Source organism: Astatotilapia calliptera, chromosome 10 (assembly GCF_964374335.1).
Source record: "Astatotilapia calliptera chromosome 10, fAstCal68.1, whole genome shotgun sequence".
Taxonomy (NCBI): Eukaryota; Metazoa; Chordata; class Actinopteri; order Cichliformes; family Cichlidae; genus Astatotilapia; species Astatotilapia calliptera.
Window position 1 is genome coordinate 27,283,926 of NC_137431.1, and position 72,089 is coordinate 27,356,014.

The following is a 72,089-nucleotide window of genomic DNA, read 5'->3' on the forward strand; positions in this document are numbered from 1 at the left end:
CCTGTTTGGAACTTTAATTTCTTTTCACATATTCATTTGGACTCACTTTTCATTGAAAAGATGGGTGATTAGGGAAGAATATGCCCGTACATACCATTAAGCCTATGTGTAGAAAGGATAATTATTAACCAAGTATGTTTAAATGTGAAGCCGAGGGATTCTTTACAAGTGTCTGTATGTGACGACCTTGTGCGTATCTCTGAAATTCCAATGGCTTTGACAAAAAAGCAGTTTTTGACCCTGTGGGAATGAATATGGGCCAGAATAAATAGATACCATGCGCTTTCTGCAGTGCCACCCTTAGGTAACGATGTCAGCTCTGCACACAAATATTAAGCCATTGTTAAAATTTAGTCAGTTCAGGCGTACTGTGATACATCCCCAATGACCCAATTTCCTTTGCTTTAACTTAGAACAAAGACATTCTGCTGTTTTGTTGTTCAGTCTCCATCCTTCTTAACAATGAAACTACTCTGCAGATTCTTTTCCTCCTATCAAAACTAGACTCACTTTGTATATGGGTTGAGGAGAGTACAAAAGTGCATGAACATTGTCTTCTTAGGCTGGAAAAGGTTATGCATTGTACAAAGCCCACTGGTGGATTTTAAAACGCTTCTGTCTGCGGGTGTTTTTTCTCTTCCACCCCCCCTTCTTCAGTATTTCAAGAGAAGGAGGGCAGTTTTATTTTATGAAACAGTTCACAGCGAAAAGGAAGACAACATTGGAAACAGGGGGTGTAACAAGCATCAAATGTTCCAGGCACATGACCTATGACCTATTCCAATCCTGCAAATAAAAAATGATTCTTTTGATGTGTGGATTGCTTGAGATGACCTTTAAACAGATGTCTCATACACTCTAAAAGACTGTACTGACCTAAGGAGAAGAGAAAAAGTTCTGCAACTGATCTGGCAAGAAAATGTATTACCCCTGAGTCATATAAGGTATAAGGTCAAGTGATATATATATATATATATATATATATATATATATATATATGTTTATTTACTGTTACTTCCCTGACTGCAGTACATGTAGAGTATAATGAAATCAAAAACTACTCTGGTGTTAGAACCATAACACTAACAGCTAGAGACAAGTGTATCACTGAGTGACACAGGGAAAAGAGGCTAATCCACAGGAGGTGAGAGGAAAGCTTTTCTTCCAGCGACTGGATTCTGTTTGAGGTGATTAATACATGCGTAAAATAAGATGGATTAAGAGACCTGTCAAGAAAAGTAACAGGCAAGCCGGGGAGAGAGACAGGAACAAATCAAAATGCGACACGCAAGAACTGCTTCATTGCAGTGGGGCGAAAGGGCATAATTTAGATAGTATATTAATTGACACTTTCCTGCAAACTTTCATGATTCAAGTAAAGCGGAAAATACAGTGAGCTCACTGTGAGAAACATTTGAAAGATTCCTGGCATATTCTTTTACTGAAGTTGGAGAAATGGTTTTATTTACTATAGAAAGTTGTGGCTCACTAATCCCTTTTGATCGATGTTGGTGTTATCTTTTTAACATATGGCTTTTGCTGTACTTGCCTTTATTGTTTTTAATAGATTTAATAGATTTAGGTTGATATGTTTTTATAGTAAAGTTTTTATGTAAGGGCTTCAATTATGTTATTTATTTTTGTAGTCCTGACGACATCCTGTTAATTATATTACTAATAATACTATTACTGCTAAATATCTATGTTTCAAGGCAGGTGACAATCAGTTGAGTTCGTTTTCACCTGTGTCTTAAAAAAAGGTTGAGCACTGAGACTTTTTGCTTTTTGCACCTGGAACATTACGACACCCGGATGACTTTCACCGAGTTGTGAAGTTTCACTTGAATGCAAAATACAAAGCACCAGCTCTTCCTGCTGTCAAGATGTCATCATTGTTATTCCTAGTGCAGATGTAAGAAGCTCATCCATATATACAAACACTCACTGTAGCATGTACAGAACTGCATATGCTTCTGCTGTGTGCACAGTGCTGTCCATGCCTATTATTATACAGTACACCCAGGTTCTGTCTTTGCAGTTCCACTCCTGAGTGTGTTTGTGTTTCTGACCTTCCATGCTTAACCTGTCCACTGGTTACACTAAGTGTGTTTCCCTGATCTGTACACCTGCCAAGGCTGTTTTCCTGGTCGGCTCTTATTATCTAATTAGTGTTATGCACATTATATTAAAAAGAAGGTTATGCTGAGTGATTATTATGTGGTCTCGTTTTTTTCTCTTTCTTTTTTTATATGCTTGTTTTTCTCCTGTTTTCCCAAGTGGTTTCTGGTTCTGTAGTATAAAAGCAGTGAAGCCTTTAGCATGTCAAAAACATGCTGAAGGTACGTGCTGTTCAGAGCTCTGTAAGTGACAAGTAAAATGTAACTCCAGATCACTGCCTGAATGAATGATGGATGTATTGTCAACAAAGAATGGTTTTCAAACCCTTTTTATTTTTGCATCAATCTTAATCCTGTTAAAGTTTTACAAATATAAAATTGATTTGGAGAAAAAAGCAAATTTTAATAGGGTTCACTGACAGTTATTCCCACATATTCTCAATTAATGTTAGGTCCCCTTTTTTCTTTATATTTTATATTTTCAGGAATGCAAACTTACCACTGCCTTTGAACATGGCACTACAATTTCACCTCTATAGCATTTGAAGACTTCATCGAATTCATCAAATATCAAACTTCAAACATCCTTTTGAATGAATTATTTAATTTATTTACAGGGAGTGCAGAATTATTAGGCAAGTTGTATTTTTGAGGAATAATGTTATTATTGAACAACAACCATGTTCTCAATGAACCCAAAAAACTCATTAATATCAAAGCTGAATGTTTTTGGAAGTAGTTTTTAGTTTTAGCTATTTTAGGGGGATATCTGTGTGTGCAGGTGACTATTACTGTGCATAATTATTAGGCAACTTAACAAAAAACAAATATATACCCATTTCAATTATTTATTTTTACCAGTGAAAACAATATAACATCTCCACATTCACAAATATACATTTCTGACATTCAAAAACAAAACAAAAACAAATCAGCGACCAATGTAGCCACCTTTCTTTGCAAGGACACTCAAAAGCCTGCCATCCATGGATCCTGTCAGTGTTTTGATCTGTTCACCATCAACATTGCGTGCAGCAGCAACCACAGCCTCCCAGACACTGTTCAGAGAGGTGTACTGTTTTCCCTCCTTGTAAATCTCACATTTGATGATGGACCACAGGTTCTCAATGGGGTTCAGATCAGGTGAACAAGGTGGCCATGTCATTAGTTTTTCTTCTTTTATACCCTTTCTTGCCACCCACGCTGTGGAGTACTTGGATGCGTGTGATGGAGCATTGTCCTGCATGAAAATCATGTTTTTCTTGAAGGATGCAGACTTCTTCCTGTACCACTGCTTGAAGAAGGTGTCTTCCAGAAACTGGCAGTAGGACTGGGAGTTGAGCTTGACTCCATCCTCAACCCGAAAAGGCCCCACAAGCTCATCTTTGATGATACCAGCCCAAACCAGTACTCCACCTCCACCTTGCTGGCGTCTGAGTCGGACTGGAGCTCTCTGCCCTTTACCAATCCAGCCACAGGCCCATCCATCTGGCCCATCAAGACTCACTCTCATTTCATCAGTCCATAAAACCTTAGAAAAACCAGTCTTGAGATATTTCTTGGCCCAGTCTTGACGTTTCAGCTTGTGTGTCTTGTTCAGTGGTGGTCGTCTTTCAGCCTTTCTTACCTTGGCCATGTCTCTGAGTATTGCACACCTTGTGCTTTTGGGCACTCCAGTGATGTTGCAGCTCTGAAATATGGCCAAACTGGTGGCAAGTGGCATCTTGGCAGCTGCACGCTTGACTTTTCTCAGTTCATGGGCAGTTATTTTGTGCCTTGGTTTTTCCACACGCTTCTTGCGACCCTGTTGACTATTTTAAATGAAACGCTTGATTGTTCGATGATCACGCTTCAGAAGCTTTGCAATTTTGAGACTGCTGCATCCCTCTGCAAGATATCTCACTATTTTTGACTTTTCTGAGCCTGTCAAGTCCTTCTTTTGACCCATTTTGCCAAAGGAAAGGACGTTGCCTAATAATTATGCACACCTGATATAGGGTGTTGATGTCATTAGACCACACCCCTTCTCATTACAGAGATGCACATCACCTAATATGCTTAATTGGTAGTAGGCTTTCGAGCCTATACAGCTTGGAGTAAGACAACATGCATGAAGAGGATGATGTGGACAAAATACTCATTTGCCTAATAATTCTGCACTCCCTGTATGCATTTTTGTCTGTTTCTTTTTCTGGAAATGTAATCATGACCTGCTTGATGACTCTGTGGTTTATACAATGAGTAGAGTACTCTGAGAATACACATGAATCAATATTATGTTACACACAAAGGAGTGGCATTGGGAGATTTTCACAGAGAGGCAAGCAGAGACATTAGAAGTATTTCAGTTTGAGCTTGTTTTTAATATGTTATTTTCTGTTTAATCTCCATCTAATGCATCATATCCTATAAAACGTACCGTGGCTGTCCCATGAGTACCACATCTTGTATGCATTTAACTAGAAAAAGCCAAGTTATTTCAAAAAACAGTTCAATCGGCGCCTTCCTGGAATGATGCTACAATTGTCGTAATCCATAAAGAGGGCAAGGACCCCACAAATTGTCAATCATACAGGCCAATCTCATTACTTAATACTGATTTGCGCATTCTCACCACGATTTTAGCCAAAAGAGTTAGTAAAATTATTACACAGGTTATAAATCCAGATCAAACGGGGTTCATTGCAGGAAGGCACTATGGGGACAATGTTCGTAGATTGTTGAACTTAATGTCCTTGTACAAGACCAAACAAGAAGAAACAATGATTCTGTCTCTTGATGCGCAAAAAGCATTCGACAGGGTTTCCTGGCAGTACTTGGGCCATACACTTGAAAGATTCAAATTTGGGTCAAACTTAATTAAGTGGATACAGATTCTTTATTCCAACCCAATGGCAGCTGTACGGGTAAATGGAACAATATCAGCCAGATTTCCACTGGAACGTGGGTGTAGACAAGGATGCCCACTGTCGCCCCTGCTGTTCGTTCGATATAAGTATTGAGCCTCTGGCGCAGTTGATTAGAGATGAACATGAAATTCAGGGCCTTTCAATTAATGGAGAACAGCATAAATTGTCCATCTATGCAGATGATGTACTTTTATACATTTCAAATCCTGCAGTCAGTGTACCTCATTTAAAAGAAATTATTAGTACATACGGTCACCTCTCTGGTTACAAAGTTAATATTGACAAAACATTGGCAATGGATATAGGAGGAAACATTTCACAAACATTTAAGGAGCGATGTGGCTTTAAATGGCCAAACGAAGGTATCAAGTATTTAGGAATTCAGATTCCTCACTCATTATCAGACTTGTTTAAAGTAAATTATGAAGTTATAGTTGCAAAAATAAAAAAAGATATGAAGAGATGGACCGTGCTGCCTCTGTCTGTCTTAGGTCGGATCGAGAGTATACGTATGAATGTATTGCCAAGACTTCTATACCTTTTCCAAATGCTGCCTATTAACATTCCCAACTATACATTTGATAATTTAGATAAACTTTTTTCCAAATTTATATGGCAAGGCAAACGCCCAAGGATCAAGTTCCAAACATTAAAACTGTCAAAACTGCAGGGGGGATTGGCTGTTCCAAATCTGAAATATTATTTCTGGGCAGCTCAGATGAGACCCCTGACTGTATGGGTGCGGGATTTATCTGAAACTCAGTGGCTGAACATCGAGAAGACAATGTGCGAAAGATCATTGGAATTCCTGCTTTTTTCTAACATTTCAATTAAAAATTTGCATATGGGGGAATGGACGAGGGTCACACTAAAGATTTGGCGTAGAATCAAACAATCATTTGGTCTTCCAAAAGAAATTTCAATTTTATCAAGCCTCTCCTCCCTGCAGGGTTTTTCTCCTATTGTGGAAGACCCTGGCTTCAGAGCATGGTCAAATAGCGGGCTTTATAAACTATGTCATGTTGTGAAGAATGGGCACCTGAGCTCATTTGAACAGTTGAGAGGTCAGTTTCGGCTTCCTTCTTCTGACTTTTTTAGGTTTCTGCAGCTAAGAAGCTTTTTGACAAAACATAAAGAATGGAGGCAAGTTTTGGAGCCCTCACCCAATGAGGAAATATTTCTAAAAATATTTCAAAGTAATTCCTCCCCAAAATTAATCAGTAATTTTTATAACACATTTATGAGTTTCAATACAAATGCAACTTTGGATATTAAGGCAAGGTGGGAAGCTGAGACTGGCACTCAAATTTCAGAGGACACCTGGGAAGAGGTGTTCGGCGAAGCCCATCTTGTGACTAATTCTGGGCTGTGAAGAGAATTTAAATAGAAGGTGGTCATGAGATATTTTAGAACCCCAGAGATAATTGCCAAAATGAAGCCTACAAATCCTGACACCTGTTGGCGAAATTGTGGTACTTATTTAGGAACCCACTCACATATATTCTGGTCATGCCCAAAACTCTGCTCATTTTGGAATGACATATTTAAAGTTCTCAACACAGTTTTCCAACAACCATTAACAAAAGACCAACAGCTAGCCATTTTAGGAGTATTACCAAATGGTTTTGCGGGAAACAATAAAAAGTATCTCTTAAGAATCTTGCTTACAGCAGCACTAAAGTGTATTACTATTAAATGGCTGAATCTTGACCCACCTTCATATAATATGTGGCTTGATAAAGTGAGAGAAATTTACCAGATGGAGGAAATAACATACGCTCTGCGGATTCAGAGAGAGTTGTTTACTGAGCGTTGGCGACCCATACATGCTTTACTGTTTCAATAATTTAGCATAGGTCTGTTTCGTTTTGTTCATTTATGGCTAGATTCGTCACGTTATTTAATATTACATAAAGTTTTTGTTTTTGTTTTCTTTTTCTTTTTGTTGTTGTCTGTTTGTTTGCTTGCTTGGGTTTTGTTTTGCTTTCCAGTTTTGTTTTGTGCTTCCTAATTGTAGTTCTTATTTTGATCTACATTTCTGCATTGCGGTTTCTGTAACTGTCCTACTTGTGAACATTGACAAGTACAAGTTGCAATGTTGTAAATTATAATAAAAATTGAGTTAAAAAAAAACAAAACAGTTCAATCAAGCGATTTCTCAGATCCGGTGCAACCTGCACATGTTCAACCTGTTCAACTTTGTTAAACTCCACATTACAGGAGTTAATGTCCCCTCTCCGTTTTATAGGCTTATCCATGATGTAACCAGCAATCAAAAGAAGTTGTCTGTCAGCGTGAAAAGCTCAAGCACTAGTTAGTGGGACATGTACTCACAATTGAAAATGACTGGAACTAAAGATTCCAGTGGTTAAGAGTCAACAGTATATGGGACAGAATTTTGTTTGTGATATAAGGAGAGAGATTACTCTCACCTTGAATTAATTAGCATTTTAGGATTTAACAGGGCAAGCACTGCCTACCTTACTTGCCCTGACACTACTGACTCATGGTCTTATGGTAACACCAGAAAGTGTTACTGTAGCATATTATCAGCATAAAACAGATATATTTTTACATTATATAAAAAATGTCATAATGCCATATCATTGCTATACCAAGGTCATGCATTTAGATTCCCTAGAGCAGAAAACATCGAGAGAGGTCTGTCTCATTGTTTAAGTGCAAGAGCAGAGTGTCACTCACTGGATTTACAAAATCCAAAAAAAGCATAGTACTTTCCAAATTAGGCAAGAAAACTGCTAAAGGTGGAAAAATCATTCTTGCTTCCCCACTTGAGCAAAAACAAGCCAGATACAAAGGAGGAGATGCTATCAGTTGGTGATGTGTGACCCATATGTAAACAAATGACTCCACTGAGCATTGCTGCCGGAGCATGGCTGATGGTTGGAAATGACTGATGTGGTTACACAGTGGAAAAACAGACCCAAGATGCTCTCTACAGTCTGAATCTACCGAAACAAGGCACTAGCAGCAGCAACTACTTTCACTACTATTACTACTATTTAGGCTACTTTTGTGCTTGCATTTGATTTACTCTGTCACTGGATATTATGCTGTGTCATTGCTATTACACTATAATGCTGCTGCTGCTGGTACCCTGTTTCAATAGATTAAGACTTAAAATGAGGAAGAGTGTCATTAATGGCAGTAGCTCATTGTGGAAAAAAACCCTTCAGTTATAAATGCTGCTGGCTGCAAGCTCAAGTATCAACAGATGTGGTTCTCAGTTTTATTTCCTTTATCATCAGAAATGTTCTTATAACTTCAAAATGATATAACAATATATCGCCCTACTCTACCAGGAAGTATAGCAGTAAAATTTTAATTTCTGTCTTACTTTCCTAGACTAGACCTGATAAATACATCAGGGTATAGCAGTGACACTTGTTGTGAATTTTGTTGTCCATATGGACAATGGATTGCAATCCATTTAAAAAGGGAACTGGAAATTTTGTGACACACAGCTAACATGAGAGCTTCCTCATTTTCAGTGTTTGTCCTCCTGCTAAGATAAGACTTTGTGTTTACTTTGTGGTGGAAAAGTCGCTGAATTCTACTTTGTCTTTGTTTTTAAAAAAAATGCATGAAATACAGGGCTTTAAATACATCAGACATTACATCACTCGAAAAATTCAGGGTTTTGAAGACAGATCGTTATTTTGTTTAATTGTTTTTTCCTTTTCACTTAGCATTGTTATTAATGTGTGTAACTGTGCACACACAGTAATTTAAATAGGTTTAAAGGTTAAAAAAGTCATGAGACAAAGTCGTGTAAAAAAAAAAAAAACAGCTCAAAGACAAAGAAAGAAAATGACAACATTTGAAAGCCTGAGAAGCAGAACCTGAAGAAGCATCAAACAAGCTACGCATCAGGGAAGTCAAAGAAATTATTAATTTCAGAGTGCTGTTGATTCCAGCCATGCCCCTGTGCCTTCCTCAGGAACAACAGGGATATCTCGGTCTACAGCTGCAGGCTGTCAACAGGCTGTCATGGAGACTGAATGTCAGTCAGTAATTCAGTCGGCCCACACTTCAAAATAACCCCTCTCCTCCAGTCCATCTCTACCACCTCCTCTTTTAGTTCCACTTCACTGAATGTCTGGCATTTCTCTGGTCTGATGTGCCCTCTATTATGTAGTCACCGGGCCAAGATGTAGACACTATTGTGAGACGTCTCTCAAGATACTGATCTGAGTCAGGCTGACAAGGGCGTCCAGGTTATTTACAAGAAAAGATATTGCTATTCAGTTTCCTGGTGTCAGTCTCTATGGGATATTGATGGGTTTTCATGGCTGTGTTTACTTTCTAACCAGGAGTCAATGGCAACCCTTAGACAAGGTTAAAGTATTTGCTTCTGTCTGCATGTCACCATTTTTTAAGTGGCTAACTTGTCACCATACAGCCAGAAAGTCACAGATTTGATTCCCAAGTTTCTTGCTCTCTGACATCTTGAATTGTCACCTTTGGCTTCTTCCTCACAGCCAGACTTGACAGTTTGACTTGAGGCACTTACTTTGCAATACAGTAGGTAAAAATGACTGACATGGATTTACTGGACAGCTTCCCAGTTGGTCTTTGTGTCTTTAAATGCATTTCCTGGATTAGGTGGGTACTGGGTCATTATAATTTTAGGGAGATCTATTAGATTCCTTTCCAGCTCCATATTTATATCCCTGGGCTTCACTAAAGTAGCCATCCAGCCACTTTCCAACCACTCATCCAATTCAGGGTTGTGGGAGTGTGTAAGGTGGGAGGCAGGCCATCAGACTATCACTGAGGTAATACACATTCACACTTACAGCCAATCACTAATTATTTGCATGTCAGGAGTCTAGGCAGACGCAGTAGTAGAGAAAGAACCCTTGTAGGCACAGGGAGAGAATACAAACTCAGCTCACTGAGCCTTGAAGCAGCCCTGCGGTTCATCCAGTGCATGAAACAAGCCATTTTAGCTTCTTAGCCTTTACCACCTTTACTCTCGAACAGGGTGAGGGTGGGGCTGATGTGCTTTCAGCAAAGATACGCAGGTACTTCATTTATACCCTCTCTTTGACATTATGCACATCCAGCAGGATCAAACAGATTAGAGCTTTTGACATACACTGATCTCATTATTTAAAATTGTGAGTATTCACCATTGTACAGTATAGGTATGGCAGAAAATAGTTTTATCGTAATCTTATTTATGTTGATTTTTGCAGTTTGGTTTGTAGATTTCTGCAGCCCGTCAACACTCTGATTTTTGCATTACAGGACTTTGATGCTTCACTGTTTGTTACATAGAAAATATAAAGGATATTTCTCAAATCAGGTCTTAATGGCAGCATTCCGCCAGGGAGTTTTCTGTAGCGCCCTGTGGATGGAAGCGGTCAAAGTCATCATTAAAGCATTTAATGACAGTCCTCAGGAAGCCATTATCATTTGGTAAGTGATTCATTAAAACCTAATCTCTTCCTTCAGCCCCTTATTATCACGACTAAAGTTCATTATGTCATTGGGTAGCACTCTCCCAAACCTCAGCCCTTATTAAAAGAAAAGGGGCTGACCTGATGCCACATAAAATGAGCCTTAGATGCTTAAGAGAGGCTTGGATCAGGTGAAAGACAGTGTCCTTAATGCATTACCAGGAGAAAGCCTCATTTGGGTGCAGTAAGTCCAGTAACCACAGAACAACCTCTTGTCTCTTATCAGGAGGAACATGTTGATTTATTTGCTTTAAACAAAATGATTTGGTTCATGCTCTCTAACTGAGAATCACTAAAACTGGAAGAATGACAAAAATCTAAATTCCCAGTAAAAGAAAACTGAAGAATTCAGGCATGGGGCTGAATTACTGCAAGTTGGTCTATTACAGTCACAGGCTAGCATGAACTGATGAACCAAAACACAACCTCTTCAGGAACATGCATGAACGTAGAGCTTAGTTTAAAGGTTTTTAAAGAGTTAAACATCTTAAATAAAGGATTCTATTAAATTTCAATTCTATTAAAACAAAATACAGTTACCAGTTACCTGTAGATACATTTATATATTTTATTTCTGTATATAATGTGTGCATTATCTCTTAAACTTCTTTTAATCTTTATTTCTCTCATTCTCTCTCATTAAAAATCCACAGTATCATGCTGAATTTGAGAATAAATCAGGATTTGGAAAATACAAATTTCCTAAAACATTAATGTGCAAAAAATGAGCAAACCCCAAAACAAAACAAAACAACAAAAAAACAACAAAAAAACTAAACAAAATAAGCTCCACGTCACACGTGGTTCCTATATGTATTGTTTAAATAGTCTTCTTGTTTGATTTCATTGAGAGGGACAACTTGATTAATAAGTAAAATTAATTAAGTAAAATTGATATAAACCACTCCCATTCAAATGTGTATTTATTGTTGCTATTAATTTTACCATAACATTGCATCTAATTCTAAACTAGTGGCTGCTATTTTGGAAAAACTCCTCTAGGTGGTGCTGCAGGATAAGCTTCGGGCAGTCTGCCTCTGTGGATGGAGGGTACGTTTGATCAGATTGTAAGGCTGACCCTTTGGCGTGTGCATAGTAACACAATTTAAGAGGCGACCAGATCCTATTTAGAGAAGAAGAGATTTGTTCACACATATCCATGATAAGTGTGTAAAATTTGTCTGTTACAGCATAGCATAAGAACAGATAGAACTCCTATCCTGCTATTTAAGTTATTCCTGGTTTCCTTTATTGCTAAGTCATCACAAAAATGGGACTAGTTCTGATTAAATCTCCATCCAGCCATTTTCTTCTGGTTATCCAGTTAAATGTGTCATTTCAAAAGCATCCCGTATCACAGCAGAGACCTAGGCATAGAGCAATTCTTTTCAGTCACAAGATCATTTTTAAAAAATGCAGTTACTGCAATATAAAGCAATTGGATAGGGATGATGTCAGGTTTCTCTCCAGATCAGCAAAGGCCTTCCATTTCTTCTTCTTTCAGCTCTTCCCTTTGGGGGTCACAACAGCAGTTCACCTGTCTGATCCACTTATTTAATTTAGCAAAGGATTTTAATGCTGGGTACCATTCCTGATGCAACCTTCCCCATTTATCCATGCTTAGGACTGACACAAGAAGTATACTGACTTGTGACCCCCCCAGTGGCTGCATTAGTCCAGTTCTTCCATGGCAGACTTAATTTATTTAATACACCAAGCCATCCACCCTGTCAAATTCAGGCTTGCCAGGGTGAGCTGGAGCCTATCCCAGCTGTCATGGGGTGAGAGGCGGGGTACATTTATACCACTTCTTATTAGCCATTTTAACACATTGTTTGGATGCATTAACCCCCCCCCCCCACACACACACACACACGCACAAAAGTAAAGTCAAAAATGGAAGTGGATTATTGACACTATAAATTTGTAGAAACATAGAAAACTAGCTTTGTGTAAAATTTGCGCAGTTTTGACAGCCTCGTTTTCTACAGTAGTTATTCATTTTCCAATTAAACCTTAGCGTAAAGTCTTTTTTAATGCATTTGCATTGATGTCACACTAGGGGGGGCTAAAGTATAAGCTTTATCTTGTGCCTCTGTGCTTCTGTTTATTAAAAAAAAAGAAAAAAAGAAAAAGAAGTAATCTGTGTAAGACGTGGTCTTAAAACATAAAAATAATACACAAGTGTTATGTGTTCACAAACCAGAGGACCAATTGTCCATTTAATGAGCCTGTTATGTGTACAGTTAATAATAACTGTCGCAGACTTGCCTCAAACTACACAAGTGTCTGTATAATGATTATGCAGAATGTGAGGAGCAAAAAGTGATGGTTATATAAACTAAAAAGACCTAATAAATTTGTCTGAGTTCACACATTACACACTGCATACATCATAAGTGGAATACAAAAATATAGCCACTAATTAGAGAGTGCAATCACCCAAATGAGAGATCCAGAACTAGATGACAGGAACTTACTTCCTCAGGATATTGACTCACAGCGGTGCCATTCTACCTGGAGCAAAGATCACCCGTCTACAGAAGCAGACTGCAGTTTTTAGAGCCGCATGTCACACATGCTTTACATCAAGTGCACAAATTCAAGCAAGCAAAACATATTAATATATTGCTTTCAAAAAGAGGGTCACAAAAGTGCTTTGCAAGGCAATGCACAGCACCCAATAATGGAAGTAAAAGTGACAAGACAGAAAAGAAAGACAAGAAGGAGCCATTTACATGTCAAACAAACAACAGTGGAATTAAAAGGAATAAAAAATGAGAAAAGTTCTTTCTGGTTAATAAGTACAGTAATTCATGCAACTTTGTAAAACTTTTTTATTTACTTCTTTTAATAAACAGGATGTTTGGAGGCCTGGTATATGAATGTGTCTGTCTGGAAATCACTTTGGATTAACTCCTGTTGTTTCAAATGTGCTATGGAAATACAGTGGGGGAAATACTTATTTGATGCCCTGCTCCATTTGTCAATTAGTTCACTCACAAAGGAATGAACAGTGTCTATTTTTTTATAGTTGTTTTGGTTTTATATAACAGAATATGATCCTCAATTAAAACTTCATATTTGGTGGAGAAACCTTTGTTGGTAAGCAGAGCAGTAAGATGTTTCTTGTCGTTGGTCACCAGGTTTGCACACATCTCAGGGGGGATTTTGTACCCCTTTGTACAGAAGCGCTCTAAATCCTTTAGGTTTCTCGGTTGCAATTCAGAGGTTGCATGGAGCTCCAGACAGAGAGCGTCTGATGGTAATTTTATATTTCTTAAATTTCTGAATAATAATTTGCCACATGGGCACACAGCCGATCTTTGGGGAGCATGAATTCTGGTTATATTGTAGGCGATCAAATACTTATTCCACTTAATGGCATGCAAATCAATTTATAACTTATGTAATGTGTGTTTTTTTTTTCTATATTTTTGATATGATATTGATATTCTGTCTCTCTCTCCATTCAAATGAAACTTCCATAAAAATTAGAGACTGCTCATATCTTCATAAGTGAGCAAACTTCAAAATTCAGCAGGGGATGAAATAATTATTTTATTTCCCTCACTGTAAAACTGACTTGAATTAAAGTTTAGGCACGGACTTTTAGGTGTTCTTCTCCACTTTTACAGTTCCTCAGTATGGTTTGGTGTGCGGGGTTCTCGAAAATGGAGCAAAATATGGCGTGAAGACCCCCCAGTGATAGATTACCTCTGCAGTGTGGAACTGTGGAATTTCTTTCAGTAGGTGAGACACTTTTGAAACGCGCTACCAGGGTGGCCCACACAGATCTGGCAGAAGTACTCACTATAGTACATATCACACCATGTAAGTGTAACTGAACAGAAGTGCTCCTGTTTCACTTCATCCTATTCATGATTCTCAAAGTGTTTCTTCACTGATAGTGAAGAAAGGATAGAAAGTCCAGCTGTTTAAAATCCCAACAGAAATACACAAGACTTGCCTTCTGGGCAGGAACACGTGATGCGACTGATGGATGTTTGTATGAGAACAGAAACCATATAAATATGCTGGGAGTGAAAATTTAGCGATTTTCTTTCTACCACCTTCAGCTAGGCTGGGACACTGTTGTCCAGGGACAACATTTTTTAGGAATGCAGATGTGATGTGTGTAGATGTGCAATCCTGCTACAATATTTAGAAAGACTGCACAGCACACATGCTGATAAAATGCGTTCTTTTCAACTTTTGCATCATCGCAAGCTGAACGCGCTCCTGCAGAACAGAGAGATTGTTTTATGGAATAATTTGTAGAATGATTTTCAGATTTTCTTACTCATCATGTACAATGTTTTAGTAAAGCTGCAGCTTAGCCAAGACTTGACTCAAGTGCTCTGTATAAATGTGTAAACAAATGGTCCTTCATATTTGAAAGGTCATGCTCCTCCAGTTCTCCTGTGTGCCTCTGCTTTTCCTTCTTTCTCGCTCTATCAGTACGAGAGTGTGCTTGTTTGTGTGCTGTTAACCGTGCCTGATCCCTTTGGGTTTCCCCATCCTCCATTCCTGCACACCTCAAGCCATCAAGCTCATCCACTCGTCATTTGCAGATCAACCTGCCACTATTTATGCTTGGAGAGAGCTTTCAGTCTTGGTAAAGCGTTGAACTGTGTTAATGAGACCATCTCCAGTCTGCAAATCTTGTTCCCGTTCTCCTTACCAACAACTTACCTGTTCCTTTCTTCTGTGCAGAAGCCCCCGCATTTCCCTCGGTGACTGATATATGTGAGAGAGAGGGAGTCGTGGAGGAGATTGTTTCTGTTCCATGTGCATCACTGACAGACTGTCCCTGCCTCATGATTTTGTAAATAGTTTCCTTTCACATGTACTACAAATACGCACTTAATCTGTTTTCTCAATTCCCACACCGTAAGCCCCGCCTGCTCCACTGGTTATGGCATGAAAGGTCAAGTCTTGAAAAGGATCAACACGTTGTTTGTATCCTACCCTAACAGTTTTGGGTTTGTTTTTTGCATCAATTAAAACCATATAAAAAAGGTCCTTGTTGCACGTAAGCATTGAGTCAACATTGTTGACTAACAGTGTTGGTTTCCTGGACAGAAACCTGAAAAACAGACTTGATAGAAGAAAATGAAAAAACCAAAAGCATTAAATACCCCACTTTCAAAACACTGTTTGCATTGTAAAATACTGCTAACGACTAGAAGTATCAAATAAAAGCTGCAAAAATCATTTTAAAATCTAGTAGAAAAAAGATATTAAATTGAAAATCCAAAAGATTTCACACATTAGGAAACTGAATTCAAACACTTCACACAAGGCGCCATCTTCAGCCCATCCACTCTGAGCCCTCCTCACACCATTATCCTACAGTAACATGCCGATGTGCTGTGTTTCGACTTGGGATGCGAGATGCGAGAAAGAGACATAAGGAGCGATAGAGGCTTAGTTGTCAAATGACGAACCATTGCTTCCATATGATCAGCCTTAAGCGATATGAGTTACTTATGAAATCCTAGAGGAGCAGCGTTTTTGCATTACGCCACTCAATGAAAGCCTTCCACATGTGACGCAGCCGAGTTTCCTCACTCTGAGCTCTTCCAGAAGCCTCTTCTCTTCTCCTTGGCTTCCTGAGGGACTGTGAGTGGAACAGGTTGACTCATTTGGTATTTTTCTGTAACTTTTAAGATGTTTTTGTTCCCTTTAAGGTAATCTATTTTGTACAAAAAAAAAAAAAAAAACCCAGAAGTTTAGAGCATTTTTGTGGAAAAGAAAGGAGAAGGACTTTCTTTTTATTCTTTTGTAAATGTTGTTACATTTGGGTTATTTCATAGGTCAACAATGAAAAAAAAAAAACGTATTGTGTTTACAGTGTCTAACATACAGATTTTGAGGAAGCAAAGTTTCCTCAACTTGTAAAATGTAAAGAATTTTAGAAAGGAGAGAAGAGAGCAAGTATTTCAAAAGTGGATAAGTCAGGCTGACCGGTACCATTTATAGTTCCCCTCTATTTCAGCTGAACATCTTTTTCTTCACATGAACTTCATGTGACTGCACAGTTATTTATCTCAGTGCTTTACAAAGCATATTGTAGTTTTGCCTTTTATTCCTATGCATTTATGCTCATGAAACAGTGATTGCAGTTAGTTGTTATTCAAGATGCGGGCCTACCTTCAGGAGCAACTTGGGGTTCACCGTCTCGCTCAAGAACACACAGTGACAGACAGCTGGAAAATGTAATATTTTTCTACATGTGCGAAGAGGATTGTCCTTTCTTATTCCTGACAGTCAGCAAGACTTTGAAAATATTGTATTTCGACTGTAAGGATGTTTTGTGCCTGCCACATTTGTTTTTGAGGATCTTCCGAGGGGATGTGTCACCCAGGCAAACAAGAAAATTGAGGGGGAAAAAGACAACCCATATATGAAAACAAAAGTAATACCAGAGAAAATGAACTGACCACTCAGGGTGTTTAATGGTAAAATGGCCTTATTTGCCCATTTATTTGCAAGACACAGAATTTTGGGATTTTGTCACGGTACTGGTTTAGTTCATCTAGTTAATTTCTAGGTTGCGGTTTAGTCCTTTGTTTCTTGGTTCTTTTTGTCATCTCCCCCTGTACTAAGTCTCCCCGGTCCATGCGTGTTCATGTCCATGTTTCCTGTTTTATTTTGAAAGAGTCTGGTATTCTTTGTTCATTGTATTTAGTTTCACTTCCCCTGTCCTGTCATTAGGTTCATGTGTGTCAGCTGTTCTCCCTCATGTGTTTACACTTCCCCTGATAATCGCAGTTTAGCCACCGATCCAGCAAACAGTGGTATAGCAAAAACAAACCTAAACTGCTTAACTATTAAACTACACATATGGGTGATGTGACTTGACACTTCTGTGGGTGATCTACTAACAATGTACTAATTTATATGCAAAGAATAATGACCGACAGCAGTGAAAATTAGCAGTTTAAAAACAAACAGAACTGATGTAGGAGTGAGTGATCGCCTAAACTAAATAATACAGGATAGAAATTATTTTAATTTAATTAGTTTAAAACAGGGGCAGCACAGTGGTGTGGTGATTCTCATTTTTACCTCACAGCAAGAAGGTCCTGAGTTCAATTCCACCATCACGTCATGTTCTCTTATGTGGGTACTTTGGCTTCTGGCTTCCTCCTACAGTTTAAAAGACATGCAGTTACTGGGGTTGGGTTAACTGGTAATTCTAAGTTGCCATTTGGTTTGAATGTGAGTAAGAATGGTTGTCTGTCTCTAACACATAGAGACAGACAACCATGCGTTAGACTGGCGACCTGTCCAGGGTGTACCCTGTCTCTTGCCCTGTGGTAGCTGGGATGGGCTCCAGTCCCCCTGTGACCCTAACAAGGATTAGTGGAAAAGATTGGAGGGATGGAGACATGTCAGGTCTGTGTTAGACTGTGTAGGGTGTGCAGAAGAAACCAAAACCATGATGGTCTAATTTGAGAGACATTTCAGTTTGGTATGTAGCAGATCCGATCCTACAGAGAAGTTTAAAAAAAATTGCTCCGTGTATGCACTCTTGAGAAAAGACACAGGCACAGTCTCTATGTGGAAATCTGACTGAAACACTGGAAAACCCATTCCTTGCCCAATACAAGATGCATCCTGTTCTGTAATTCAGAGTTTCTCCTACTCTCTCACTCCCAGCTTCCATGTTAAGTTTAGCTCAGTTAAATTTGGCTCCCGTTACAAAACAGCCATATTATTCAGATTCAGAAATGTGTGGGGCTTGGCCCTAAGCGTGCAGTGTGAGGACTCACAAGAATTACATGACAGGACAAAAGCTTTGGTATGACACTCACACCTTTTAGCCATCCACCTTCTCCAAATAAAGGAACACTCCTAGGGGCAACTGTCACAACCACATCGAGCCTAAATAAGATATGCTTTTGTTCTGCGTTAAATTCAAAGCAATCGGCAGTAATATTGCATGAAGCAAACCTCAGTAAATCACATTTATATTTAAATATTCTCCTCCCCAGATTTCGTGCTTTCAAAGCGAAACTTGTACAAATACATATGCAATAATGTCAACTGCAAAAATGCCCTTTCAGTCACAAAAATGTGGGATACTGCACAGCTTCAGTAAATACCAACAGTAACTTTTTAATGGCAAAGTGGTTTTTGTATTGTTAGCAAATCTGGCTCAAATTAAAGTGTTGGGCCACCACATGCTGCCAGAAAAGCTCCAGTATGTCTTGGCATTTATTCTAGTAGGATGTTGAGCTGACAAAATCACCAAGATTAAATCCAGTTACTTTTGAATATAAAAGTTAATTTTAACCTTAATTATGCTCTATAGAACACATTACAGTGAGACTGACTCACTAGTTTGCACTAGCAAACTCTCACTAATATCAGCACAGTCATGTAAGGTGCTGCCTTCTATTCAGAGCAACTTGGGGTTTCGTGTCTGGGCCAGTGACACTTGGAACAGGGGTCATACCTCCAAGCCAGCAATTAGAGGACAACCTGAGCAATGGCTGAGCCCAAAGCTGAAGGTACTTTGTTTGTAAGGAATAAAAATCCCTCTTTAAATGTCCAGAGATTATTATTTTTCCCATAAAAATGTATTTTGTTCACCTGAATCCATACATTACCTTTCATTTATTGGCTTTAACTGTATTTGTGTTTTTCCTATCTTAACACAGACCAAACTAGAAGCTCTTTCAGGGTGTTTTATTTAGATGTGACCGCATATATACACTGTACATACACAAACAGAAAGTCTTTACTGATTCCTTCACCCTACAGGCTGCCTAGTCTGAGATCAGGGGCTGAGGCTATTGCCTCCCGTCCTGCTCCCTTGAGGTTAATTATGTTCACTTTACCAGCCGTGACTCACTTTCTATCTGCCTCAAAAGCTCACAGTCTACTACAAGCCCTGGCATGGCTGCTGTTATCACTAACAACTGGCTCTTCCAAGCAGACTCTGTTCACACATGATACATCGCTGCCATGTCAAGGATGACTAATTAAAATGACTGACTGCACAATCCTAGATGTGAAGCAGGTAGCCTAGTGGATGTTCTTTTGGTATCCAGTGAGTGTCTGAAAATGCCCACTTTCCACCAAGATCTATTCCCTAAGTTACTAAGTGAAGTTAAACTGTCTTTCAGTTTTCTTTCCATTATATACCTTATTCCTGTTAGTCTTCACTCACCATTAGAAGCATTACATGAGTATAAAATGTAGTTTAATGGGAGAAAAACAGAAAAAAATGTTTTTTCTACCTGAACATGCGTCACTGTTTTTAAAACTATCGATTGTGTTCAAAATGTCAACATGCCTTAATTGTAAGCCTACATGTAATGTCAGTTGCGTGAAGGCTTGTCTTCCAATGCAGTCATAAATCACTACACTGTGCAAACAATGGTCATGAAAACACGTCCTTACAGCACTTACAATGAAGCATGTCATGAATTCTAAATCACCTTTAAACCACATGAACCTGGTATTTGAGAGGACTCTCATTTACCCTGAGAGCTTAAGGCACTGCATCCAAAGAGAACCCAACACAGGCAGCCAAAAAACAGGATCACTGAACAACCAAGAAGGTTTAATTTATTAACAGCAAGTTCTGCTTATGCTGCTTTCAGTGAAATTGGACACAGTAATTGTCTGAATATCAGTTCCACTCTTGAGTGACTGATTAATGAGCATAACCATGAGATACACAGTTGAATTCTGAGAATGCTAGACCCTTGTTGTGTTCCATAGCCTTTGATTTATTACTGGAACTAAACACTTGTCTCAAACAGCATCCATTCACTTGAATAAAGATACTGGCCTAGTTCATGAGACCAATATATTCTCCAGTTTGACCACTGTATGCTTAGTTTTCCCAGGGAATGTTTAGTATTTACACCTGACAAGGGAACTGTCATAAACTGGCTGTGTGCAGGCAGGTGAGGACCCAAATCCAAAACTCACGGGAGCGGGACGTGAACTGAAAAAACAAACAAACAAGAAAAACAAAAAAACAAACCCACAGCTTTATTGCTGGGAAAAAAAGGCAAAAGGGCGGGCGTGATTGCGGATGCCATGCAGGTGCGTCCGCACGGCACCGCCAACCACGCCTAACCACAATAACGCTAGGTCAAAATGACAGGAACGGCAAAAGACTTGAACTAGGGGTGGGGGACTTTTAAGAGGTTATGTTGAAATTGCTGCTAACATCAGTAGGTGTTGGTACACTAGCTGGCTTTGTAATATACCAATCTTCACATCTCTTCACACACATTTCCTGTGTTTCATGATCAAAAAAACTCATTAATCTAACATGTCTCCTCTATCCAAAGCAGTTTTTACTTAACAGTGTTTGGTTTTGATTTCACTTTGGTCCATATCCTCTTACAGGTCTTCACCACTGCCCCCATGTAAGTCCCTTTTGTGACCACTTGCACTTACACATCTGTGCTCAACTATGGAAAAGAGAGCAGAAGAACAAAAGCAGCCTGTTCTGGTCAGCAGGATGTGTGGTGAGTTTGTGTTGGCTCGGCCAAGAGAAAACCGCCAGCATATGTTATGTGCCAGCACAAAATGAAGGCATGCACTACAGTGCAAGTCTTTTCCCTCAGACACCTTAGGATGTTGCAATAAAAGGTCAGATAAACAGTCTAACCCTAGGGGATAATCCCACGGTCCACAACACTGTGAATGTTGTAAAAATCAAAAGCATTTCTGTTTGCACTCTTGGCTTTAACGCTGTGAGCTCGTCCACAGCGTTAAAGCGTTAAAGTCAGAGACCCAGCCTTCACCAAACATGAGGCTCCACGAGATGCTCTCCCAAATTTACATCTGGGATGACTTGTGATTTTTAATGATTTTCAAACTTAAATGTAAAAAGTTATATATTCATCTTAAAGAATCTTTACATTTTACAACAGTATGATTTTAAGTGATTCTCTTTTTTTGATTTCATACATTCCCGAGTCTCAGTAAGTAAGAGAGTAAGTTTGAGAATTTTGTATTTGTTGAATTCTGTCCTTTTTTTTTTTTTTGTTTTGTTTTGCTTGTATTTATCAAACTTTTATTGAAGTATCCTCGTGGTTCAACCTCATATCTGATTTATTGCATCAGTGCAGCTCATAAAATTCACTGCATGTGAAACCCACACCACTATTTCTCATTTCACTCCACTGTGTATGAGCAGACATTCTGATTGATCTTCCTATTGGAGTAAACAAAAAGAAAACCAACAAACACAAGGGGGAAAAAAAAACGTAAACTAATGTAGAAGTAAAGTGCAAAATTCAGCCTGGTGTTTACTCTTTCAGACTCGGGGCCAAATTCCTGGTGGTCTGGTTATGTGACTGCCCCGAAAGGGTCAGTGCTAAAATGTAAAATTAAATAGTTGACTGGAAACTGCTATTCCCTCGCCTGCTTTTAACCTAATGTCATCTGTGTCATCCTATGCGGTTGTTATTCCCCACGCACCTTTGCTTTACCATCATGCTCCCCGTGGTCTCTAAGGAGACAAGTCTGCATAATGTAGCTATTTTTTTTTTAAGTTGTTGATTTGTGGTGCTGTAAAAACAACAACCATTCATGGAATCCATAGAAAAAAATCATGGATTCAACCCAAGAAAGCGGCATATGAAATTGCAGGAAAATAAATAATGATGGCTGCACCCCACTTGGGATTTTCTACAGATTCAGACTCTCTTATAATAAGGTATAATACGGAGCATTTACCCGGCATTAAGATGAAAACAAGACAAAGAAAATCTGCAATCATGTTAGGACCAGTGTCCACCGTAGAAGTGATAAATAATTTAATGAAATGTGAAATCTTGCATGCAATTTGGTCTTTTTGTGTAGCAGAGCAAGAATTCTTGTCCTTAGAGTGATGCCAAGCGGAATGATGAGGTCAGGAGTAGTAGACGTTATCAACAAGGGACCGGCAAGGATTCGGCACAATTTAAAAATACAGTTGCTATTTTTCAAAATCATTTCACTAATATATTGGTTGGGACCTGGTAGCAGCACTGGACAAAGGGTCAATGGTTTGCTAAAACCATTAGGAAACCAACCCAACATCTGGGGATTCGGAATATTCACAGATATGTTCAGATAAGTTGCTCTCAAGCAAAGCGTGTAGGAGGAATCTCTCTTTTTTCTGCTTATGAAAATTCTCAACTTTTCATAAGAATGAAAGTTCTCAACTTTTCATAAGCTAAAGTTTCATCAGTGGCAAAACGGAAAAAGTTGGAGCAGAATAACCTGACAGCACACTGAAGGATGCTTTAAGTTCAGTTGTGTAACAACCAGGACAACAAGCACATGAACAGCAGATTCTTTAACGTAGAATCTTCAAACTGTACTCAGTATAAAGAAATCTGCAGCCGTTTGCCTTCAACCTCCCTCAGCACTCATTTAATCTCAACTAAGCACAAAATTTAAGTTTTCGGTTTAAATTTTACTAAAAGATGGAAAAGCAACAGAAATAATAAGGATCTGCTAAATCTGCTTGAGGTTTCTGAGCTGTTAACCTTGTAAAAGAGGCCTCATAGATAATAGGATTACCACAAAATGCAAGTGAAGACTTTGCTTTTATTTTATCTGAGGAAACTGGAACAGTTTTATTTCAGTGTATCCTAGTGGTGATTTAAAGAGTAATATTCTATAAGGTATCTAATATTGCTTTGGGGCATGCATATAGATCAGTGTCAAAACAAGTGTTTGCTGCTTGTTTCTCTCTCTACTTCTACCGAGGCTCACATTTCTCTGCACTGCACATTTGAAACATGTAAAGTAGACTAACATCCCGGGACACATCATTGACAGTCAACTCTTCTGGGATCATTTAAACAACCGAGTCAACAGCTAAACCAAGCACACGTGACACACGGGCTGTGATAAAACTGAAACTGCTCAAATCCAGCAGGAAAAATATGGCCTAGAGGAAGTAATTTTAAATCATGCTCATGATGCCTTTGATTGTCAGATCATAATATAATTTTATGACTTCAACCGTGAAGACCAACTCTGGCGGGACTATAAATTACCGGCCTATGTCTGCTCGCATTTGTTATTCCCCAGAATGCAATAACAGCTTTTTCTTGTGCCTACTCACTAATAAATCTTTTTGACTCGTTAACCATTGCACAGGGAGCCAATTGGATACACAGAGCTCTCATGTGCTGCTAAGTGGATTGTACTTGAGCAGGACTACCTTTGACAGGACCAGTACTTTGCATATGTGGACCCTGGAAATTTTGGCATGGCACTGCATCAGTAGCTTAAATTAAATGATAATAGGCTGCACTTGCTGGTTGGAATTTTAGTTTTTTTCGCTTGTTATTTTTTAAACATTCCTCTTTTTTGATGCTATTTCAAATCATTGCTGGTTCCCAGTCTACCAGTATAGCCTAAAGCCATGCCACTCTGGGTTTCTGCCTACAGACTTTTTCCTTTGCCCTTCAGACTGTGTTTGTCAGAACTATTGTCTTTCTTTTCAGTAAGAGGTATTCTTACATGGAACAAGTTGTGGTTTGCTTCCTTCTTGCTGGACTGCATCCAAATAACCTAAATGACATCTCAAGAAGTATTGATACTTTCTCAGTCCTTGTGTCCTTCTATATATAAAACTTTTGTGTTTTGGATTAGATGAAGCAATATAACCAGCGGCAAGGTCAAGCACTGGTCTGGAGGTGGAGAGAGGTCAAGACATGCCTGCATTATTAATCGGTAAGATGGGATATCTAAGGGCAGAGAGACCAGTGAAAAAGAAAAAACAAATAGAGCTGTACAAAAGTGTGGAGCCACCCATCACTTCATATTTTGCTTGGAAAATGAGAAACAGCTAGTTATTAATTAAAAACATACATGAAAACAGAGTATATAAGGCAAAAACACAGCATCTACAATCCAGATGAACCAGAAAATGAATATTTGGTAATACCACCTTAATTCTTCAACACAAATTGAATTCTCTTGGATTAGCTTTCTTGAAGCAGTCTTCAGAATTACTTCTCCAGGCTTCCTGAAGGACATTTTGGCTTTTTTTTTTTTTTTTTTTTTTTTTAAATGTTGGTTCTCGTTGTCAATCACGCACTTTACAGATGTTATTGCAGGGTGGTTCAAAATCTGATTTTACTTTCTGAGTTCATCATTGCATCAATTTTCACAAGATCTCTAACACCACTGGTTGAAGTCCAGATCCAGTCGTAAACCATGACCACCGTGTTTTACAGATGGCTGTAAACACACCCTGTTGTATATTGCATCTCCTTAGCATATATTAACAATGATTTAAATCAAAATTTATATTTGGATTCATCGCTTAAGAAATGTTTTCACTGATTCAGCCCAGTTCTCGTGTATGTTGGAGTACCTCAGCCTTTTATCCTGGTTCCTTTCCTTAAGAATTGCTTCATGACAGCTAACCTTCCAATTCTGTTGACATTTTTTAAGAACACACTGAGATACGCCACATTTTCAGCTAATAGCTATAGGAGTGCAAACAGCTATTAATTTTGTGATTCTGTGAGAGGCCCCAGTAACAAAGTGCTTGTAGATACAATTTAAAATCCCTTGATTTAGGTGCCTTTTTGTGATTGAAGGTGATTTGCGGCGCAACGAACTAAGATTTGTCACAAAAAAGGCCACGTGTAAGGAGTGAACTGAAAATGATTGAGAAAGTTCCAAAAGAAGAAAAAAACAAAAAAACATTGAAAGACCATCAGAAAGTCAGGAGAACTATTGCTCAAGACCACTCTTTAAAAATTACAAGAAAGTCTGGCTGAGTGGAAACAAAATATAAAGAAATGATGGGTGGCTCTTCTGTCAGAGCTGACTGCAGGTAATATTGCTTACACAATATACTGTAGATGAGTTTGTATGCCAGGAAACCCATGTGGCACAGCAACTGGTTATTGGTCAAACCCAGATTTCAGAGGTCTCCAAAGATGTGGTATATGAGAAAAAGATGGATATGGGCTTCCTTGACAAACAGGATTCTGTTTTGATTCATTTCTCTGCAAATTATTATATTTCATAGCCTACACTAAAAAATGATTTGAATACATGTAAATTTTCCATGTAATCTTGTTATAGAGACACAATGTTAATTCTGTAAGGAGAGACCGCTTGGAAAAATTGGACATGATTGAACATGGCAGAACAGAATCCCAGCACTGGTAGGATTTAGGAAAAGACCCCCCCAGGGCCTAGACACTGGTGGTGGTGAAGATGAAGACTTAGACTTGAATAGAGCTCTGTCGAGGAGTCTGAGGTGGAGAGGTCAGTTGCATCACTCAGTTGAAAGAGAGTCTCAAAGACTGGCACAGGGCACAGATTTAAACCATGCAAAGCGGAGGTTGATTGGATCAAAAAGGGCGGGCAAGAAGATGATTGGACGAGAGTAATGATGTCAGTATTGAGAATGACAGCAAGAGAAAAACAGTCGAACACCCAGGAAAGCAGGCAGATGAGTGATTGCAGATCTTCCCTATTGAACTTATCCACAAGCTTAATTTGTTAATTTTAATGGAATTTGGTCAAAATTGACTGTTTATTTTTTTGTTTATTTACTAAAGTTTTATATTTCATACATTTGAGTTGCATTTTTTCAAAATTATTGCTTCATGTTTATTGAGGATAAAATTTTATTTCATTTTTTTGTTGAGTGGCGCTGTTGGCTTGACTTACTTTAAACCTCACTTTTGTCAAAAATAAAGGATGCATTTTGCAACTGTTCAGTTGCAAATGTTCAAGTCAAAGTAAACCTCACACACCTGTGACTCATTCATCAGTTCCCCCTGCTGCATTTCTTTCCCCAGGTGTGCCTTATTAACTATTTTGTGCTTGTGTATATTTAGTCTGCACACTCTTTTAGCTTTATACAAGGCTATCTGCCATGCAAATGACAGTTAGTCTTGTATAAAGCTGATTAAAGCAATCAAACAAACAGCAAACTGAAAACAAACAACAACAACTGACAATGCAAGTCTAAGAATTGATGCTTCATTAAATATAAAACAGCGATGATCTAGACCCAAAAGTACCTGAAAATGAAGAGAGTAGTCACTTGTGATGTTAAGATGTTCTTTTATACTTTTAAAGTCCTCTTTATAGGCCTTGTATACTTTGTTGTCTGGTAAGACGGGATTTATAATTATATCATATTGAGCCTTTATGACCCCTTAATTTGGTATTGTTCAAAGTAATTACAGCACTGAGCCGTGTGTTAGGGATGCTTGACCACACAAAAGAAAGAGCCATCAGTACCAGATTAAAAAAAGATATGACTTCCATAAACAATCAGTGATTTTTGCTTTTGTGAGGCCACATTCATTTCTAGCTTGCTTTTAGCTTTCTAAAAGCAAGTATTGTGGGTCAATGACCCGTCTCCTCTTTTGAGAAATACTGAGAAACACGTTCTTTTCCTCTCAGAAATACATTATTGTAGAAAGTCTGTTCTAAATCTGTATTTAAAGATTATTCCACGTTTATTTGTCAGCTTGTATGTATATAGACACAGAATGAAAATGTGTGTTTGACTGGCTTGTCTTGAGCTGCCCTACACGTCCTGGTTCTACAAAGATTATTCTGCAGACAGACTCCACAAATTGAGCTCCAAAAGCCTAAAGGCTGAAAGGGCCTACAGGGAGGCCCATTCAGGGATTCCAGGTCATGCTTTTATACATATTCTGTACAGCATACAGGTATATCCGTTTACTATTTCACCACTTTAGATGAGTTGCTATGGATGCTGTTCTTTGCCATCCTCTCTCTTTCTAGTCCCTGCCAGTAACCTCCCTGCAGCATTTTGGATCAACTGTAGGGTTTTCAAGGAGCTTTGAGTACAACTTGATAATAAATTCTAGGCTGGACAATAGTCCAGGACAATAGTCCAGCCTAGAAGTAACAAAAGCATGAACTAATTTTTCAGCATCACTCAGGAGATAGGATGTTTCTACTTTTAGAGATATTGCACACACAAAAAAAAGCAGTCTGACATATTTCTTTAAAATGCACATTGAACGACATATGCTGGTCAAAAATGACTCCAAGATTCCTCATTGTGTTGGATGGATAACAGGTTGGACACCATGTTTCTAGTAAGATTGTTAAGGCAGAGTACAATAACTTTGGTTTTATTTAAATTTTGAACCAGGGAATTTAAGATCATCCGATTCTTTACGTCTGTGAGACATTCCTGAAGTTTAACTAATTTGTATATTGTTTGGCTTCATGGATAGATAAAGCTGGGTATCATCTGCATAGCAATGAAAATGTATCCTCTGTCTTTTAATAATAGTGCCATTTCTGTGCTTGTCCTACAAGACCCCATCTTGCAGGACAAGCACAGAAATTAGTGCACTGTCAGAAGAAAACCAAAACATTATTTGAAGTCCGTACTGTAATGAATTGTGAAACCTAATGGAAGCTCTTCAAATAAACGTTCCTCTGCAGATTAATCAGTTTTACAACCACTCTGAATTTGTGTGATGAAAGGAAGGTTGGAGACTGGCCTATGATGTGATGGCTTTTAAAGTAGTTGTTAAATTATTGGCACCTTAACGGCCTATGGCACACAGCCCATTAATGAAGATATACTGGCTATATTTAAGTTTGTGATTTGACCTTTGAACATCAAAGTTGTTTTCTCGAAGACTTCTGCAGGAGTTCTTTTTGGACCAAGAAAAACGTAATTATGCCCAAATATCTAACTTTGAGTAATTGAATTACATGTAAATTTTCCATGTAATTTTGTTACACAATTAAAATTCGCTTTATAGCAAAGATGTTTTCCTTAATGATTAAAAGAAAAAAAATAATTATTGCATTTTACTCAAAATTATTGACTCATTTTTATGAAAGCAAAGAACAATTTTTCAGTTCCCTGTCTTGTTGAGTCTTTTATTTCATTTATCTATAAGTTTAGTCAGTTATTGTAACGTAATAATCACATAATTGACACTCAAAGCTACCAGTTTGCTTTTTAAATATTTGCTGCATTTCTAATTTGCGTTCCCAAAGCAAAATGCTCTGAGATCCAAATGTGAAACCACATTCATTTCCATCAAACAGGAGAAACAGAAGAAAAATTGTTTCTTATGAACTAATTTTGGAAATCCCCAGTGCATCAACTATAGAAAACATTTCTATCAGTGTGGAAGCCTCTACATGAACGAGAGAGTAAAGAAGGTATCATGGAAGAGAGGGAGGGATTTATCATGGGAGGGAGGAAGGCAGGCAGCCAGGCTGTTAAACAGCCTGAAAAAAAATCTTTTTCAGAAACAACCCCCCCCCCCCCAAAAAAAACAAACCCTGCTATTTCCTCTTATTTGCAATGCCCTGTCTTTTCTGTAATAACATGGCAGGAACTTACAACCAGTAAGGAATGCAAACACAAAATGAGGGTACGCATATGGCATACAAACTGAGATCTGATTATACACACAGCAATAAGGGCATAGTCTGGATTGTTGGCAGTTTGACATGAAAAATAATTGAACTAAATACTAAATATAGGACACTGGAATGTCTAACAAGGGTCTGACAGTTAAATATGTTTGCACAGCTTCAAGCACAGCATGGCACTGGCAAGTCGATTGTGTATGCATTACACCAACGTATAAATGAAAGTGTATATCCAGCTTCCACACATGCAGACCATGGTGTGGTTATCAGTAGGGATTTTCATGAACATGGGAGAAATAGATGCCTTTGTGTTTGGTTGGTTTATTCCAGCTAGAGACTGATGTTTCTAAAGACGGAGAATGAAGTAACAATTCCAACTTTATTATTTCTGGCTCAGCTTGCATTTTGCAGAGAGAAAAACAGAGTGGAGTCTGTCGTCAGAGACCCTCTGCTTTCTCACAGCAAGGACTGTCCGGTATCCAATATTGTGAAAATGATATCTGATTGACTGCCCATGTGCTAATCATGGAGAAAGGGGGGGACAAAAAAAGAAAAACTTGCAGCTTTGTCCATCAGTACATCAGTAAAATCACATTATCCTCCTCCCACAGATTAGCACACATTTATAGTGGATGGCATAAAATATATAAATATAAAAATTTTTTTTTAAAAAAACAACATGCGTAATTAATGAATAAAGAAGATTTTTTTAATCTATTTATTTAGTTCACAGGGAGAGAGTGTTGTTGAGATTATATGCTTAAAAAATAATGGTTACTATTACTTAAAAACATGAATCTCATTTAATTTGCACGTCTGTGATGGCAAAAAATTAAAACAAAAGACAAAAAACAAACAACAAAAAACAGTCCTGGATGAACCACTGTTGTCCCATTTACAACATCAACCTTCAAAAGAGCATGCATATGGATATATGTGCAGTCACTATACTTGATAGAGTATTACTGACATCAAGCAAGAAGATCATCCACCTAATGTGCCATAAAAACAAAATTGCATATAACTTCGGTTGTTTTTATGAGCAGTATACATTTATGACATGACGTCTATCATCATATAAATAAAAAACAGTCTAAAAGACAAACTGCCTCCTCCTCTGCTAACTATTACAACTTACATGTTTGTATTCAATCCTCCATTATTACAGATATTATTTGAACAGCTCTTCTATTGGGCTCATTAATCTAATAATTAAAATCTTTAAAAACAATTATTATGTCATTATCCTTAGCCGTATCTGTAGCCTGGTCATGACTTTACATGATCCCAACGCTGCATGCCGGTGGAAACAAAGACATGATGCTGTCCCCTGACCTAGTTCAGTATTGAGAAAATCAAAAGCCCTATTAACATTTGTAAACTCTATTTGTGAATACACGGCTTGGTGTTGCAAACAGAAAGACCAGCAGCTTGCAAATCAATAACTATTGATTCATTCCTGGCCTCGGGATTGGTGAGCGTAACAGAATCTAAATTTACTAACTCTCGCATCAAATGATGATTGCTAGTCACATAATACTACAAGGTCATAGATGGGAAGAAGATTATGCACATTGTCCTAACATAAGCATCCCGCCTGACACACAGCAGGTAATGAGAAAAAAGCTGAAAAACTCATAAAGAGACTCAATGAAAATGGACGAAATGGGGGTGGACACTGGAAATGTAACGATTTAGAGAGTAGAGAGATGTCTTACTAAATTTGTATGGACGGTTGGATTGTTTGGATTATGTAACAAGGATTCAAAGTCATAGTGTCATATGAAAGAAGAAGCAGTTTTACTTTAGGCTTGAGTTCATCTTTTAAGGGAAAAAAAGCTATCCAAGCCTACCTGGCCCTATGTGAAAAAGTTAAGTCCTCCTATTGTTAAATAATTAACTGTGATTAAACAATTTTTTGGAATAAAATTACAGCAGCCACACCCAGGCCTGACTTAACTTAAACAGAACGTGTCTGACAAAGTGAAGGAGCCTAAAAGATCTCAAAAAGCAACACATCATACTACGATCTAAAGACAATGCTGAGAAACAAAGTCACTGACCTCTATCAGTCTGGAAAGTGTTAGGCTTTGGGCCTTCAGTGAAACACAGATACTTTATCCACAAATGGAGAAAACCTGGAATAGCAGTGACCATTCCCAGGATTGGCTGACCTACCAAAATTACTTCAAGAGCGCATCGATGACTTATTCAGGAGCTAACAAAAGAACCCAGAACAACAGCTAAAGAACTGCAGGCCTCACTTGCCCAAGTTCTTTAGATAGCGGGAAAAACGACATGGATGGAAGAGTTCTAAAGGGAAAACCACTGCTGACCAAAAAGAACACAGATTCGTCTCACATGTGCTAAAGACATCTTAATTACCCCCAAGACTTTTGGGAAAATATTCTGTGGACAGATGAGACAAAAGCTGGACTTTTTTGAAGGTTTGCTTCCGACATCTGGAAAAAACTAACACAGCATGTCATAAACAGAGCATCATACCAAAAGTGGTCTTTGTTGCTTTGTTGCCTCAGAACCTGGACAACATACCATAACTGAGGGAACCACGAATTCTGCTCTTTACTTGATAATCCCAAAGGAGAACGTCCAGCCATCAGTTCAAGCTCCGAAGCTCAAGCGCACTTAAAATGTGATGATCTAAAACATTTAAGTGTGACAAACATGCAAAAACTAAGAAATAAGGAAGGAACCAAACACGTTTTCATAGAACAGTATGTATATTATCACTGCATAAGTGAAAGAGTGTGTTTAGCTTCATTTTTCATTCTCTTGCGATATAATAAATAACAAAACAGGTTGTGCAACGTGTTTATGTTATAAAGAACAGATCTCTAGATAATAAACATTTCCTCTATAACTAGGTCAAGTTTAGAATTATGATCAGCTCCCCAAGCTGCTGATGAAGTGTGTTTGCATGTGCCGAAAAATCCAACCTGTTCCAAAATATGCAAAGAACTTTTCAAGCAACAGCATCTATAATCTGTTGGGGTGATTAATAGATAAGAATAGAAATGTCATGAAGAACGTATCCAATCCGAGCTATACTTAAAGCCATGCGGCGCTTACCATCTTCAGTGCTTCGGAGGTGAACGTAGGTTTAAGAGCTCCTTGTGAGATGTGTGTATTATGCAGAGTGAGTGATCCCGCTTCTGTGGATTGAGAGGGTATAAACAATTTCCAAAGACAGGTGTATGTCTGGGAGAAAAAAAAAAAAAAACCAACAACACGGTTTCTCTATGCAAAAATACATTGCAAACCCTGATAGTAAGTGTTTTTCAAAAGCAATGCTGTACTGCTAATTATGCAGGGAGTTCTTCTGCTTTAAGTGGGGAACAAAAAACTATTTTTCACTAGAAATAGTTTTATTAAATTAAAGATGCACTATGAGTTCATGGCAGAAAGGATGAATTTCTGTGGAGATGACAAAATCTGACAACTCAAAAGTATATTATACAAAAGTATATTATTTATATAAAAATGACACTTGCCATGGTATAACTGCACTTATACCCTTGCATGCATAATACTGGCAATTACTGTACCAAACATCTATTCCTTGTACAACACTAAGTAAGAAAGAAACTTTTTGATCATGCTAAAAGAAGTGCCCAGCCAGCAAAAGTGCTCCTGCGCCAACCACCTTTCTACTTCACTTTAAATAATTGATGCTGATTCTGTATGTGTGAGAATAAAAGTTAACAACTGCCGGAGAGCAGGAGCAAGCTGGAGCGTCTTTCTTACAGGTAGGAGGGAAATAATGAAGGAAACAGCAGCGTGCTGGTTTGAAAACACCGCAGTGCTTCCTGAAGAAAGTGCCTCAATGAGATAATGAACTCTGGATGTGCGCGAGACATTTTGACAAAGAACTTCTCATCATTTCTTGGGCCTAGCCATGCTGAACATCTTTAATCCCCCGCCACCATACGCTAAATCTGTTATAGCGCACATGAACATCGCAACGTCCTTTTTTTTTTCTGGAATACTTCAGAGCATCAGTGAACAGGGATGGATATAAACAGCTTGGACTAATCCCAATACCCAGGACTACAAAAAAAATTAATTGTGCCTAATTTGCTGCTGTCTAAACAGAGATTGGATTTCGTTTAATGCTAAACAGCCCAGTCCTGGAAATAAACACATTCCTAATTTAAAATACTCCCCGAAGTGTTTCTCACTTTTCTCTCTGCTCTCCATAAGAAATATATGCAAATGACAGCATTTAGGTTTCACTCTCTGCACTAAGAGTAAATGGTGGAAGATCCCCAAGAGGGTTTCGAGTCTTAAACGAGCGTGTTTCATTCTTTCTTCAAAGTCCCATCCCTGAGCTACGACACCCTCTGCTCTATGCTGAACTTGCTTTAGAGAGGAGAGATGCTTAAGCGACTTATGAGCCCTGTCACAGATCACAGGCTGGACCATGGCTGAAACCCCACGTTATGTTTTCTCATATTCAAGTGAGAAATTTGGCGGTGGAAAGCTGAGCAGATGCTGCGAGACTCAACAACTGATGCTGCTGTTGCTGCTTGTCTGAAAGCGGAAAAGGGAGGGGAAAAAAATCAAGAGCTTATCGTGAAAGCTTCTGATCAGTGTGAAGCAAAGGGAGACAGATGACTGACAGAAATAGAACGTGGACGTTGTTTATTTGCATCATCTCATGCAGCTTCACAAAGGTATGTGTGATGTAATTTGATTGGCACTTTAAATGGACTTTTCGGTGACTCATTATGATGAAACGTCGCACCTAGAAAGGTTTGAACATATGCCAGTATCAAAATTTATGGGTGCTATTTAAAGGGTCACACAGCTCCAAAAAATGTAGTTCAGCTTTTGAATTGCGAGTAGTACACAACTCGAATGTTTTCTGTGTCTTTTTCAAAGTATAATATCTGTGGTGAAGTGTTTCTCCTTCATGGATGACTTTTATTTGTCTGCAGAAGAAAGTCAAGAACCGCTACACAACCTACTGCGTTTATATTTCAGATGTATTCGGCAGACTAATGGACTTGAAAGTGGCTCTATAAATGTACTTAAATGTACAGAATCCCCAGGAGGACGTCTGTGAGGAAAGTCATCTCATCAGAACAGCTCGAATACTCAGTAAGACCAGTGCAATTTTAAAAAAAACAGGGGAAAAAAAGAAATCATGGTTCATTTCATTTAAATTGAAAAAGAATTGTGTGAATAAAGTGTTGCCTACAGACACGCTCACCTCATGTTCTGGTGCCTGAACTGCCGTCTCTTGTGTTCAGCATTTAGGTCTGCACACAGCTAACCACAGAACTGATCATGACACTGCAATGTGGAACCGTAAAGTCTGTTACAGAATAAAATTAACACAATTTTAAATTCAGAACTCCCAGACACACAAACCGGCTACCTTAACAACATCTGCGAGGGAAGCACTGATTACACAGACATCTGTTCAACTCCTCTTTTATGCAAATATGTAATCAGCCAATCACATGCTGGCAACCAAGCACCAGAATTGGAAAGAAAGGTGATTTGAGGGACTTTAAATGCAGCATGGTTGTTAGTAGCAGATGAACTGGTCGAAGAAAGTGCCGATGTACTGGAATTTTCCCACACAACCATCTCTAGGGTTTACAGAGATTGGTGTTAAAAAGAGAATATATCCAGTGTGCGGCAGTTCTCTGGGTAAAGATGCTTTGCCAGAGGTCAGATATGAATCCCCAGACTGCTTCGAGCCGATAGCATGGCAACAGCAACTCAACCACGGTAAGAAAAAGAGCATCTCTGTAGGCACAACATGTCAAATGATGAAGCAGATGACCTACAGCTGAAGAACACAATGGGTGCCGCTCCCGTCGGCTAAGAACAGAAAACTGAGGCTTACCAAAACAAAAAAAAAAAAAAAAAAAAGAATAGAAGATTAGTAAAACTCTGCCTGTGCTGAATCTAGATTTTTGCCCTGACATTCAGATAGCAGGATCAGAATTTAGTGTAAACAGTGTGAAAAGTATGAATCCATCCTACCGTGTATCATCTGTAATGTAAGAGTGCAGGACTACCTGAGTATTGCTGTTGATCATGTCCATCATCTACAATTGCTGCTACAGAGTCGATGAATCTGCAGCATCTTTGCGATGACATCGTGTCAAGATGGACTAAAATCTCTTTAGGATGTTTCTAGCACCTTGCTGAGTCTATGCCAAGGAAAATTGAGATGAGAGAGGGTCTGGCCCAGTGCTAAGAAGGTGTAACTAATGAAGTTGTTTCAGGAAAGAGGCAAGTATGTCGTTTCACAGTGGAGCCACAGAGCTCACAGAAGGAGATGATCAGCTTGATTGTGTCAAAAAAATGTGATATTCAGAATACATTAAACCATAGTTTATTTCAGCTAAGATTATTCCTAAAACTGTGTGTACCTTACTGTGTAAAGTGCCCTGAAATAACTGACATTGTTTGTGGGTACAATTTATACATGCATTTTATTCAATTGCCAAAAAGTTGACAAACTTTAAAAGAAATACGTTTACTTTTTTTCCCCAGATAGTTGCCTTAGCTGGACCTGATTTGTCATTTGATTCTTGGAGCTTTATTGTTGCCATCAACAGTTTGAGAAATGTTTTCACCACTTATCATATCCAAAGTGCTGTTTGGAGTTTTATAGAGGCTTTTTGACTTATGGTCTCTGAATAAAGAGGAAGATGCGAAAACACTACAGTCTGTGTGATCCCCTTCGAGCTTTGTAGGTAGCGCTTGACTAGGATCGAGGTGCTCCTTTATTTGAAAAGAAAATATGGCAAATAATCTTATTGTTGGATAAGAAAGATGGAAGGATACCTCTTCCACAAGGGGAAAGGATTTGAAAGAGGGGAAAGGATTTGAGAAACTTTTAATGATTAGGAGTGATGAAACACCGAGAGCGCTTGGGGGAAGAAGTTAAGGGTGGCTAACAAAACAGTGTTGAGAGAAAATGAAGCTATGTTCCTTGGGGATTAAGCTGACAGATAGCAAAGGTAAAGACTGCCTTTTCTTTCAATCTCCTTGGATATCGGGTTTGATCAGGAATAAGGCAGCAGAAGCAGAGTGCAAAAAACAGGACAGAGTCAAATACTGGTGTGCCACTCAAGATCGAAGAGATTTCTAGTCTGTGTTTTAAAAATAAAAATAAATACAAGGAACTGGAAGCCATCTACCTTACAGGTGACCTGTAAAAGAAGCTTCAGTGGACTACCATCATTGATATACAACTCATTTGATATTTGTCACTTTTGTTTGCATATACATGCACACTGATTTATAAGCAACATGGACAGAAGTGGTAACGTGGGATCAGTGGGCTGCACTGTTACTCAGCTAAGAAGTGGTGAACCTGAGAAAAATGACAGTAGCAGTAATTAGGGGAGTTAGTCATGCAAAGGCTGCTAATGCTGGATATGGAATAAAATTAGGCACAAAGATCAGGTAAGTGGATAAAGGTGGACCCGTATGAGAGTTTTTATACTAAGCCATAAATCACTTTGGGTTTTAATTTTAAAGGATGAAAAAGTAGGAAGCTGTGTATTGCATTTAGGATCAAAATGACTGTCCTGCCCTACATATCAAGACCTTTCCTTAATGTCTGACAGTTTCTTTTTATGAAGTGACGGCGCAAAGTTACATCTGACTGAGTTCGGTTTAATTATTGACTGACCATTTTCTGCAGTGTCCAACTGGTGGCAGTAATGTCATGCTCTCAATTTGACTGCAGTGAAACACTGAACCCGTTACTGCTCTGCTTTGGAAGCATCTGTGCATTAAGTGTCTATAGCGGGTATAGTCAGTGACATCACCACATTATTCACACAATGGCTGCTGAAATGTCACTATTTGGCAGGATGAAGCATTTGGTACATTTTGTACTGCCTTTTGTTTTTTGACAGCAGTAGGAAACATGGGCTACTTTTTATTTCACAGTCAACACACAAATGGCCAAGCTATGGGGGGGAAACGCTAGAGGGCAGAAAGAAAGTAGCTTTAGATTCCCTTAAAAATAAATGTATTAAAACAATTATTATTATTTTTTCTTTTAAGAGTAAACAACAGCACTTTGTGTCAAATTAAAAATCATACAGTTCAAGATTCTACACCGCATTCATTACTCCAAGGCAAGACTGGCCAAAATATTTCCAAACATAGATGCAAGCTGTGAGAGATGTAGAAATCCCTCTGCAGATTTAACACACATGTTTTGGTCATGTCCAACTTTAAAAGCCTACTGGTCAACAATTTTCAAAACATTGTCCGAAGCATTAAATGTTGAGCTTCAACCCAATGCAGCTATGGGTATATTTGGTGTCACAGAAAGAGGACATAGAACATTAAGGAAGAGTCATAAAAACATAATTGCTTTCACTACACTGCTTGCACGCAGAAGGATATTGTTGCATTGGAAGTCAAAAAAGCCATCCAAAGCGGCTTTATGGTTTAGTGACCTGACACAATTTATAGAGTTGGAAAAGATAAAGTACGCTGTCAAGGGGTCGAAGGAGAGATTCTTTGCTGTTTGGGATACATTGCTAAAACATTTAGAGAAAATTAAAACCATACCCACCTGAAAGATGCTTGACAGCTGCCATAAATCATTTTTTGTGTGATTGGGATTAATTTTGTGCAAACTATTCCCCTTTAAGTGCACATCTTCAAATATGGAGAATTTCCTTGTACCTCATTTAAATTCACTTTATTCATTTATTTAAATTTTCCCCTCTCTGGATCGGTGTCCAATATGTTCTTGGGGTGGGGTAAATATATAAAAAGGAGCATTGTGGCCTTGCTCTATGTATGTCTTTGTACTACATTGTTGATGCTCAATATAATAATAATAAAAAAAAAAACAACCCACAATTATTTTACATATCAATTAAATTAATGGCATTACATTTAGTGTTATTTTCTATCAAAACATGGCAGGATTTTATTTGTCATCAAGTTAAAATTAATCAATTTTAAATGAACTAATAATGCAAAACACTGAACCACGGGCTTTTGGTGCTTTCACTGCTCTCTGTCTATGTCCTGACTCTATTTGCTGAGAGAATAAGAAAAACAGACCCCTTTGCTCCCTAGAAAAGCTCATTCTTTTGCAAAATTGCATCACAGCAGTTATGCACATGCACCTAAGATTAAATGAAGCTTACATTCCAGCTTCATTTAATCTTCCAGCTTCTACCTCAGAGATAATGGTGAAGTTTACCTTCCATCCTTGGCCCCAGTCACACAGGCTGTAATGTAATTGGAAGATGCCTACTTGTCTGCAAACACTCGTCAACTGCTTGCCAAGTGGTAGTGAAACATGGAAAAAGTAAAGGTTGATGCTTACTGCTTCAACCAACATGTTTCAAGAGTTGCAAGGTTTGTTTCGAAGGCAAACACTGCACACAGTTTGAATTCTGGTGACATTTATCATCAAGAACTTATTCACAAAAGGTGACCCATTAACGGCTGATATCATCATGCTTCTATGGGCTTCCTGTGTCTCTGTATTTATTTATGTATGCATGGCTTATAACCTAAAAAGATTTACATAAAACAAACCAAATAAACCAACCTATAAAAAACAAAAAACAAAACATTGTCTTACTGAAATAAGCAAAGCCTTTCCACCAAAACTCATTCAACAGTAATCATGCCTTCACAGATGCCCAAGTTAGTCATGCCATGTTCACTTATGTGCCAACATGGCATGACAGATACTGGGTTTTGTCAAACTATGATGTCCAGTGTCGCTGTAATATTACCAATTTGTTGTTCAATAGAGGAGCACAGTTAAAAACATGTCATATTGCTGGCAGCGTATTCAAAAATAACAGAAAACTAAAGTCAGTCTTCATGGCAGAAGCCAATATTAAAATTCTGATTTGTCATTTTTAATCACTGTAAGGTACTGCAGCTATCCGTGCAGTTATAAATCAGATTTCATTTGACTAACAACTAGTTTAATGACGTCTGTCTCACTGAGTGTGTGTTGCATTGATTCCAAAGGATTTGGACTTGAAATAAAAAGCAGACACATGCTCAAGCAAGAGGGCCAGACAGAAACTCTTGTTTGGAGAAGCTCTGTGATGGCGAGATTACCTGATAGACCAGTGCAGTTCTATGGCAAAGCAAGCGAAGCTGCTCTTCAGACATGCTCTGCCTGACTGGATGTGTTAAAATCACTGTGCTGTAGTTATGTGGTCTGACAGATTGCTTTCTTTTTCACAGTGCAATTGATTTTCCTAAGTCTCTATCTCGTCTTCATTCTTGATCCGCTTGAACTGAACATCGAACTAGAGAGTATTCACTCCTTCTGCAAGTTTGGGAACTGCTGTGTTGATGAGTGCAGCTAAAATATGTTGGACTAAGACTGTTTAGAGGGGACTATCATTGGGAAATAAGTGAAAATAAGCAATATAAGAGGTAGTAATTTTGTCCTGGGAACACCGCTGCTAAAAGCTTATAAACACAACTTTACAAGTTGTCTGAAGTTAGTAAATTCTTTGAATACATTGAGTGTGCAGATTTTTATAGAATAAAATATAACATTGCACATAAGTCCTGAGTTTGCATCACAAGTGGATAAAATAAAACAGTGCTTGGAATTCTCAATTAATTAGAAAATTGGGTAATAGTAAGCATTATTTCAATTATTTTGAAATAATGCTTACAGAGCTTTCTTCTGAATCTCAAGCGTAGTTGTATTACACACAGACCATCTTTCTCCACAGACACTCAGCTTGTTAGTCCTTCATTCAAGTCATTTTTCTATGCACACTTTAAAAAACGTTTTGTATTACCTTATCCATGGATTGATGGTAGGTAAGTACCCAGCATTAGCTAATTAGCACTCATCCTTGCTTGATGAGTGCTTTTTGCTTTTTCATTCACCTCAGCTTGTCATGTAAAGGTTGTGTGCAGGAAGAAGTGGAGGAATGATGGACCTAAAAGTGCAGACTCTCGGAGGCAACGTAAACTCAAAAACTAACTAAACTGGAAAACATAAACTAAGCATAATGGGAGAAAGGAGGGAAACACAGCTGAGGCAAATCAGGGCTGATGAGACAAAGGAAGCAAAACCAGACACATTAACATGAGACACGGACCTTCAAAGTAAAACAGGAAACACAGACTGAACTTCCAGACACAGACTCACAAGCAACAGAGGGAACAGAGACGTAGGACCAGGGCAGACCCAGACACTGACTGGACACAGAACAGAGTATGGAAACCCAAACTTAAGAAATACAAAATCACAAACCAAGAAGAAACAGGGAAAAATAGAAATGCAAAAGAGAAACCAAAACCGTCACAGCAATAAACCAAGATGAGAACACAAATAAAGGTACAAAACTGAAAACACTGGGTCAACGACCCAGGTACCCTAACACAGCTTTACTCATCCATTCAGGTTAACCCCATCCATCTCAGACGTCAACAACACAGATGTAAAGAAAATGTGTAGGCAAGTGCTGCTTATGTTCCTGCTGACACACGTTGAAAATCGGTTACTGGTTTCTTTGTTTCTGGATTTTATTTCACAGCTGCTCGCCGAGTACTTGGCAAAAGTTTGCAGGCAAGTTGGTGACCAAAGTGACCAATGCAATTGCAAGATGGCTTTAGTGAAACATCAGATATTTGTTTGTAACCAATTTCACTCAGCGACTGCTAGCAAATATTCACCAACCGATTAAAGAATCTCCGTCTGTTGCGTAGATCCATGCATGTTAAGCTGCTTTGCATTCACATGATTCTTTAAGCATTTTAAAAGTTGATGATTATGATCTTTAAGTTAACAGGTATCAGTCTGTAAGTTTGGCCTGTATTTGTATAGCGCTTTACTTAGTCCCTAAGGACCCCAAAGCGCTTTACACTACATTCAGTTATTCACACACTGGTGATGGCAAGCTACATTGTAGCCACAGCTGCCCTGGGGCGCACAGACAGAGGCGAGGCTGCCGGACACCCTCTGACCACCACTAGTAGGCAACGGGTGAAGTGTCTTGCCCAAGGACACAACAACCGAGACTGTCGGAGCCGGGGCTCGAACCGGCAACCTTCTGATTACAATACGAACTCCCAACTCTTAAACCACGATCGCCCGAAAACAAGTGCAGCTTATGTGTAGGTGTAGTCAGAATTTAAAGTGCAAATAGTTGCAACACTGTCACAGTGTAATATATGCAGAGTATGCAATTTTAAAATGTTTATATTGTATGAAGTTGTGTTATGTTGTATATAAATGTACGATCACCCAAATTTGTAGTTTATTACATGGTTGTACTTGTATTTCAGATGATGAAGAGTCAATCCAGTTAGTTTTTATTCACGCTAAATTTTATTAAGCTCTTGAAAAGATAAAAACTTATCATTAACCATTGTTTTGAGTAAACGCACCAATACTCAGATATTGTTTCTTTAGGGACAAACAGCTAGAGTTACTCTGAGCACCACAAATGAAACTCCATTTGCCTGTTTTAGGCTGACAAATGGATATGACCCTCCAAGTCCAGATTAGGAAAAGTGGCTGGAGGGCAGAAAACCCGATACATTTATTACCTTAAGTAGAATGACTGTGCTGAGCCTCTATTGCCTTTTTGTGTTTCAATATGTTTCAGCCTTTGCTGAGAATAGCCAGCAAAACTGTGCTAGTTTTAATGAAAGGTAATTCATTAGATTTGTTTTTGCATTTCATAGTTGTTTTAAATTAAATGTATCCCTTCAACTAGCAAATAATTAAGTAATCTTATTCCCATACAGTATAAGTAAACTGACAAGCAGATTTTCACCTTTAATTGAAGGAATTGAAAGAGGGATAAGAAAAAAATAAGAAGAGTTTAATAAACAATCTGAATCTAAAAAGAAATGAATGGAGTGATCAGTTGAGCAACACTTAGGCCTGAAAGAAGTACTTTACAGAAGACAGATAAAGTGGATGATGGCTGAATTTATATATAAAAAATGAGGCACAAACCACCTCAAGAACACGAAGGTCAGATTAGAATGTGTAAGTAAACATGTATAAAGAGTCCCCACAGTTCTGGGGGAAAAAAAATCTTTAAAACCAAGATTAACTTGTACTAAGGTGATGGAAAGAGAAAAGCATGGAGAATGAAAGGAACAGCTCACGATCTGAAGCCCACCACATCATCTGTCAAACACAGAGGAAGAAATATTATGGCATGGGCATGTATAACTGCCAGTGGAACTGGGTCACTAGTGTTTATTGATGATGTGACTGCTGATAGAAGTAGCAGGAGTAAATCTAAAGTGTACAGGGCTATATCTCTGCTTAGATTCAGCCAAATGCTGCAAAACTTGTTGGATAGCACTTCACAGTACAAATGGATAATGACCCAAAGCACAGTGAAAAACAGTCCAAGCCAAAGAAATGGGATATTCTTCAATGGCCAAGTCAGTCACCTGATCTCAGTCCAACAGAGCAGCTTTTCAGTCACTGAAGACAAAACTAGAGGCAGAGAGACCCACAAACAAGCAGCAACTCAAGGTGGCTGCAGTAGAGGCCTGGCAGCAGTTGCTGATGTCATTGACTGAAGGTTTTGCATCCAAATATTAAAAAACAACTCTTATATTTAAATATAAGAGTCAGTTTTGTTTTTGATGATTTGTTTGTCAAACAAAAGTAATTTATTAAAAATGGGGCAATAAATGTTTACATCAGTCTCTAACTTACATTTTTTGTTAAATTTGAACTAAAACTAAAGTTTGGACTTCGATCAGATCTTAATTATTTTTATTTAAATTCCACTGAGGTGGTGTATGGCAGCAAAACTAAAAAACTTTGACTGAAAAAAATCTATGGACTTCATTGTATATGGCATACAATATATTAATTTAGTTTTGACCTGGAAGTTATATCAATAATTCAACCTAATTTTATGTAACTCTTTCTTTCTTTCCACGTGACTGTAGACTGGCTCAGCTCTAGCATCCCAACACACTGAATAACAGGCTTGCAACCATGGAGTGCTTTGCTATTTGCAGGCAGAAGATAAACCAACGGCCATAAATCAAACAGAGGTTTGTATAAATGGAAATGAAAAGCCTTTGCCATGAATGACAATCGTTTCTCAGTCAAAGAAAATTAAAGAAAGCTAAATCAGACTGGGATTCCACACCCAGTTTGCTTTGTGAATCATTTCTCTGCAGCACTTTTTCCTTTTCGTATGTTTGTGCATATTTTCGCCTCAGGGTAATATTTTCATGAATTAGCATTTGCCAGTTTAGTGGTGAAGGCATTAAGCAGGCTGGAGCATAAGGGCATTAATTAAACATTAAAGCCTTGACTTGAACAGTAACAAGAATTTCCTGGTTGTGCGGAGCCATTCTTTTGCACGTTGTACCAGTATCATGAGCAGCTGCACACAGCACACTGACACTCTTGCACCACACCTATTTTGCTAATTAACTTAATTGGTCAAGTAATTATCATCCCCCTCATAAACACTTTTGTTAATGGAATGATGGGTGTTTTAGCAGTGGCACATGACTCTGAATTATCTTCTGTTAGTTCTTCCTTTGATTTTTAGACTTTCTTATTAATTAGAGCCCTGCGCATAATTAGCATATCAATCCTATCATTGAGAAAGTGGTGACATCCCAGGTTAATGGACAATGGTTGCAAATGCAAACAAGCATTGTCCACGTGTTCACATTTACCCGTATTTATGCTATAAAACCTAAAAAAAGAGATAATGGGTTTTAGAGTGATGAAAAAAAGCCTGATGATACTTTTTGTGAAACATTTTTTTTACAGACATCAACTCAAATGTTCATATTTCTATGAGAAAACTAAATTCAACTACATGTCACAAGATTCCTAAATGAATGCCTTATCACGAGTGTCTGTGTGATCACAAACACTCCTTTGTGTTTCTCTGCAGTTGTATAGCTATAGGTCATGTGGGGATTAAAACATTGTGCGCTGCTAGTCTCATTAAATCTGAGTTAATTACACAAAGAGCAGTCTTTAGCTCGTGTCATCCATAGGCATGCATATTTGTGTATTTTCAAAGTTTTCAAGCACTAGAAATTGTGCTGTTTTAAGAGGCTTTTTATGTGAAAATACAATAACTCTGACATGGTGTCAACTTGGCATGGCTTTCTTCAGTTTAGTCTCACATACATTTAATTGAAACAACTCTTTTGACTATACATTTGTTCATTTTAAGCAAGTCTAGAAATTTACTGTCGCTTAGTTACACGGTTTGGAAACAAAAACAACTTTATCGAGCCTGCTGGAACACCATGAATCTTTTCCATAATTGTTAGAAGAATGAATCACTTGGTAAAGGTTACAGAGCAGTGGCGATCAAAAGAAATTCTGACCTTTGAAACTATTTGAAACAGAAGACAGCAACAGTTAAAACAGCCAACAGATTCCTGTGTTAAAATCCACCGAATTGTTGACCTACCCATCAACCCAGACCTTGCACAAACTCTGTGGGTCGTCAGACGGGGTTCTCAAAGTGCAGCCATAGCCTGCTGGCTGTAATCTGTGTGCCATGTGCAGGTGACATTGATAGACTGATCTATTGTACCTGTGTACACAGTTCATTTCATACTACTCTTTTAACTCCAGGCAGACTAAACTTCTTCCTCTCCTGTTCCCTGTAGGGATCGCCACAACAGATCATCTGCCTCCACCTCACCTCTAGGACTGATAAATTTCAAGGGTATGAAAAAGTGAAATGTCTAATCAAGTTTAACGATTCCTTAAATCAGAACAAAAATCATCTCATATATACTAAAGATGTACTATACCATCTGCTGAATCGAGACATTACACACACTAACTAAACGTTTGTGTTGTGCCATCAATCACACTCTGACTTTTGAAAGCAGCACTCAGTCATCAAAACTTTTAGAACCCCTCCTCTTACAGCTAGGTGAACTCTGTTATTGCTCCATTTCTCTGGTCATAATAGCTTTGGCCACTAGAGGACACTGCCACAGTCTTTTTTAAAATCTTTTGAAGTCTCTTGTAATTAATGTCTACTGTGCAGTCATGACGGCACGCTTGCACTTGCACACACATTTCCATACAGCACATTTTCTCCCATATCATGCCTTTAACTCAGCAGACGGTGTGTTGATGTTTCTGTAAAATGCCAGAATAGCATAACATTAATCAGAACAGTCATAAAAATGCATGCCATGTGCTTGCAAATACTACATAAGCAAGCACTGAGTGATAAATATAAACCATAGACAGCACCTATACTATGCACTGCTATATAGCAACCTTTCCACTGCAGGCGAAATCTGCAAGATGGATTGCTGATGGTCAGATCTGATTGTCTATCGCTGATGTTCAGTTTGACTTTCAAGTATTAAAACACATTCTTCAGTTCTCTGCAGGGCTGTTTTATCCCTCTTTCTCTCTTACCCATCTTCCCTGGGGAGAGGACATAGATGCTTTATAGCCTATACCTTTGTTTACCAGATCACATTACCCCTAAGCAACAATGGAGACTCCCTATAGGCTCCTAATGAGTAAGCAGCGATGGCACAAGGCCTCGCTTCTTTTCTTTAAAGGCATTACTGTATGTTAGAGCATGCCACTGTATAGCTGTGGCTTCTTTGGCATCTGACAGACTTGTCATTCCAACCTCTTTCACTCTACTCCACTTCATTATGGCAGTATGTCTCTACTTTCTCTTTAGCCGAACCATGTTCAAGATCAGCATCTGTAGCCTACTTCCTGAAACAAATGAAATTCTGATATGACTTTTTATCATCTGACGGATTTTTCCACAGAATCAATTAAGCATTTGAAAATAATACCAAAAGCATATATAAGTCCATCTGATGAAACTCTGTCCAAACATTCAAAACTTGGAATATCGTAGCTCTCCCCGCATGGTGTAAAACAAAATCAAAAGCATAGCCTTGCAGAAATATTGACTTCCACCCTGCGGTGCTTGTGCAGCATTCGTATCTCACAGCAACAGTTCACATATGGACTCCTGTGATGTTACACTATTCAATCAAAATGTGTTAACATCAATAGATCTCCCAATGTAGACAAGGAATGGCATCTGAAATCTTGAATAAAATTGAGATATAAAAGCCTGAAGGACATCACCTACCAAACACTGTGAGTCTTTGAACGTACCGTAAATATCTGTAAATATCACTGCATTTGCCTTTCTAAAAGCAGAACACATGAGTACACAGAGTGGATGCAGGTGAATATGAGATGGATCCATAGCAGGGCCAGTTTTAGGATGTTAAGCTTGTGCAGGATGAAGACAGGTAAAGAGTAGTTGCCACCAAAAAAACCTCTCTCTCTCTCTCTTTAGTTTAAAAATCTATACATACGTATGTCCTCACAGGTAAAATAAAAGTGCCCATTAGATAAGGAGTTTATTTTCATGGTTAGTCTCCTCATTCAAGGCAAGAATATCACAAGCACCGTGTATGCCCCCGCACACCTAGTGGCAGGCTCTCTCTCAGTTTCCCCGCAGCCACTTAGAAAAGATGCAAAAAGGAAAAGAAAATTCAGAAGCAATTCAAAGTAATGGCTGTTTTCCCCAACCATAACCGTGGCAAAACACATCAGTTTATGACGTTACGTTAAATGTGTGGGAGAGAGGGAGCATCACGACGCATTTTACCAGCATAAAAGCTGCTGCAACAGGTAACCTGGAACTACACAGAAAGCCTGACTTTATGTTAGGGATAAAAAATAACACAAACAACATTATGAGTCATCTACACATTTTAAAGAAGGTGGGACTCTGTTTTTCTTTGTTTTTCCAAACACGCTGGAGCTACCTGTGTGCGTATGTGGTTTAGTTGTTGCCTTGCTCAGAGTGCATGGTTGTGAACGCCCCTTCATCTCCGCACGCTCTGAGAGCCACAGCGGTCAGCTTTGCACCTCTGTGTATTTGTACCTCTGATCATGTTAAGAAAGAAGCGTGTGCTGTGGGCAACATTAGGGGCAGGCTGTAGGATGCCAACCCCATCAGAGGATGACAACAGTACTGCTATTTTCTGGGCTAACTTTTTCATTGGGTGAGCAAAAACTAAATGATTTTTCTTAACTCCTGCCCGTAGCTGAAACCAGCCTAGATCTATAGAGAAGGAGCAATCAGGGAATGGAGCAGCATGCCTGGCAGAGCTTGTAGCTACATACCGGTGGCTGATGGCTGTGGCAGACAGTGAGAGTCGGCAAGCATTTGAATGAAGCTGTGGTTAAGCAGAGGAGTGGAAACTTGGGAGTGGGCAGCCAGGCAAATGGAGAGAAGGTGAAACGTGGCTGGGCAGCAAAGTGGCATGTAAAGTAATCTGAACACTGAAGAACAAAAATTGTTAATAAAAAATTAGTAAAATAAAACAAAATGAGGTGCTAATGTAAGTGAACTAGGGAAAATAGGCCGAACATAGCTACCAACAGCAAGAAAGCCAGAATGATGTAGTAGCTAGTGATAGCTATAGTGCTCGTGATGAGATGATGATGGATGCTGGGGAGGTGAAGGGAATGCCATGTCTATGACTCACACAGAGAAACAACAAGACAGGCAGGGAAACATAAGAAGAGACAAAAGGAAAACAGAGGAACAGAGGGAGACCAAAAAGCCACGAGACTAACATTTTGCAGTTAAAGTCTCTCTCTTGAGATCATCTCTCATTTCTTATGTAATTAGCTTGTGTGAGGGTTCTTAATATAGGATAATGATTGTCCTATGTTCAATAGAACAACCATTCTTTTCTCACTAGAGACAGAAACTCGCAGGCTATGTGCATGGCTCTGACTATATTAGAAAATTAAAACTACATCCCTGTTTGTTTTTTGTTGTTGTTTTGTTTTTTTGTTAGCATGAGTCATTTGGGTTTTCTAACTCTGAGAAATCTTCAAATACTAACATATAGTTAGAGTAGTTGCTTTGTACTTGCACTTAAGATGTTTTATGTCCACAGATTGCTGGTGGTAAGTGAACCAGCTCTGAGTTCCAGTTCTCTTTGAAATGCAGCTGAAGCTTTGGAAGAAGAAGACTGCACTTAAAGTATCTCAGTGGGGCAACAAACGGAGTGGTCTAAAACAAACAAATGTTGACATCTTTGCCATTAATAGTAATGTCTAATAATAACACTGTTTATTGGTGCTGGACAGTGATTAGCTGAGAAAGCACACTGAAATACAGCAGGTGTAATTAATATGTGCTTATATTTTAGAAAAATGTTCACTTAGTTATCATTAATTTGGTGGGCTCTTTGTTAAGGATAGAGAAACACTGCTTTTTTTTTCCTCAAAAAAAGGAAAATATTATCAGTCATTTTGAGAATAAAATTGAAATTTTGATATTAAAATCAAAATTATATTTTGAGAATAAAGTCGACATCTGGAGATTAAATCCCTCTAAAACATGTCTTGTAAGCGTGAGTATTATTAAAACTGTACTTCAGAATTGGTTTTATGTACAAGGAAATTATTTCTGTTTTAGCACCTAAACCAGGGGTGGGCAACTCCAGGCCTCGAGAGCCGGTGTCCTGCAGGTTTTAGATGTGTCCTTGATCCAACACAGCTGATTTAAATGGCTAAATTGCCTCCTCAACATGTCTTGAAGTTCTCCAGAGGCCTGGTAATGAACTAATCATATGATTCAGGTGTGTTGACCCAGGGTGACATCTAAAACCTGCAAGACACCGGCCCTCGAAGCCCGGAGTTGCCCACCCCTGACCTAAACAGTTTGGTTATGAGTATAAGAATCTTGAAAAGATGGTGCAAAAAACTGCATCGGGTCAGAAGAAACACAAACTTGGAAACAGATTTGTGCAAAAAAGAGGATGTATGTTGCACAGTTAGACAGCTGCTCATGGTGTTTCTCTAACTCATCTACATAAGGCATTTTGTAGAAGGTACAGAAAATAATTTTTAAAAGAATTTTTGCTTAATTAATTGTCTGACTTCTCAGAAAAGCCCAGTGTGTCTGCTCTGATTTGGATATAAAAGGGAAATTTGGTCATTTTTATGTTTGTTTGGGTTTTTTGAGTTTTTTGATAGATGTCTAAAATGTTTTTGTTCACTCTCTTAGGTTGTTTTAGCACCGCATATCCTGTTACCTGCCAAGTGGTCTTAATCTTAACATCAGATATTTACCCAGTATGTATATAACATGATTACTGTAGCTATTGTGGAATTTCTTACATGATGAATTGCATTACTTAAACAACCTCTAAATCCTCAGGGTAGGGACATTAGTGCTGATGCTTTTGTGAGGCACCCCACACCCAACTGCCCTACAATTTACTGCCAGCCTATTTCTGGCTCTCCTTCTTATGTCATTAAATCTCTCACCACATTGGGCTGCTGTTAGATTGGGGCCAGAGCAACAATTAACCAAATTTAGCTAATCTGACATCAGCTGAACTCTGTGAGTTCATTTGCAGGGCCCGAGTTTTGCTCTTGGCAATTTGGTGCTTCTTGCACATGGACACTGGTTTCCTCTCGCTCCACATCTTTAATCCTTCTCACCTGAGAGGTTGTGTCCGAGGCATCCAGAAAAAACGCCCACAGTTGTTGTGGGGATTTACTTTGTCTCTGTTGTTTTAACCTGAGCTAAGACGGACCCAGATCAGGGCCCTGGAGGGACATGGCACCAGTCCTTAGAATTATTCATTTTATTTTTGTCATTGAAGAGTTTTTATCACTCTTGTTCAATGCTTATCATGTATTATAATTGTTAGTTTGCTCATTACATGTCATGAAAATTTTAAATACCAATTCAGTATGCTAAATTTGCTTCAAAATTACTTTTTTAAAATTTTTGCTGTTTAAAAGACTGCAGCACGGCAGCACAGTGGAGTGGTGGTTTGCAGTGTTGCCTCACAGCAAGAAGCTCCTGGGTTTGAATCCGCCATCTGGCTGTTCAGTGTGGAGTTTGCATGTTCTCCCCATGTTTGCATGGGTTGTCGGGCTTACTCCCACAGTCCAAAGACATATACAATCACATATGTTAAATAATGAATTTGATCATTTCTGTTCCCCAAGCGATTTCTACATCTTTGAAAGGAAAGCTTTGAAAAACTAAAAAAAATTACAACAATAACGATCAATAAGGCAAACAGAGGCTCCTGAATCCACGCTTTATTTTCATATTTGTTTTCTTTGGAATTACTGAATTCCAAAGAAAACGCTGAATTGGTTCTCTTCAGTATATGGAGCGTTTTTGGGATGAAGTCCTTTGGGAGGCACAAGTCAGAGCAGTATGACTGAGAACTTTGCCCTTCTTTGGGGGGAAAAAAAGCACACTTACTGCCTCACTTCAGTGATGTGGCAGTCAAACGCCAAAAGACACACCACCTGTCCCAGGCTACAAGCAATCTAACTGGCTGCCTAGCTGTTTGGAACCAGCACAGCTGTCTGCAGGAGGAATGAAGAATTCCTAACGTTTTGCCTGCATCTATTATCTTCCTTGTGGGAAAACAGCATGGGTCCTTTAGGGGAAATTGTTCCCTCAGTTCTAATCCTTGCGGAGGCATCAACAGAAGACTGATGTAGTTCTCTCTGAAGTAGCAAATGGAGCTGTGCTGTCGTTTCTCTGCTACGACACAATACAGCACAGAGAATTTGAAAAGACTGAGGAGAGACTTAAATGATGCTTTGAGAAATCACTGTGGCAGATGGCTTGCACTGTAAAGCAAAACATGTCCTTAAACTGTCTCAGTGCTTATCTGCACAGAAATCACAAGGTGTATGCAATTTCTATAATTTCCTATATTTATTTTTAGCAGCTGGTAATGATATGACTTTAGAACCAAAGCACAACGTGGTGAAACATGAAAAAATGTATGAATACACAGATTCGCCACAGCATTAAAACCACTGACAAAGTGAACGATCCAATGTTTTGCTGGAAAACCTTGGTTTCTCTCAGGTTTCTGCATTTTACTTAGACATGTATCACTTTCCTCAATATTATTACAGACTAACCAGACCGCCCGTGAGAGCTTCACTCGTCAGTGGCGATGGAAACGTCTGAGGCCCTGATCCAGACTTTAAACCTCCCAGTTCAATTTGGCATCTCCTGGATGCAAGCCAGATCAATGGAGGCGCCATTCTTGAAACTCACAGGTACTTTAGAAGCCATCGCCTGTGCCACCGTGCCGAACACCACACAACAGGTCAGAGCTGTTTCGGTGCCACAAAGGTGATCTAAACAATATCAGATTGAATGCACTGGCTGGGACTTGGGACTGATGCTTGTCTAGAAAAAGTGAGGAAATACAGCATTTGTTTTGATACTTAAGCTAAGTAGAAACATTCATGTACAGCTTAATATTTGTTTTGGAAAGCTTACCAGAGGGCAGTAAAGACCGCCAAAAACTCCTATTTTTCACAACTTATTGCTGTTAATTCACATAACCCTCGTATTCTGTACTGAATGCAGAGGATCATGTTCTTTTGCAATCTTCTGAGGTCATGTGTAATAGGTTTCTTTATTTCTTTGTGGATAAGGTTGCCAGTTTGAGACCCTCCACTTTATCTTCTGTTGGCCCGGCTGTGCATGTTCCCTGTTTAAATTTGCTTATTGCTTTCCAACCAATTGTTCTACCTGAACTAGAGAAGCTTGTGTTAACTGCTAAACCGTGTGGTTCTCCGAATGATGTCGTTCATCTCCGTTTTTTGAAAGAGGTATTTCCTACTGTTGGACCACATATTCTGAACATAATCAATACCAGCCTCTTGTCAGGTCAAGTACCAAGTGAGTTTAAGCATGCAGTTATTCATCCCTTACTTAAGAAGCCAGGCTCAGATATTTCAGTAATGTCAAATTTTAGACCCATCTCTAAACTTCCTTTTCTGAGTAAGATCTTGGAAAAGGTTGTTCACACTCAGCTGATGGATTATCTAAAAAACTCTCAAATGTTTGAAGTTTTTCAGTCCGGCTTTAGGCCGTTTCATAGCACAGAGACAGCTCTCATAAAGGTTATGAACGATATTCTGGTAGCGACAGACTGTGGTAAACACGTAGTGCTTACACTACTAGATATGACTGCTGCATTTGACACAGTGGATCACGACCTGCTGATCTCTCGATTACAGCACTGTGTGGGCATTTCTGGCTTGGCACTCCTGTGGATAAAATCATCTCTCTCAAACAGGAGCTTTTCTGTTAAGTTGGGCTCATCATCGTCCTCTGTGGCCCCTCTGTCATGGGGTGTACCACAGGGATCTATTTTTGGGCCATTACTGATTTCATTGTATCTCCTGCCACTGGGTGCGATCTTTCGTAAACATAAAGTTTCATTTCATCTATATGCTGATGACTGCCAGCTTTATTTTCCTTTCAGTCATTCTGATAGCTCCCCAATTAGACTCCTGCTTGATTGCCTTAGTGATGTTAAGTCATGGATGGCTCAAAACTTTTTAGATTTTAATGAACGTAAAATGGAAGCAATTCTGTTCGGCCGGAATCGTTCCTCTGATATCCCTGATGTTGACCTTGCTGCTCTGACCCCTCACCTGAAGAGCTCGATTACCAATCTTGGGTTAAAAATCGACTCTGCACTTACCTTTGATGGTCACGTGAATGGGGTGGTGAAATCGTCATTCTATCAACTCAGGCGTCTGTCGAAGGTTAAACCTTTTCTTTCAAGGCGTGACTTGGAGACTGTTATCCATGCTTTTATAACCTCACGCTTGGATTATTGTAACTCCCTTTTAATAGGGGTTGGACCGGGCACTCGGACACGCCTGCAACTAGTACAGAATGCTGCGGCACGGTTTTTATCTGGTAAAAGGAAATTTGAGCACATTACTCCGGTCCTGGCCTCCCTGCACTGGCTTCCAATTGAATTTAGGATTCATTTTAAAGTTCTTTTATTGGTTTTTAAATCTTTAAATGGTCTGGCACCTGCTTATCTGTCTGATTTGCTGAAGCCCTATGTCCCCACTCGTTCGCTCCGGTCAGCTGAGCAGCTGTTGCTCTCAGTCTCCAAATCACGGCTGAAACTGTGAGGAGACCGAGCGTTCTCTATTGTCGCTCCTAAGCTTTGGAATAATCTTCCTCTTCACATTAGCCAATCGACATCAGTGCTGGTTTTTAAATCCAGATTGAAAACGCATTTTTATTCACTGGCTTTTGACTCAGTGGTTGACTGACTTGTATTTTATTGTTTTCGCTATGTTTATTATTTTATCGTATTTATTATTCTTATGGTATCTATTATGTTTCTGTTGTTCAGCACTTTGGTCAGCCTTGTGTGTTTTTAAAGTGCTATAAACGATGATGATGATGATTTTTTAGCTAAGAACACTGCTGCAGCACACTCATGGATAGAGCCTGGTCAGAGCTCTGGCTTATTTAGTGAGTCAGAAATAGACAACAGTGACAGAAAAGATTAAAAGTTTTACAGTTTTACTACTGTTTACATTCACATTCACATCTTAGATTGTTAACACAAGGTTGCCGGGGCTGCTCCGACTTCCCGAGTGGAAAATCCGAGTTGAGGAGGCGTTCTAGAATCAAACTTGGCAACATTTCTGCCTCTCTAGCCTTCATACTGTGGTCAGTTAAGAACACACAGTACATAACTTGTGAACAGCGTTTGTAGCTTGTAGATTAAAGAATAAATAAATAAACAGTTTCTACTGGATGTGATAATTATCAGTTTATGTCAAGGCTGGAAATTAACATTATACATTTTTGCTCATTGTCCACTTTGTTAAGTACACCTGTTACCAGAGGTGGGACCAAGTCATTGTTTTGCAAGTCTCAAGTAAGTCTCAAGTCTTTATCCTCAAGTCTCAAGTCAAGTCTCAAGTAATGTCAGGCAAGTCAGAGTCGAGTCTCAAGTCACTGGTGTAAAAGTCCGAGTCAAGTCACAAGTCTGAAACTTTGAATTTCAAGTCCTTTCGAGTCTTTAAAAAAAAAAACGAAAAAATAATGTTGCAGTTATGCTAAATGTAAATATTAGACCATGTAATTTTTTAATCTGTGTTTTTCTCAACACATGACAAAATAGTGAACTTAGAAAATATACACAAATTGTGAAATTGCACCTCTTTAAAATGCAGCTCAATTAAACCTAGCTCCAAGAATAATTTTCACCGACAGTTCTGAGATAAGCTGCATGTTATTCTTGGATGCGGTTGTAGGACCGGCTTTAAAATCGCATGACAAAAATATCATACATATTAAAAAAAACTGTATCACCAACGTAGCCTGGAAAACATTTGCTAGTTAGATGAAGTCAGCCATCTCATCTTAGCATATTTATATGCATATTTATAATCATACGGTTCTTGGAGTGAGTGCACACACTCATGAAGTTTAGTAACTTCAGGTCACTGCAACAAGCCCAGGTACAGTTTACCGACGGATGGGTGCAGGACCTTGAAATGCACCGTGTAGAACGAAAGACCATCGTACGTATCATAAGTTTACCAGTCTCACAAATCGTCGTCATAAATACACATTCCTTAACCGTTTATTAATAGGACCTTTGAGCTCAACGGTAATTAATTAGCAGTGGAAATAATTTCTGGTAGCATCACAGAAATGTAGCAGTGACAATAATACTGTATGCTGTAATCGTACTGGGCAATTAGTGATACAAACCTGTTTTATCCTGTGAATAAAAGTATATGTTTTTGTCAATGTACCATAATAACAGAAGCGAAACGCAATATTGTGTCAGGACAATTCACTATTTATGCACAATAAACAAAGGAGCATAGCGCGACAATTTCTGTTCAGCGCCAGACTTGCTTGTAACCTATATCACCAATTATGTTAAGAAAAATGACGCATTAACTACAACAGCAGACTGACCTTCGCTTGGAGCAGACTAACCTGTGAGCTGGAGGGTTCTGGGACGTTATAATTGATCTTTGAATGGCTGCAATCCAGGCCATCCGTCGCGTCTTTGTTACTTTGGAAACATGGCTCGAACAATTTCTCTTCAACGACGTAATCCGATAAAAACGATCTCTTTACCCGTCGGCTTCCCGTGGCTGTCATGCGACCGGCTATTGCAGTTAATAATACAACAGCTTCTTGACATTTTTGTGTTTCTTTTTATTGCTGTGTGACTGATTTCAATTGAAAGCCTGCGTGCGCTAGTACCGCTTGCCACGAGTTCCCAGAATCCTTTGCGGTTCTACCCGTGAATGACGTCACATTTTCAATCTCTATATAATATGCATGTTAAATTTTATATTTGGGGTAAAATATCAAGTCTTTTCAAGTAAACCGGTTCAAGTCCAATTCAAGTCCCAAGTCATTGGTGTAAAAGTCCAAGTCAAGTCACAAGTCTTAGAACATTTTTTCAAGTCAAGTCTAAAGTCATAAAATTAATGACTCGAGTCTGACTCGAGTCCAAGTCATGTGACTCGAGTCCACACCTCTGCCTGTTACACTGCCCATTTCTGATCAGCCAATCACATGACAACAACTACATTTTGATATGTAGACTTGGTTAAGTTGACCTGCTGAAGTTCAAACCGAGCATCAGAATGGGAGAGAACTGAAGTAACTTTGAATGTAGCATGTTGGTGCCAGACAGGCTGGACTGAATATTTCAGAAACTGATGATCTGATGGGATTTTCCCCACACAGTTATCTCCAAGGTTTACAGAAAATGATCCAAAAAAGAGAAAATACCCAGTGAATGGCAGTTCTCTGAGAAAAAATGCCTTGGTAATGCCAGAGGCCAGATGAGAATGGCCAGATGGCCAGAATGGATTTGAGCTGGTATGAAGGCAACATTAAATCAAATAGCTACTCATTACCACCAAGGTATATACAGAAGAGCATGTCCGGAGGCACACCATGTTGATTCTTGATGCAGATGGAGTACAGCAGCAGATCACACCAGGTGCCACAGTATGGACTGGAAAACTATGTTACCATGCCATTTCTGATGACTCTCGATTTCTGCTGCAACATTCAGATGGTGTGGTCGAAATCATCTCTTTGTGACCGCTGCGTACCCATCTCCCGATAGCTGCTTCCAGCAGGATAATGCACCACATCATCTCAAACTGGTTTCTTAAATGTGATAATGAGTTCACTTTATCCGTCTCAGTCGTCTCCAGGAATGGAATATTTGCATCATGGGGTCAAAACTGACATCTGCAGCAACTGCATGATGGTATCTTGTCAATATGGACCAAATTCTCTGAGGAATGTTTGCAGGACCTTGCTGCCATAAAGGACGTTCTAGATACACAAGTCTCTGGTGAGTATACACAGTTTGGAGAGGGTGTGTGTCAGGGACAGGGGGTTAACAACAGACAGAGTGACCAGGTGTCAGACTTTTTGTGTGATTGCAAAGCATATTTCTTCTTTTTCCTGCATATTGAAGTAGTTTTCTATATTTTTATTGGGTCTAGTTAGCAAATAATACATAAATAATTTAACTATAAAACATCTCACAAAATAACTGTGGCTTAAAAGAAGGATGTTGGATCTACAGCTCTGCTGAAACCCAGGGATGATTATCAAAACATTAGTTGAAGTTAACAGTTTAACCTGAATTTGCAATAAAAGGGAAAATACAGGAGTGTACAGAGACTATTACATAAGAATATTACATAAGACCATTAAAACAAAATTAAACTTTTATGTATGCTGAAGGAAAACTGAAGAAATTCTAAAAGAAAACAAACATTGTGAACTTGTGACCTCCATAGTTTCTGTTTGTGTATCTCTTAAGGTGGACATGTTAAAGTTCAAGTGTAAATGTCAGCATTAGAAACATGTTCTGCATTGAATCTGGTCACCCTAACTACAGTACAGGTCCCATTCTTACCTATGATTTTTTGTTTCTTCTCTTTCAACTACAGCAGGGGTGGGCAACTCCAGGCCTTGAGGGCCAGCATCCTGCAGGTTTTAGATCTCACCCTGGGTCAACGCACCTGAATCACATGATTAGTGCATTACCAGGCCTCTGGAGAACTTCAGGACATGTTGAGGAGGTCATTTAGCTATTTAAATCAGCTGTGTTGGTTCAAGGACACATCTAAAACCTGCAGGACGCCTGGAGTTGCCTACCCCTGAACTACAGCATTGCTATATTGTCTTTTTCCTTTCTCATTTTTTCCTCTTTGAGTTCTTGTTGAGCTGCATCATCCGTGTCTTTGCTTTTGTGACTTACTTTTCTCATGCTCTGTTCTTTCCTTTGCTTCTGTCGCATCTCCTCAGAGCTGCTTCCAAAGTGAGCTGTTCATTTCACTGTTATAAGTACAAGTGGACTGAAATTTGTCTTTGGATTGTTGCATGTGTTCCTGAGGAGTCATATTTTTCAACTTCACAGGGTTTGCCATTTGCACTCATGCTTTTGGAGTTTGTATATTTTCATAAAAGGATTAATGAACTACTTTATGTAGACTTAGTGATTCATGTTTGCATCCGTTTATGTTTCTGTTCTTGAAACCTATCCATGTATGCTAGCAAGTGTTTCTGACAAAGCAGATGTTGGTCAGCTGTTGTGTTGTTTCCTGTACTTGTCAAAATGTTAAGTTGAGCAATATTAGAACCACGTTAAAAGTTTTAGATCTGATCTAAAACTTTATACTGATTATTATGTCCATGTTATGTCAAATATTGCAATCACAATGTCAGGCCCTGTACAAACAACTTGAGTTTATGATTTATATAATTTGATTTATATTTGGCAATGCACACCTGTGCGATATTTTTTAATGAAAATAGGGGTCAGAGAAGAGCGATATTTTATATTCAGCAAGGGCAGTAAAGTTTTGATTTAACTATATAAGGTTTAACTATTCATCAACAATATATCCACTTGCCATTTCATTTTCTGTGTGTGTTCAATTGATGTTTTAACTTTTTTACTGTTCTTGTTTCCCATTACGGCTGCTTTTACAGCTGCCAGTGTATTCCCTTAGGTTTGTTCAGTAAACTTTTTAATTTGGACTTTTACATTGATTCATCCATTGCTGGTATATTTGGAGGATTGGAGTACTGAATGAAAAAAGAATGATTATCTGACTGACTGACTGAGCTACATTACAGTCTCAGTTTTCTCAGATTAGTTAGGTCACCCTAACTACAAGTCCCAATTAAATTGTCCCATTCTTACCTCTGATTTTTGTTTTTTCTCTTTCAAATACAGCACCCCTGCCCACCCGTCCACAAATCTGAGCCATGGTTTGAGTAACACTTGTCCTTCAGGTTATTTACACACAAACTCTATGCTCAGAGTTAGTCCTTTGCACTACATTCAAGCACTTTTCAACCTGTCCTTTTAATGTGTGCCCTCCTCTTGTTATGTATATATTCCTCTCGTTTGATATTTATTCCTGTTGTATTACTATCTTACTTATTTATTACTTATTTCCTTTGCAGTTGGTATAGAGCACCCACAATTTCATTGTACATGACGGTAAAGAGCTATTCTATTCTATTCTATTCTATTCAGTGTGCCATAAAGAGGAAATAGAAATGGTTCCCTTTCAAAGTAAAAATTGTGCCTCAGCGCTGCAGCTAACATGTTTCAGAACGCGTAACTTTTACTTTGAAAGAAAACAGTTTCCGTTTCCTGTTTGCAGCAGACTTTTCACAGTTTCACCACAGGTCAGAAATTAGCTGGACAGTGTTTGTAGAAAAGTCTATCATTCTATACAAACTATAGCAATATGCTAGTATCCAAAGCAATCACAAGGAGGTTTTCATCAACTGGCGGGGGAATATACAGTTTTCCTTAGCAACAGGCAATTATCTTTTTTCTTTTTTTTTTGAGGGCGGGGGGGGGGGCCTGATAGCAATCTAGCAGCTATTTTTCAAATGGTCAACCGGTGGTTGCCATATGATGGCAGATGGGTCTCTACGTCCACGTCACTGTGGCCTTATTCACTTAATCTTGTGTTATCACTATTATTGTCAGATGTCCTAAATGGCTGACAAGTTAATGTCATGTGGTTGGTTATCACGTCTGAAAAACCTCATTAGCTTATGACAATATGTATTAATGTTACTTGTTAAAGTACATGTCTAGTAACTGCCTGCTTAGTGTTAGTATTGGCGGAGCACGACAGAAAACTATTTTCTGGTGTTTTACTCCAATGCCAGACTCATCTAAATAAAAACTGAATGTTATAGGTGCACCATAAAATGTAGCCTTCACAGAAGTATTTTTCATTAGATTTTTACTGCTGCTGGGAGTGGTTTGTAAAGAGACACATGGATATCTGCTGCAAAGATATTTTTAATTTCAGCTGTTGAACTGAGCGCCCATAAAATGAATCAAAAATGTCAGTGCACTTTGTTATGAGCACAGCAGGATGCAACACAGGATTGATATGCATTAGTTTGATAAAATAAGCATTTACATTTACAAATGCTTCTATTTCTGTAGCCCCATACATATAAATAAGGAAATTGTTTCAAAGCACCAGTGAAAATACAGACCATGTCCATGCTATTTTCAGACACTGTTCATATTTTTTTCCATGGCCTTTGTAATAAATCATGAGGTCATGTAGAGCAGAGATCTAGGAGTAACAATAAGGCAGCTCTAACCCACAGCGGACATGGGATAGCTTCAATAAGATGAAGAACTGCTGGTAAATGTAGGGTTCCTCCCTTTATTATGTGGATGCCTGATCCACAATCAGCAATGAATCACAGAAAGATTACATGAAAATGCTGTTGTGGGCTATTGCAGATTGATTATTGGGGTGTAGAAAATTATTAAAAGGCTTATTATTATTATTATTATTATTATTATTATTATTATTATTATTATTATTATTATTTTGCCAGGCACTTTAGAAACTGAAAACAGCTGGCATGTTATAGATTTCTAAAACTGTAATTGTGAGGAATCACATCCACTTGCATGGGTGGATAAACCTGCTAGGGACACTTCACAATTAGTGTGCTTCTCATCCTATGCTTTACTCAGTTTAACTCCCCATTCCTCCCACTCTGCGAACTTTGTGCAGGAAGATTAGCTATCTAGTTTGTTAATTAACAAACTTAATTGAGGCATAGTTTCATTTTTTTAAAACAACATTGTTTTGCAGGCATAGAGAAACAATTCATTCATTTTTGAATAGTCTCAATAGCATAGAGTATATGCTATATTTTAATAAAAGTACTCAGCCTCCTACACATCACACCTAAAGGAGCTGGAAACACATACCATGAAACTCCCGGAGCAGTTTTTATTCTAATCTCACTGTCAGAGGAGGTTTGGACCTCTGTAGTTCTTGAGTACAATGTGTATTGGGTTTCCTTGAACATGTTTGCAGTTGTGTTGATTTAGATTGCAATAATTGTGATAATTGCTTGTACTTCTTTTATTTTTCAGGGCTCTGTGAGGGTCGTGCTATCTGTCCTTGAACTTCCTCTTGTTGTTTTTGAAGAGTACTTTGCTCTTTCTGTCTGGCCAGGTTTATGGTTATGGGTTTCATCCATCATTACTGTTTGGTCACTCATTTCATTGTCATTTCTCTGTCTTTGTCATTTCATTTCACGTTATATCTATCATACAAATACAGTACATTACAAGTCATAGTACTGATTGAACATGGCACCTTCACAATGGAAGGTATACTATGTAAAGCATTGATAGTGTGTCCCCAGCTGCCAAACTCATGTCTGTTCAAATCTTTTCAGGGCATTTCAATGTGAATAACAAATTTGTTTCCACAATTTGTTTCCACCTTCTCTTTTCTAAATCTTAAGAAACATCCAGAAGGTTTGAAAGGATAACGTTAGTGCTTAACAACTTTGCATTCAGCCTTTCAGTGATCAATAAGTTAAACAAAAGTAAAATGAGCCTTTTTACTTCTTTTGTTTGCTTAGACTGTAGGAAAAAGTGTAAGGACGACATAATTGGTTCCCTTCAGTATATGGAGGCTCTTTGCAAAGGATTATTTTCTGCCGCATGAAACAATGTTGCAGTCTGAGGAAAATGGAGAATAAGTCTACTGGGATCTGTCCTGTTACACATAGAATTGCGATTAATTATTATTTTAAAATATTGATGTATACCTCTGTTCTAATATTCATGCCCCATATGCTTTGTATTTTTTGTTTTTGTGCGTTCTAAGAACTCAGATAGAAATTGCATGTAAAAAAAAAAAATGGGGAAGAAACTTTCATTAAAGCAGGAATTCTATCCTTTCATTTCATAGCTCTCACTTTCTAACCAGTCTTTGATGTATATTTTTCTGAAATGTCATCTTTCAATAACAACTACGCTTTAGGCCTTGTATCTTTGATGAGCAGCCAGTGCCTGCAGGCTACATAACAGACTTTTACCAGGTACTTGAAGTGAAGTTTGCAACTCGTGTGCACATTGAGTTATGTGTTTACGTTTATGGACAGTTTCTTGATGAAGTTAAATGCTTTAAGTCAAACAAGATATCTGTGCTGAGCAAACCTTGTATGAACTTGTCTCTCAAAGTTTGACATGTCTTTCTGACGTTAGCGGTGAGGCAGTGTTGTCTGCACAGATTTGTGATATGGAATAACGGCGAAGATGAAACTCTTTGTTCTGAAAATAATTGTGCCATCCCTTTGAGGCTCTCGGTCCTTGTAGTGATTGGTTCATTGTTTACAATAATTACACTATCAAAATTCATTTAACAATATGATGCCTCTGTGAAAATGGTGCTTTCAACAAATTTGATTTTTGAGAAATTAGTTTTAGTGACATGAAAAAGCTAATAAAATAAACATTATTGTTGTAGTTGCAGACAAGGGGCCCATTCTCCTTGTCTTTTCATTATGAGTGCACTGGGTAATCTTCCATTTCCTTGCAACATTTGACTTAAGCTCACAGCTACAAATTGCTTATCTTAATTCATTTGACAATATCTATTTATCCCTTGGAGTCTTTAAAATGCATTAAATTCCCTTGGCTACTTTTACATTAATTTACACAAACCTTTGTTTTGATGTTTAAATTAGATTTAGTTTATAGTTCTTTTTTTACTGTCGTCTCAGCGTGCAGTACAACTGCAGCCTCAGTAACTCTTTTACAGTCTTCTTGATCAGTGAGGAAGTCTTTACCATCCTTAAAGTCTCATTTTCTTGGTAAAGCTTAGACACCTCTCAGTAATCCCATTACTGAACTGCAACTACTAACTATTCTCTTGCAAAATGGGACCACAGTCCCATGTGCTGACTCTGTAAAGACCTTCTGCTTTAACTCAGGCACTAATTACACGCAGACTGTGAGCACAAATCCAAGGAAGGCACAGTGCAAATCTGCCCTGCACTTTCACATGCAAATCCTGCCTCATGTGTTATGGAGCAAGCACGGCACCTCATACTACCCATATGTTTGCCTCTCCCTCGTTAGTCAGCAGAGCTGCAGCGTTGAGAAAAGGACATATCAATCTGAAAAACCTGAAAAACACACACACACACACACACACACACACACACGGTTTTGGCCGAGTCTTTTAAACAGGTTCTGAACAGATCTCAAGTAATGACATCTCAGAAGATGTTTCATGATTGACAGCACAGACCTCCTTTGAACCCATTTTTTTATACTCTGAAAGAAAATTTGGAAATTTGTGGTGTTTTACTGGGTTGTGATTGTTTTCACTGGTGAGGAGAGTGATTGCTATCTTCTTTGCTTACTTTTGAAATTCCATTCAGTCTGCGAGGCCCTCCATATCACTGACAATGCCAACCTCAAGTGCAAATATGTCAGCTTCCCAAACATCTAAAATAAAATGCGTGATGCAATATGAACGGGGCATTCGGAGTCAAAGTGCCTGGAATAGGGAAAATACTTGGGCCATGACATGACATTTCATATGAATGGTATGTAGCTGACGTGAGGGGCTGTCTTCTATAACAATATGGTAAATGGTCTGTATTTATATAGCGCTTTACTAGTCCCTAAGGACCCCAAAGCGCTTTACATATCCAGTCATCCACCCATTCACACACTGGTGATGGCAAGCTACATTGTAGCCACAGCCACCCTGGGGCGCACTGACAGAGGCGAGGCTGCCGGACACTGGCGCCACCGGGCCCTCTGACCACCACCAGTAGGCAACGGGTGAAGTGTCTTGCCCAAGGACACAACGACCGAGACTGTCCAAGCCGGGGCTCGAACCGGCAACCTTCCGATTACAAGGCGAACTCCCAACTCTTGAGCCACGATCGCCCATAGTAAAATCTTGTCCCAACTGTACTGTTACTGTATATAAAGCCATTTTATCTGTCTGCTTTGCAGATGCAGTCACAAGGAATTTGTTTCCACATGGACTTGTACTTTTTATTAATAACTGCGAGGGAATGTGATGCTCTGCTTGTTAACCACTAAATTATTAACAAGCATGGGACAGCCACAGCCACAGTCTAACTTAATAAAGCCGGCAGCACAAAGCAGCATGCACGCACACACACGCATTCACAAAGACCCACAGCAGGTGTTGATGCAATGTGATTTCTGCCCAGTGTTCTGAATATCGAAGTGAAGAAATGAAGCTTGGATAAACAGCAGGAGTAACTATGACTCTGTTAAGGTAGCCAAATGTCTAGTCATCAACTTAGTGACATGCATGAATGGATGAATGAGATTTCCACTGTCCCTAGCTGCTGTCTTGAGAAACCACAGCCAAGGGAATGGGCTTTGCAGAATCAGTGGGGAAAGAAGACCCTATTGGGTTTGATTCTAGTTTGGCACTGTGAAAAGACATGAGAGGTGTAGAATAAGTGGGGAAGGGGGTGGCTCCAGCCACTGGTGAAATACCACTGTTATCCATTTTTCACTTAACAGGTGAGGCGTGTTAGGATGCCTGGGTCGTTGACCCAGGGTATTTGAGTTTCTTATATTATTTATACTTTCTAGTCTTTGGTTTCTTTGAGTTCTGTCTTATGGTTTATGTCTCTGTCTTCTTTAGTTGCTCTGTCTCCCCTATCACCTGTATCCCCTTGTCTAGTTCACGTCTCTGTGTATCCTTAGTTCCTATATCCCCGTGTTCAGTCAGTGTTTGTGTCTGCCCTGGTCCCACGTCTCTGTTCCCTCTGTGGTGCCTGCATGTGAGTCTGTGTCTTTGTTCAGTCTGTGTTTTGTGTTTCCTGTTTTACTTTGAAGGTCTCTGTCTTATCTCAGTGTGTTCAGTTTACGCTTCCTTTTGTCTCGTCAGTTCTGATTTGCCCCAGCTGTGTTTCCCTCCTGTTATTCATTCCCTGATTGCTCCTTCTGTGTATTTAAGCCCTGTGTTTCTCTGTGTCCGTGTCACGATCTACCGTTTATTTTGCTGTGTGTTTTGCCAGTCCACCGGTGTTAGTTTATTTTCAGTTTTTCCCAGTTATGTTATGTTTGCATTCAGCATTAAAGCTGTTTTGGTTTAAGTTTGTCTCCGGAGTCTGCACCTATTCCTGTTTGCACACAGCCGTCACCTAACAAGGCGAGCCCTGAGTGGGCTCTTGCTTCTGGTGTCAAGTGCCCAGCACCAACATGGCATTGGGACACCTGTCAAACTGTAACGCAGGTGTCCTAAGGCTGAAAGACAGGACCATGCTGATACTGGAAACCTGGACCCTCTGTAGCCACAAGAAGCTGTGCCCTCCTCTAGAACAAGACTAGAGGTAGTGCGATGAAGAAAGGGGTGTCAAAGAAGTACAGCAAACTGCCCAAACCTGCCCATGGCCAGTCACTTGAAGAGGTACACCAGAGAGATAGAAGGTAGGAGAATAAACCAGCTGTACTCTACTGAACCATCCAAGATCTACTCTCAGTGGAAGCGGAACAACATGAGAACAGCAGCCCCACCAAGGCTGGAGACAGAGCAACACTGGAAAAGACTCTGGGGGAAGGACACAACACACAAGGAATGCTCTGTGGCTAGTGAAGCTAATAACAGACAACAGCAACCTCCCTGAACAGGGACCAGTAACCATCACAGTGGCAGACATCCAAAAAAGGGTTTCCAGTATGAAAAATTGAACACCACCAGACCTCAACATGATTCATGCCTACTAGCTGGAGAAGCTGACTACACTCCATGAGTGTCTGGAAGCACAAATGAACCTAATCAGTGAAAGACACATAATAATAGTTAGCTGAAGACCTGACAGTCCTGATCCCCAAGGATTCCCATAAGAGACCAGTCCCATCCACCTGCTGGCCAGTCACCTGCCTCAGTACCACATAGAAGCTCCTGTTAGGCATCATAGCCGCTAAGATGAACAGGCAATGGCTCAATACATGAGTACGGCACAGAAAGGAATCAGGACAAGAGGGGCAAAACACCAGCTACTGGTAGACAGAACAGTTGCAAGACCAGGGTCACGAACCTGTGAACCGCCTGGATTGACAAAGCCTATGACTCAGTGCCCCAGACATGGATCCTGGAATGCCTAACTATACAAGATCAACAGCACCCTAAGAGCCTTCATCAGGAACTTAATGAGGATGTAACAAAAAAAACTAGAGGCCAACATCAAGCCAATAGAACAAGTCACCATCAAGTGTGCAATCTACCAAGGAGACTGCTCTTCTGCATAGACCTGAACTGTCATGGTACTGGGTCTGTGACACGGTGTTTATGTGTTTTCAGATTTAATTAGTATTCTTTGATTTAGTGTAATTTGTGGTTCTAGTTCTCTTAGTTGTTTTCAGCTTATGTTATATTTATAGTTTCTATTCTTTAGTTTTCTGTCACTGTGCTCCACATTTCATGTCTAGTCACGCTTGTCTTCATGTTTGTTTATCTCCTGTGTCCATTTTCTGCATTTCCTTTGTGTCTCCCCAGTCAGCTATGTTCCCATGTGTTTTTCCCCCCAAGTCCTGTTTTATTTTGACAGTTCCTTGGCCTTTGTTCAGTGTGTTCAGTTTTGCTTCCTCCCTGCCTCATTATGTTGGACAAACTTGGATGACAAGGATTCAGCCTATTGATATTGCTATAGAGAGGAATATGTTTGATGTTACACATTATATATCAGTGTGCTTTGGGGTAGTAAGGCACGACCAGGAAGAAGCAAAAAACTTGCAAAATCCACCGAAAAAAGTCAATTTAGTCTGAGTGGAGTTTAAACCCAGGACCTTTTTCCTGTGATGTAACATTACTGTCCCCACCCACCATGCCATAAAACCAAAGTACTAAATATCTATTTGATCCAGAGGTGATTTACACTGAGATACTTCCATAAAGTGAGATGACTTCTAAGAAATATTCAATAATATGCTCTCACCTTGTCACTGCACTGCCAATTTCCATTTCACCTTAGAGTACTCCACACTTTAGCCACACACTCTAGCTTTAAAGCTTCACATTGCTCTCTGAGGGTCGAAAAACCTTGTGCTCTACCCCTGCCAACCACTGTTACTTATCATTAATATTTATACACCACAATTGTTATTCAGAAACTGTACAATGAATGTGTGAAGAGGAGTGAAAATGAGGGACCCTGGTGCAAAAAATACCTCCATTACAAGCACTCAAATTACTTTACTTGTTACTGCCTGTACCACTAATAACCAATTTTCTTGTTGAAAGTCTTTCAGACCACAATTGCATTGAATGTAGTAATTAGTCATTTTAAAAAATCATTTTTATATAAATTAGAACACGAACAGTCAAATTTCCCAACTATAAAATGATCAGATATGTAAAGTGAGAGTAAATTGAGAGATTGTCTGAACTTCAGGCACTCCACTAGCTCAGTAAATCTAATATCAAACCTCTATTATTCTAATTTAATACCCTATTTAAATGGGACCTCGGGACATCCCATGATTTTTAATAAGTATAGAGATTGAGAGTGATTTTAATGCTCTTTGAATTTTCTATAACTCAGTGGTACAAAGTCAAATTTAAATGAACTCTTTGTAGATGTTCAACCTGAATGCAATTGTTCTAATAGTGAAAGGACTGAAGAATCTAAATTGCAGTAAATTTTCCACTGTGGTGCACACCGAATGCTTCCAACCATTGCTCTATTCACCTAGCCTGGTTTTTATACCACACAGCTGAAATCTATCTTAGAGAATGGGCTAATTTTTAGAAAAATTATTGGACTTGCTGTCTTTTGACTGCTTTACTATTAAGGGGATAGTGCTAATTCAGCTGCAATTACAGCGTCTTTTTGGTGTAAGCAAGAGGAGAGGTAAAAAAGTTAGATTTGCCTTCTCGTTCCCAAAAAAAAAAAAAAAAAAAATCACACTAGAGAAAGTGCTGACACCTAAGCCTGGCCTACATTTTTCATATGTTTTAGTAATTGTAACAGTGCAAAATCTTTAGAGCATTCTCAGTTGAATTCTTGCTTTTCTTACTTACAAACTGACAGTACAGTCCTGCCCTTATGGAGTTGGAAAAGTTGTGCACGGTATTTGAGGTCAACACATTTACCCATGGGAAATGCATATATGTCTGTCCCTACACTAAACTGGAAGACTATTATTCATCCTGAAACATTTCTTAGACTTTTTGGTAGATATTCTCTAAATTCAAAGCTTTGGAGAAGCATGGTAATAACTCATTTGTCCAAGGTAAGGTTACTTAGGAAGATAGTAAACACTGTGACAATCTTATCCTGAAAGGAAAGGCTCAAGAGAGATGATTAAATAAGGTGCAAACCCAGAAAACTAGCTGTGGCAACAGGTTCTGGAAGTGCAGAGGAACTTGTATTCACAGACCCCCTTTTCCCCAGTGTGTCTGTGTCATGTTGAATGAAGAGTTAAAGCACAATAATCTGCTTTGTTCTGGGTCCCTTCCGGCCTGGAAAAAGTAAGACTGACAGAAGATGAAAACTTTAGTTTTGTTGAAAGAGACTGTCTCCTGGAACTCATAACTGCCACTCTTAAAGACTCATTCCCAAAATGACTTTTTCCAGACTCTTTTCTTTTTTTCTGCATTTTAGTTCATTGAAATAAGAGCCTACCTACATGTAGCTGAATTTAGAAATTTGTACAATTTAGGTTACTTTACTAGCACATGAATTGTCTGTTATAAGCTCACAGTCACACTTAATTGGGTACTCAGGTTCAACTGTTTATGCATTAAATCAGCCAGTCACCTCACTGCATGCTTAAATGCAGCAACTCACTGCATTTAAGCATGTATATTTGAACTTGGCATGGTTGTTGCTGCCAGAAGTCCTGGTCTTTGTGATCTTAGTGATCTGCTCGGGTTTTCACACAGAACCATCTCCAGGGTTTACAAATAATGATCCAAAAAAAAAGAGAAAATATCCAGTGAGCAGCAGTTGTTTAGGGAAAAATCCTTTGTTGATGCCAGACAATAGAGAAGAATGCCCAGACTGCTTATAGCTGACAGAAAATCAATACTAACTCAAATAACCATTGGTTACGATAAAACTATGCAGATGAGCATCTGTGAACATACAACACGCTATGCAGAAGAACACGCCGAGTACCACCCCTGTCATCTAAAAACAGGAAACTAAAAGTCACACAGGCTCGCCAAAATTGGACATCAAGTGTCAGTTTCTGCTGCAACGTTTAAACTGTAGGTGTAAAAAAACATGAAACCGTAGATCGACACAGCCTCGTGTCAACGGTTGAGGCTGCTGTTGGTGGCAGTTTATTGATGTGGAGGATATTGTCTTGGCAAGCTTTGGACACTTAGCCTACAATTTGATCTGGTAATAGTTTGATAAAAAAATAAATAAACACAGCCTCATTGCCTTCTGCACCTTCCATAATTACAACATCCGTTTTGTCAGGGTCCGTGGTCCTGTGTCTATGTGTGATGCTCGGGTAGCCACACCCCCGGGCTGGGCCATCACCAGCACACTTCACTTTGGACTGTGGCAGGAAAGTGACTGGCTGAATGACCAGAGCTAAATGACTGACTAGGATGAAGCGTGGCAAGCTGAAAGAGCTGGAGAGTGGAGCGGTAAGGTGCTGGGCAAGCAACAGGCAAGCGTAGGATTAGACAGGGATGCAAACGACACAAGTACCGACTGAACTTGAATTTAGGTTGGCAGACTAAACAATCTGCCGGTGAAGGGAGTGCAGAGCAAGTACAGCGCTCCAGGTGATGGGGGAATTACAGACATACTCATGAATAGGTAACAGGAGTAAAAGCAGTGCCACGCCCAGGCTAGAAACAAACAGAGTGGGAGAAGACTCACGATATCTGAGATTACAGCCTCTGCATATTAGATAATCATGATTGGCCTGGCAGGGGGAAGACAGAGTGGAAATTTGTTTGAACAGGAGGGTGCTACACACATTCAGTCAGGGCAAATGACACATAAGCTCTGAGATTCTTCTGGATTCTAGTCTAGGCAAACAGAGGACTAACAAGAAACACAAAGATTCAGAGAAACAGGACAAACATAGGGAACGAGGGAGAGGCACAGCCAGAGCTATGACAGATCAGGTAACAACAAACAAAGCCATGAATAACAGCGTGTTTCCAGCTTTTGCTTTGACATTGACTGTAAGCAGTCCAACATTCTCTTTGCGTAACATGGCAAAGATGTGTTGGGGAATCCTTATACATTAAAAAAACATTCCGAAATGCACACAATGTGAGACTAACGTAATACTCTTAATCAGATAAAACAGTTGTGGTAGCAGCTAGCATCCAACCCTCCTCACCATCGCTGGAATCAAAGCTTCGTAATCCTCGTGACTAATGACAGTGAAGAGGATTAATAATACTTATAACCAGGCTTTACTTCACTATGCAACACAGTGTGCGATTTTTATTATTTATTTACTGCTCTCTGTGCTTATTACACGACTGAAATCTTGTTTTTTGGTTGTTTTTTTTATGTAGAAAATGAAGTCATGTCACTATGGCTGTTAAACAGGCAGCTCACAAGTAATATTGTACCAAGGCCAGGTCAGTCTAGAAGTTTTGCTGTTTGAAAATGGAAAGTGTGTCCTCCTGAGGTGAAGTTGCGGCCTTAAAAAGTCCCAGTCCCGACTGTACAGTATAATGACCTCAGATATGTTAGCCAGTAGAGCAAGCAGGGTCTAGCAAGCATGATGAAACCGGAGCAATGCCCTGCTTCTAGCATATGATCAATGAAAAGAAAGTATCACTATGTCAGCGAAGGACTGCACTGCATGCCAAAGGAGGACACACACTCCCGGAGGACCTTGAACAGGCAATGGGATTCAGTTGAGGCAGAAGAGGTTAACATGCTCCGTTCCACATAAGGAGACAACTTCTGGTGTCATTTGTCAAATCCGTGTTCTCTTTCACTCTTCATGGGGTTAGACCCCCGTAGTAATCTAACAATCTCAATGTTATAGGGCTACATTTCCATAGTGTATCTGAGGGTGACACACTCAGACAGATATTTATTATCAAGTAAAAATATTTCATTGTTTTTTTTTGATAGTGACAATGCAATTAGGAGGATTACTTTCCACCTTTTAAAACAAAAGATCTGTTACACATTGACTTTATTGCTGCGGCTCATTTTCAACTCTGTTTTATTATTGGGATTTTAAACTGATTACACAATCTCAAATTAAATTACACATGAAATACAGCCTGAGGATAGACAAAATACTAGAAGTATTTGCAAATTGACTACTCTCAGGATGGCAATGAAATGCCACTGATGCTGTGACAAATCTAGAATTTATGATATTTCTCTTCTCTCTTTTATTTCACTTAGAAGAAAGCATTCGTTTCATGATATTTAATCTTTTTACAAATTTCCTGAATCAATATATAAGCACCAAAGAGGGTATAAGAAGTGTAATCCTTGCCTCCTGAGGATCTCAAGTTATATGAAAATGCTGATACTTGGGGATAAACAAAAAAACAACAATAAAAAAAGAAGAAAAACAAAACAAAAGACTCAACTTTACAAGTGTGTGGCCAGGCTGTTTGGATTCCCAGGAGACTGAATACTTGTGTTTTGTCAAAGCTACTGGCATATCACAGATATGCACAATGCTCCCTTGGCACTGGTGCCAAGACAGCTCTAAGCAAACATGGTGAAAACATCGTTATCTCCCCAGTCTAAACTGGTCCAGTCAGTTTTTAGAAGTAAATAATGATTGTCTTTTTTTTTTTTCTTTCAGTGCATTTGAATGACAGCTTATTTGATTCTGCAATGACCGTTCTCACACGGTGACATAGGGTCGACTCCACGTGAGACTAGTATTAAAGGACAAATCTTCTTTTCTTTTTTTAACTTTAAATAAAAACAACAAAAATAAACGCAACAAGAATTCTGTCTCATTGTGGCTGCAGGGTGAACGTGTCTAGAGCAGGTGCAGCCTGCACGCTCTTTTGATCAGTGAGCTCAGTGGGACGCAGAGCCCCAAGTTAGTAAGAAAAATCTCACTTGTGGCATCTTAGGCTTTCTTACTCTTCCCAAAATAATTTTTTTTTAATTTTCTTATAACTGATTGGATATTATAAAAGAACTGCTGTTCACAAACCTTTTCCTTACGAAGAACATCCAGGAATTGGCACAACTTTCTTTTTTGAGCTACTTTTCAATCAAACCTAGATACTGAGAAAAGACAGTTGGCTAACAGTTATTCAACACCTGTATGTTTGCTCATTGGTTTTTCCAATGCTGGCTTGTAAAGAAACCCCTTGTTATCACATTTAAATGCATTAGGTGAGTTCAATTTTTCAGCAGGAGGCATACTTTGACCAAAATCGTGGTATTTTCCTAAATCTAACCAAGTACTAACCAGTAGTAACCAGTTAGTGTCAGCAGAAGTAGAAAGCAGTTGCAAGAAAAACAAAATAAAGTTCCATAGAGGACACAAACATAACCCCTGTGGTGTCAAATTTATTACTTACCCCACTGCCTCCTCTGCCACCTTCAAATGTCAACTTTGGATGAATAACAGCGTTTGGCTTTGTCCGGAATATCCCCATAACACCTCAGAGTATGTGTGTTCTTCCCTTAATGGTTGGTGTGTTGATAAGATAAGATAAGATAACCTTTATTAGTCCCACACGTGGGAAATTTGTTTTGTCACAGCAGGAAGTGGACAGTGCAAAAGTTATGACGCAAAAATTAGAATACAATAAGAATAAATACAGTACACAGCTGTACAGAATAGAATAAAATAATATACTATATACAGTAGAATAAAATAGAATAAAAATATACAATAAGATAAAAATAGAATACGAATGCTATATACAACTGAGTAAAAATACAACGATGCCAGAAAAGATTATTGCACTTAGTCTTATTGCACATGTGTGGATGTGTGTGTTTGTTCAGTTAAAGTCTTTGTTGTGGAGT

The 72,089-nt window shown here is 38.9% G+C and overlaps 1 long non-coding RNA gene across 1 annotated transcript; it reads right to left on the reverse strand.

The window, feature by feature from the left end:
* Window positions 1–14,803: 14,803 nt before the first annotated feature.
* LOC145431466 (uncharacterized) lies at window positions 14,804–40,316 on the reverse strand. The gene is made up of 3 exons (XR_013911775.1): window positions 39,711–40,316; window positions 17,587–17,667; window positions 14,804–16,135 (listed from the first exon to the last, which is right to left on the reverse strand). It is a non-coding gene; the product is annotated as an uncharacterized LOC145431466 (long non-coding RNA).
* Between the last annotated feature and the right edge of the window lie 31,773 nt (window positions 40,317–72,089).